At 28.4% G+C, this 72,089-nt stretch overlaps 4 protein-coding genes and 1 long non-coding RNA gene across 7 annotated transcripts in view; 3 read left to right on the forward strand and 2 right to left on the reverse strand.

Annotated features, from left to right (window-relative positions):
• The first annotated feature begins 8,031 nt into the window (after nt 1–8,031).
• Nucleotides 8,032–16,427, forward strand: LOC126905650 (uncharacterized). Of its 2 annotated transcripts, XM_050685579.1 has the most exons (6): nt 8,032–8,168; nt 8,230–8,389; nt 10,711–10,784; nt 10,857–10,997; nt 16,045–16,096; nt 16,168–16,427. In XM_050685579.1, the coding sequence occupies exons 1-6, from the start codon at nt 8,112–8,114 to the stop codon at nt 16,338–16,340; spliced, it is 657 nt and encodes a 218-aa protein (XP_050541536.1). In that variant the 5' UTR covers nt 8,032–8,111; the 3' UTR covers nt 16,341–16,427. The 2 variants fall into 2 exon arrangements, with proteins under 2 accessions (XP_050541536.1, XP_050541537.1); XM_050685580.1 differs by lacking the exon at nt 8,230–8,389 and having other exon boundaries at nt 8,054–8,168.
• Nucleotides 16,428–35,588: 19,161 nt separating this feature from the next.
• LOC126905649 (uncharacterized) lies at nt 35,589–59,005 on the forward strand. Of its 2 annotated transcripts, none has more exons than XM_050685577.1 (6): nt 35,589–35,723; nt 35,787–35,919; nt 56,418–56,491; nt 56,563–56,703; nt 58,370–58,448; nt 58,506–59,005. In XM_050685577.1, the coding sequence occupies exons 1-6, from the start codon at nt 35,667–35,669 to the stop codon at nt 58,676–58,678; spliced, it is 657 nt and encodes a 218-aa protein (XP_050541534.1). In that variant the 5' UTR covers nt 35,589–35,666; the 3' UTR covers nt 58,679–59,005. The 2 variants fall into 2 exon arrangements, with proteins under 2 accessions (XP_050541534.1, XP_050541533.1); XM_050685576.1 differs by lacking the exons at nt 35,589–35,723; nt 35,787–35,919 and adding exons at nt 53,075–53,232; nt 53,299–53,431.
• Nucleotides 42,461–53,956, reverse strand: LOC126905670 (uncharacterized). The gene is made up of 3 exons (XR_007704071.1): nt 53,863–53,956; nt 43,507–43,642; nt 42,461–42,714 (listed from the first exon to the last, which is right to left on the reverse strand). It is a non-coding gene; the product is annotated as an uncharacterized LOC126905670 (long non-coding RNA).
• A 2,387-nt stretch (nt 59,006–61,392) lies between the features above and the next one.
• On the forward strand, nt 61,393–64,945 carry LOC126905667 (uncharacterized). The gene is made up of 5 exons (XM_050685603.1): nt 61,393–62,308; nt 62,797–62,943; nt 63,863–63,948; nt 64,018–64,184; nt 64,243–64,945. The coding sequence occupies exons 1-4, from the start codon at nt 62,257–62,259 to the stop codon at nt 64,045–64,047; spliced, it is 315 nt and encodes a 104-aa protein (XP_050541560.1). The 5' UTR covers nt 61,393–62,256; the 3' UTR covers nt 64,048–64,184; nt 64,243–64,945.
• Nucleotides 64,946–69,595: 4,650 nt separating this feature from the next.
• LOC126905078 (52 kDa repressor of the inhibitor of the protein kinase-like) overlaps nt 69,596–72,089 on the reverse strand; it is a 2,804-nt gene continuing 310 nt past the window's right edge. The window contains exons 2-3 of the mRNA XM_050684472.1: nt 70,174–72,089; nt 69,596–70,070 (exon numbers count right to left, since the gene is read on the reverse strand). The exon at nt 70,174–72,089 is cut by the window's right edge and continues 145 nt beyond it. Of these exons, the coding sequence (XP_050540429.1) occupies nt 69,819–70,070; nt 70,174–72,089 (2,168 nt within the window). The 3' untranslated portion in view covers nt 69,596–69,818. The remainder of the gene's footprint in view (nt 70,071–70,173) is intronic.

The raw sequence follows: 72,089 nt of genomic DNA on the forward strand, positions 1-72,089 counted from the left end.
ATTTGTTTTCAATGTATTATTGATATTGATTTTTAATATGTTAAAAGTAATAATATTTAACCTTCTTTATTTCGTCCTTTAAAGTGAATGTTTTAAAAAAAAAAAAAAANCATATTAATTAATACGATTGGATCTATTAGGTAGTGTAGGTTTAACTGTTGTCCACTCATTTGATATCCTAATGTTTGACGAATTATGTTATTTTGAATTGCATTTATTTCCTGAGGGAACATTAATGCTTTGTAATGCTTGCATTGTATCTCTATTATATATACCAGCAGACATAAGATGCTCAGGTGATTTGTAAGTCCAGGTGAATTTGATTTCTGGCCTTAGATTTTGCGGAATTTTAATGTCGATTAGGTGAGGAGTTAATCCAAATCATTCCCCATCTAAAAATAAGCTGAAGTTAAAAGATTATCGCATGTTATTTCAGTACCAAATTTTTGCAAAATATGAGATTTTGGTGTCATAAAGTATGAAACATTGTGAAATATTACGGGTAATTCACGGAAGCAAGTTTTTTTTTTTGCTAATTCTACTTGTACTGATTTACATTTCATGAGATATATAATTTCACCACTTTGTATTGTCATGCATCCATGACTCTCGCACATAGCATAAGCGAATTCAGAAATACTATAAGAAGCTAAAGATAATTTCAAGCATGCATTGTTTTAAAGTGATATCTACGTATAATTCAGACAATGTTCTAGAAATGTGATGTTCGACCTATACAAATTTGGTATTTACATACGCAAGTAAATCTATATTATGAGTGGATATTGTTTTTTTTTTATTTGATCAATAAAATTTTCATTGATTAATATATAAAGTGACACGGCCACGGCGTTGTCACACGTTTGACACCCCGCGGTCGTATCGCTTCTTCTCAGCCACCGCTCCACTTTAAACCGGACCGTTACACATACGCGTTATCGTCGTGGTGTAAAGTCCAATAAATGCCTAGCGTCGAATACCCGCCGCAATAATACGTCCAGTCAGTCATCTTCGCGAAACCTATGTCGTTTGTTTCATCGTCCGTCAACCCAACCGATCCGCCACCAGAGTTTCGATCATTTTTGACATCTGTCGACAGAACCATCTCAGTGTTATTGTTCAATAATTAATATTATTGTTACTTTTGGTTTTCCTTTTATTCTTTTTATGTTAACATTTTTCTTTCATTAAACGGCTTGATGCCACCTGTAGAACGAACCGTTGCTGTGTCGATTTCTTTCTTCATTTTTTTACGGCGTTAGTCACAACAACTGGCTCCCCGGCATTGAAATCAAAACCTGATTAACTTTTAAAAAGGTAAGAAAATACTGCTGACATTTTATACTAATTACATAAATTTTGAATTTTTTTTAAAAGTGACAGCGAAATTTTCCTCACCTTCCCGTACTACGGATATTATTAACGTCTATTTCACTGGTGACAGCAGTGAAATTCCCACCCGGTCATATAAATACTATCTAACTCGCGAATAGTTGATTTCCATCTTCGGTGTATTTTTAACACGCTTATATTAGTTTCACTTGTATGTTGTGTGTTGTGAGTTGTTTGTAACTTTCCACGCGCACGAGACTAGACGGTCGTAACGCATTCACCCCAACCCGCTCTACAGTCGTCGAAAATAATATTTTCCAAACCGTAGACGCGCGCGTGTCATCAATTATAAATATATATATAACAAATTTTTATTGTAACTGACACAGCCCCGCGTCGTTTTACGCCGCGGTACAAAGTCCAGCAAGTGCCGCACGGCCGACGGCGTCCTGCCGTTAATGATACCGTAGTCTTCTTCTCGTTGTCAAAGTGACAGTGTCAACAAACCGATCCGCACTCGCACACCGTCGTCATCTACGCTGTTAACCTTTTGACGCCCGAGGATCACGCTGGACATCGCGTCGTCGACGCCAGCGAAGATGAGTCTCTACACGAATGGTCTCTGGCAACCGGCCGCCCTAACGGTAGCGTGAACGCAGCGTATACCGATGACTTATATACGGTGCGTTCAATATCCCACGCAACGGAGGAGATAGGCGCAGTAAGACAAAGTTTACGCGATATGTCTCTTAATACACGTATGGAAGCGCGCAAGTCAGAAGTAGAGAGACCACTGTCCCGCATTACGCAGGTGATCCGGTCCCTCTTACGCACAATTACAAGTCGCGATTTAAATAACGAGACCATACGTAATCCATTCGCCTCCGCACAGATGACGCGAGAAACGGCGGAAAGCAACCGTACTAGTTGCGCGCGTTTGTCCGAACCAAGCCGCGTAACTTTTAGGCCCAACAACACGACCCAAAATGACGCGGCCCTACAACAGCGCCTGATTGAAATCGAGGAGCGCGAAGCGCTTAACCTACAAAGATTAGCCATTCAGACTCCGCGCGCGTCACCGTCGCCTCTTCGAGCGAACACGCACGACGCGGTTTTCAATTTAGACGCGCGCCCACACCACACGGAGCATTTCGAGCCGAACACGTTCGGGCCACCGACACGCGATTTGTCTCCGTCTTCATCGACCCGTTCGCACACGCACATGGCGAGCGGGCCACTTAATTATTCGCCGTTTGTACGACCCCCTTCCCACGAGTTTACGGGAAAATATGAAGAGGACCCAAGCGAGTTTTTGGATCAGGTCGAAAGTCTATTGGCCCAAGCAGGTATAGATCGCGATTTATGGGTAAAAACGGGCGTACAATTTTTAATGGGCATAGCATTAACTTGGTGGGAAACCATCAAGTTAAACAACATGTCCTGGCGTCAATTTTCGAGGGTCTTTCTAACCACGTTCCATAGTAACAGCATAAAAGCTGAATTAGAGAACGAACACATGACGACACAACAGAGGCCACATAAGCGCATGACAGAATTTATTATAAATAAACAACGTTTAGCGATGCCCGCACGCCCAGTTGTTCAGAGCAGCACATTGTAGATCGGGTAGTCAGTCTGTTACGTAACGAATATTACGATAACGTAAGAATGCGATGTCCGTGTACCTTAGACGACTTACGCGCAATCGCGAACGATCTCGACCAACCGATACGTACGGGTACACTTATCAATAACGCTAATCCGTACGTGGCTGCTATATCGTCCTCGCAACAAACACCAGTCGTGCTGGCCAAGAAAAAAGATGGCTCATATCGCTTATGTGTCGACTATAGGCGACTTAACGATGTGACCGTATCAGACGCGTATCCTATGCCTAATTTAAACGAAATGATTAGAAGCATGAGGGGAGCGAAAGTTTTCACGTCACTCGATTTAAAATCGGGTTACTGGCAATGCTCTTTACAGCAAAACGTACGCGAATACACCGCATTAAGAACAAAAAAGGGCTTATTCCAGTTTCGTGTACTTCCATTCGGACTTAAGAATGACCTTCGTACGCTTAATGAACGAAGAACTTAGGGCGTACATCGATGACTTCGTTCAAGTCTATCTGGACGATATTTTAATTTTTTCGGACAGTGTCGAAACACATCTAGACCACCTTAGCAAGGTTCTAGAACGCCTAATGCGTCATGGCCTAACATGCCACACTAAAAAGTGTAAGATCGGGTATTCTGAAATTTCTTTTTTGGGACACCGGGTGCATTGGTTAGGCATAGACAAAGGGCCGGAAAAATTACAGTCCATACGCGATATTCCAGTCCCACGCAATGTAAGAGATATACGAAAATTTTTAGGAGTATGCAACTGGTATAGTCAGTTTGTCGATAATTACGCTGACAGCATCGACCCTCTCACCCACCTATTAAATAAAGGGGAAAAGTGGTTCGACACAATCACAACAACACGCTTTCGAGCATATCAAATCGGCGTTATGCGACTCATCACGCCTCTCTTCCACCGACTACACAAAACATTCTGCCTACAAACCGACGCTAGTGAACTTGACGTAGGTGCGCTATTATTTCAACACGGACAAAAACCGGGGGAAAAGGATATTGTAGCTTACGCGAGTAAAAAGCTGTCGGATACGCAAAAACGTTATACCGCTGTCGAGCGCGAATGTCTAGCGATCATATGGGCAACCGATAATTTTAAGTCATACTTGGAGTAAGCCCCTATCGAGTTATACACAGATAATTCAGCGCTGACTTATCTGCACAAAGCGAAGGACACAAACAGTAAGTTGACCCGCTGGGCGCTACACCTGGGAAACCTAAATCTCACCACGACACGCGTATCGGGCAAACACAACGGTGCGCCCGACATGTTGTCACGTCACCCAACGGACGGACCCCCTGTTGACGAAGACGCCCTGGATGACAATTTGTTAGGTGCGCCAATGTCTCGTCCGCCCACAACCGCCGCCACTCTCGATAATATCTACTCCATTGCCGAGGCAAACGACACGATCTATGACCGAACGATCACGGGGGGGGGAAGAACAAGAGTGGCAAAACAACGACCAGTTTCTCTCTTCGATAATAAAAAAATTAAACGCGCAACTCACCATAACGAACGAAATACCGTACGTGAAAAGCAAGGACGAATTTTTTTCAAGTATTATTTTTGGAGATACCAGCGCTTATAGATATAAACAAGATAAAAGCAGAGTAGTGAGCATAGGCAGAGCAATGGAGAAGGCTTGGGAGATAAGATTCGCAATTTTATTTCTACCGTCCTAGAAACCAATCCATAGTAGTGAGGATAGTCTTTTCCATTTTCACTATATTTTGTTTATTGATAAAAGGAGTTAGATGAAAAACTTTTTTTTTAAATTCCTATAAAAACTTGAATAATATTAGTTCCTATAATTATTATGATTATAATTTATAATTATGTATATACTCTTAAAATTTTGTTTAAGAAATACACAAAATAATTGTTACCTTTAAAAAATTTAATTATTTTATTTTAAAGCTAACAACTTATAATAAATTCAATCTATTGTAGAAGGCTTAGTCTCCTACAACTCCAAAAATAATTTGAACCGTTTTCGTAATGTAATGATTATATGTTATACACTCTAAAAAACAATTGGAATCATAGGCGTTAGTAGAATTTTACCCTTTCTCTAGCCGATTAAAACCTCTAGTAATAAAATGACACAAATAGGAAAATTATTCCAATTTAGACGTTTAAATACTACAAACCGTAAAACAAAATAAACCAAGAATGTTTTAACTATCAAACGTTAATCAAAACCCAAATATATTTTTCAGTACATGATTTTAAGTAATGTTTAGTAAACCAACGGTTTTCTGAAAAATATATTAGGAAAATACATGATGAATAAAATTATTGTAATTATTCATCAAGTTATGTGTTATTTTAATTAATATTACAACCTACAGCCCACTCAAAATACTGTGTCTCACCTAAGTAGAGCACAATTAAAAAATTCTCGCAAAAAATTATAAAAGAAATAAAAAATAACATTAGAATATCGAAAAATATTTGAACGTATTTCATAAGTTGTTATATTAGTCAGAAAATTTATTAATAAGATGAAATATGTATATTTGAAAATTGAATCACTCGTTTATCATTTAGTTTAAACATTATTTATTTTATTAAAATGATTTATAATTATTTTTTATCAAACAACAAACATGAACACTTTTTAAAGTTTCAAAAATAGATAAACTAATATATTCATGAAGTATGACTTGTTGAGCAATTGGCGCTTATAAATATAAACAAGATGAAAAGTAGGGTAGTGAGCATAGGCTAAGTCCCTCAATTATTCTATTATCACCCCAGAAATTCGTTCTATAGTAATGAGCATAAACTTTCTACTTCAAATATATTTAATTTATTGTTTGAAAGAATTAAATGAAAATTTTATTTAGTAAAAATTAATTTCATACAGATATACACTAATTAATTCCTATAAGAACTAAAATTTCCTATAATAATTATAATTATTATTTATAATTCTATCCATACTCTTAAAATTTTGTTCAAGAACTACAAAAAAATTATTTTTACCTCTAAAAAAATAAAATTATTTTATTTTAAAGCTAACAACAAACTTATAATAAATTCATTCTAATGTAGTAACCCTATAGTTTTGGGCAATCATACCATATGGAGAATGAGATATTAAAAACGATTAAAATGGGCAACAAATGTTATTTAACTTTGGGAAACTTAGGGGACGGAGCTATTTAGCAGAGTTATATCTAGGCTGGAGGTTCATATATATTACTATAGGTCCATACCACTCTGGGTGACACACGAAGTGACTCAAACTCACCTATTATCGATAACCGTCAAAACTCGTGGCATTATTGATATGAAAAAATTGACAATTAATCACAATAAATCTCATATTAATAATATAGTTAAAAAAATCGTGTTTTTCAGTCTAAAAAGACTGCAAAAAAACTATATTTATTTTTCACTCTCTATTTTTTTATGATAAGTGGGATGGGGTGAATGCAAACGACAGTCTAGTTTCAAGGCTATAGACTACGGCGATATACACGACAATAATAACTAGTGTTACGTGGAGACTTACAAACAACATACACGTGAAACTAATATAAGCGTGTTAATAAAGATCACTTTATTTTACTATTATCTTCTATCTTTCTTACAGACCCTCGTACTCATAGTCCGAGTAATAATGTTTATAATACAATAAAAGTAGTTGCTCAACACCCACACAAAATCATATTTAATTATTTAATTATTTCTTTTTGAATTACTAAAAAAATTATTAAGTATTACGATGATGATAGTAGTAACCTAATGATAGTGTATAAATATTTTGTTTTTGAGTATTGTTTTTCTTTTTTTAATGATAAATTTAATCAAATTTGCTAATACAGTTTGATTTTGCTGTAACTTTTTAAGAAATGTATCGCTCTATAAAAATATATTTTTATTCAAATCAATAATACAAATTCAAATACTTATTAGAAACATATGGTATTTTATTTTTTTCATACATACAAAATATATTTGTATAATTGTTGATTATTCACTGTTTAAAGAATTTTAGCTAGTAACATTTATATAAAATGTTATGCGAGCCTGCTGCGGAAAGGTGTCATAAATAAAATTAATTAATGAATAATATGTCAATGATTTAGTATTTATTTTTATACTTCATTTCACTTAATAAAGTATAATAATATATAAGAAGTAGTACACTAAAACATACAATAATGATTTAGAATTAAGATAAAAAATTGTATGATCAAATCACGACTGACTTATATGGGACCTAACAATGGAAGCATATGCGTTAGCGTCGGGCAATGTTCATATCGGTCGGCTATAATCGGACAATCTTCATATGCTAAAGAATGACACTCAATATAACATTAATCATATACAAAATAACATTATGAGATTCTTAGAAAGATCTAATTACTTTAAAAAGAGAATGTAAGTCGTAGAGTTGCAAAATTATGTGTCATCACGAAATTTTTTTTTTTAATCTGATATTTCTTTACTATAGTAAAGAAACATAAAACTATAGTTGGCACAAATCAATTTCACCAACTATTCCAAATCATCCTTGATTCCATAAACTTCCTCTTTCCCGGTTCCATATATTATCCTTTTCTCGACTAAGACTTGGTCATCATCGCTCTCTATTCATGCGTACAAAATGTCCCTTAACAATTTTCCTTTCTGCCCAAAACATGACGAAGAAGTTCTCTGCGACTTTCCTCATATAATTTTTGACTGCTGTGCATTTAAAAGTAATCGTTCTATTTTATTTAATAATTTATATCTTCTTAATATCTCTCCTATTAATTTTTAACTATAGTTTTCTGTTCATTCGTCAAAAAAAATAAATATTTTAAATTTTAACCACATAAAATTATTTTTAATGTATTTTTTACATATTCAGTGTTAAATTCGAACTCTAAATGATATCATTATGTAAATAATTTAAAGTATGAGTCTGTGAATTATGACGTCTTACTATAATAAAGTAAAATACATTAAAATCTATTTTTTCTTTTAAAAATACATAATTGTAAAAAATAAATAATTAATATTTGCATTATTTTAGTATAAATTACAAAACAACGTACCTAAGCTTATTATCTTAAAATTTAAACATTTAAATAATTGTTTTTTAAATTTTTGGTTTCTTTAACATATAAATCATTAACATGCATTTAAAAACTATACTAATCTTTAGTTCAGTATGTTTTTTTACCGGCACAATAGTAAGTATTTATTCGATGGCTTATTTATTTATTAATCAATATGACATATAAATATTTAAAGAGCCAGGGACTTAATGCAAAACAAATACATTACTTTCAAAAACTGGTATGGAATCATTTTGATATCAAAAGTATAAAACATGGTTTCTCGTGTATTGGTATCGCAGAGAATTACAATGATTGTACTTTGGATGAAAATATAAATAACGCAGTGCCTCCCAGTAATTTTTAACTCTTATATATATTAGCTTCAATTTTTTTTTTATATGACTTATTTTATATATTGGTCAATTAACACACTTTACTTACTTTAACATTTATTTCAACTAAAGAAAAATTAAAAAATACGCAATTTGAATAATATAAAAATATATTCATAGCTTTTTATAGTTAAGTATTTTTAATATTAATAACCGTAAATTAATATTTTTAACCAAACTCAATTAGATCAGACTATGCATCTTTCAGCAGAAAATATTGTTTTATAATTTGTTTCAAACTTATTAGTTTCCATATCAGCGCTTTGATTAATAGAGTTTGATTAAAAAAATATAGTCGATATGGCTAAGACTGTCTCTTTGTCTGTCCGGAGTACACGATAAATAGATATAAGATATAATGTACTAAAATATATAGCTATTAAAAACTGTGATGGGTTGCGAACAGAAGAAGCTGAGCACAGATCAAACTCGGAAAACTGCCCGGAATGTTTATGTTTTTATTTTATTGTTGATGTATTTACAAAATCTGTAGAAGATTTTCATAGTTACTTAGGTCATAAGCAGCGGCAATGATGTATTATTATACATAATTGTATGATAAAAATTGAAGTTTAATGAATTTGTAAATGATAAGTAAAAGCTCAATATTTGAGCTATACGTGAGCTGATTTTTTACAAGCACAGACTTAATTGAAATACGTTAAGACAGAGTCATATGTAAATTTCATCAGGGGATGGAGTCATAACATATATGAGTAGTTAACCTTTTTTTGTAATCAAAACAAATACATTATATTAGATAATAATATAATATAAATGTTCATTTTTTAAAATTTATTTTGTAAATTTGCAAAGTAATCAACTTCTAATTTAAAATATCGTTTTGTTATTTGAAAGGAAAAACCTTATAAAAAGAAAAAAATATAAAATAACACCACAAGGGGGTGACACAAACCTTTTTCGCGCTCTTTAAATAGGCTATAGCGTTAAAATGTTACATGTTGTAATTTCCAGCCGAATTTTACATGGTAAAATGTAGTAATAAATCAGATTAAATGGTTTTAAAATAAAATTAAATTGTTAAAATTTTGTAAAACGTGGTGATAAGATCTATACAGCCGAAGTAATACTTTTAATGGGAATGGAACAAAAAATTGAACATTTAAATTTTAAAAATTGATTTATATGTAGTTTAAATTGAAATTTAAAGTATTGAGGATGTTTCGTGAAAAAATGTCCATGCAATAATTTTATTAATTTATTAAATGTACTAAGAATCACTGAAAGTGATTATTGTGAGCATAAAAAGATAAAAACGAATAATATGTTGTACATGTAAATTATATTAATAAATATATTTATAATTATATTAATGGTAAATGTGAATTTTTATCTTATTATTTAACATGGCCGCCTGGGATTGACAGCAGGTCATCGTAAGTGTACCAGTAATCATGTGAAAAAAAGAGGTACCGTATGGGAATAGAACCCATGACCCAAGGCGTTGTACAGATAAAATTTACCACTAGACCACCGCGCACTTGTATTTCAGCTTCGATACACTTTCATTTAGTTTGATAATGTGATGCGCGACTGAGGGAAACATAATACTGTGTTATAGTGTAATTGTATAGTACAATAATGATGATAACAAGTGTCTCCGTTTATATGTACGCTATATATTTTATTCTATTGTTTAGCACATCCTGTTGTGGTTTGGCTCTCTCGAGATTTCGTACATTTACACGCTTTGAGTGTTCGACCCTATCCATATCTGAAGTGATTATTATTTAAGGTATTAACTTTGTAGTCTTAGTCTGTTCAAAAAGCGTTTCTTATGATATTGATTTCAATCACTGTCAGATATCATCTATCCACACTGTGCCACAAACCCCACTGTGCTATTGTTTTTTAAATTTTATTTCGTTTAAAATTCATACTGGAGTACAATAATAAGAAATAGTTAGGATCAATACGCTTATCTACACCTCTTTAATATTTGGTACCTATTCATAAACATTAACTTCAGATCTGCTACTGGGATTTATGTTATTGTATTACGTAAGATTTTAATTTTGTAATTTTTTATCAGATATTACTGTTTATTACGACATAAGCAATTTTGAAATTCAAAATTTTATAAATGTTAAATCTTCGAACTGAATTTATATTATATTGTGGAAAATTACATTTTATTTCAAATTAGGCCTCAAAAATTGTTTATTATACACTTTTTTTTTTAATTTTATAATTATTTTTTGAAAAAAATTATGTAGCATAAAATTTTAATCAATCTGTATTTAACGTATCAATATTTAAAGGTGTAACTGCTCAAGGACTCTTCAAGATTTTGAATTGTATGGTTAAAGTTGACAAGTGGGGTGATAATAAAGATGTAAAATTACATATTAATTAGTTTATTATGCTTTTTACTTAAATCATTAATAAATTATTTTGCATTCTATAGGTGGCAAAGATGGATATAAATAATGTTGAAGATATCTCAAATAAATTCAAAGATTTTGACATAGACACTGATGGTTTTTTAAATAAAAAAGAAATCTCAGAATTCATTAAGCATTTTGAACTCAGTTCTTTAACTAGAAACGTAATTATAATTTTATTTTAAAATATTGATAATTATTGGTTTAAATGCATTTTACCACCCCATCGAGTTTGTTCAAATTTTTTTTTTTTAATTGGTTCAGTTTTTTATACTGACTAAGAATATATAAAAAAAATTTGTCGACGAAGTCCAGTTTAAAAGTTATGAGCGTTCAAAGTTTTCAACCATCATTGACAAATTTTGTTATATACTTCTGTTCTTTTTGTTTTTTTGCATTAATTCATTAGAAAAAGTATTCTCGATGATTTAGTAATCGAATTTTATTTATTTAATTATACTAAAAAAAATATTTATATGTGTGTAGGTACTTTAATAAAAAAATTTACGTCGCGCCGCTCATTTCAAACTGTTGCTGAAATGGTATTGCTGATACTTTTTATACGTACAGTATCAGTTTCAATTCTAACTATTTATAAAATTGTTTGCATTATTTAAATTATGATAATACGTTTTTATATTTGACAGTTGGTAACAAAGATCATGATGCACTGTTTCTGTAACATTGAAAAAGTAAACGATGTAATCTATAGTATAATCTTAGTAGTTCACCAATAGATTACAGTTAAATTGTTTTTCTATTAGAGTTATTTTATCTCACTATGAACCTATGGATGTATGATGGAAATTTGTACAAATGTCATTGTAGTTTAAATGTAAATATTCGGGATAAACCTAGTAGTTATTTAGAATCGAGTAACACGCGATTTGTCGTGTGTCGTAAAGATTATACTGATCCAACGCGTTGTCTATACTTTAAATACATGGCTGAAGATTATCACAACTGTAATTGTCATACCCAAGCATCATTATGCATTACTAGTTCAGGAACTAATAAGGACAGACCGTATTACTACTGTGCAAAACCATGCACGAACCCACAAAGGTGCAATTATTTTAAACGGTATCAAGTTAAATACTGCAATTTCAATATCTAATATAATAGTATTTTTTTTTATTTTCAACAAGTGTTAATTGATATACATAATATACAGTATAAACTTTTATTTTATTCAATTAACAATTCTAAATAAAACACACCACGTCGTGTTTTTTTTTTTTTTTTTCAACTTGAATTAATTGAGTTTCTTGTTATTACCTATTCACTTATATAAAATTTTATGAAAACCCATTTTTGTTTCGTATTGCGTAATTTTAATATGCGTATTTTGAAAAAAAAAATTGGAAAATCCTTATTTTTAAAGTTAATTTTGGTTTTAGGATTTTTAGAATGAGGATATTATGTAATAATTACGTCATTATAGTTTCACAATAGTATCATGAGAAAAAATCCCAAAAATTAACAAAAAAAAACAATTTTTGAGCTATTTTTAGTTTTTGACGTTCCAACTTTAAAAAGCTATAACTTTTGAACCAATTTTTTCCGACAATTTTTTCAAACACTTTTGAAAAAAGCATTGAAAAACACACGTTTAAAAAAACAAAATTTGAAAAAACTCGATGGGGTGGTAAAATGCATTTGTTCCTAATTATTTATATACGTGATATATCTTCCAAGATTTTTTCTATCTACACAAAATTAATAGTACTTCGAGAGATTTTGATAAAATAATTAATTAAATTACAGAAATATATTCACACGAATTATAACCAAAAAATTTCAATATTTTTCACAATAATTTTTCATTTATTTTATTTTTTGATATTTATAAACCCTTTTTTTTTTTTTTTAACGGCCGGCATTATTGTGGGCTGCCCTGGAACTGCTGTAAGGCATTACATCAAGGCGGCTCACGCCGTCTCAATAATTCAATCCACCACGTTGCGAATCAGCACGAAGTTAATCAATAGCTGATTCGCAACGTAGTGTGGTCCCCTCCCGTTAACCGGATCCCAGAGTGGGAACCGTTAGGGAGGACTGCCAAAATAACTCACACGACATATAAAATTACACAAAAATGAGAACCTAAGGCACTGGCCTAAACCAGCGCCTCAGGTCCTCCTATGCCGGGTAGCGTGGATGCCTCTGTCTCAGGCGTTCCGCTTCCTCCTTCTTTAATAAGACGGATTCGACGAACGCCTGGACGAGCCTCCACGCCTCCCGGCTCCTCAACATCAGGTCCACCATGACCCGGCTCGGAACGTAGACCCTAGTCGAGACTCCAAAGAATCCCGTTCCTGGGCCCACGCCTCACACCGGAAGAGGGTGTGCAAAGCGCTACCAGCCTCTCCCAGGCGATCCGAACAGTGGTCACACGTCGGCGCGGCTGCTTTACGAATACGGTGTAAGTACTCGTTAAAGCAGCCGTGGCCGGACATCACTTGAGTGAGACGATAAGTCATCTCACCGTAAGTCCGGTCCACCCACCCGTCTATCCGATCGGGTCCTATGAAGGACCTGGGGGTCTATTTTTGAATCGTCTGTTCGTCGAACGTATACGTTCGTTGAACGGACACGTTCCTCAAAATACGGTCAACGAACGGACACGTTCCTCGAACGGTCACGTTCGTCAAACGGATTCTATTGTTCCAATAGGTATACGGCCTTTTAGGTATTGTTCGATGAACATATATGTTTTACGATTGTTTGCAATCTATTGTAATAACATAAATAAATATTTTGAAAATTAAATTCATACAGCTTGATTTTTAATATTTTAATATTTATTTTTAATTAATATAATACTTTTTAATAACAATAATTTATTACTAATACATACATTTATAATTTGCTAATTTAATTTATTTGATGTGAATTTATTCTAAGTAATTCGCTAAAACTATATAAATAATTTAATTACACAAATTCTAACAAAAATGTATTTACAATTGCATACAAGTTAAATTAAAAATGATTAATACACTTTAAAACAACAATACTTAAATTTTCGAAAATAAAGTGTTACATATATTTTATTTTATTTATTCATTTTAAGATTAATTGATATAATTTATAAATTATGTTACATATAAATAAATAATAAATTTAATAAGATTTTAGTTCTTAATTGGAAAAAATGACACCCTAGGTCACGGTCTACTCCTAAATACGCCACTGTTTTGAAAAGTTGTTAACATAACAAACATATATTTCATGAATAATTTTCACAAAAAACTTAAGGTAAATTTTTAAAAGATGGTTTATTACAAGGTGCAAGGATGCAACCAACAAAATAGTTGTTACACGTATTACGAGTTTTAATTAATATTACTGAGTAATCATAATATAATATTATGTTTCAATTTATTTAACATATTAACTGAAAAATGGAAATTAATTTATAATACTGAATATAATATTTTAATATTTTATACATTTTTTTTAGACAACGTAATATTTAAAACATAAATATTACTTTTTTCTGCACGTGTTCAAGCAATAGGGGTAAACAATTTTGATATAATATACATGTATAATACACAAGGGCTTACAAATACTGGTAGCTAATTGGTTTTTTATGACATCGATATTAGCAGGTACACAGCATTGTTATTATTAATAGTAGTAAGGCACATTGTTGTGAGTTTATAAATACACTAACTGACAACACACAAGGTATATCTAATGATAGTCATAATTGATAATAAAGAATCCGTGACTATGACAGCAATGTCATAAAAATCCAATTAGCTACCTGTATTTACAATCCCATGTGTATTATACATGTATATTAACTCAAAATTTTGAAACTTTAAATGTTTATATCTAATAAGCTAATAAAGTTATATTAAAAATTCAAATGCCATTTACTATTAAATTAAAAACTCAAACATTTTATTAAATTAAAAATATGTGTTACCATTTANTTGTACAAACATAAATAGTATAAGGGATGAACTTAAAGTGTTATATAATTAATAATTCAACAATAATGTGTAACTAAAGATAATCGGAAATTAAAATGTTTAGTTTATTATTATTCTGTAAGTAATTGAGTGGGTAATGATAAAAAAATCACTCTGTATACAATGTATTTTATGGTTGCATTTTTCAAGTGAATTTTATTAAATAATGTGATTTTTGTTTATATTACTCAATTATCTCAAAAAAGGTCTCGCTGCATTTAATGAGATCGTAAACAAATATTATGTATCATTGATGCGCTGTAAGTTGCATTGAAATAATTTGGAAACTATTAGATAATAGTTCTATTTAAAACAATTTTTAATATTTAACTAAAAATTTTTGTTTGTAAATTTCAATCATTTTTTTCAACTAATTTATGTTTTGTATAACAACATAATTAATTGAAATAATATTTATTATAATAAATATATTTTTATTAATAAAAATATATATTAAATATTTTTTTTATGTTCATAAGTTAATAAGGAAATCTCACTCAAACATGAAGGAGCCTTAGCTCCCTATTTCCGATTATAGCTACTTCTACGAATAATTGATTTGTTTAATGAATTTATTTAATTAAAACGATTTTAATTCAAAATTATATTTTAGGTAAATATGTTTGTCTAAAAAGCAAGTGTAAGGGTCAAACCTTTCTTTTGTTATTTATGACCGTCCGTTCGATCGACCGTTCGACCCACCGTTCGCTAACGGATGGTTTCTATTATCCGTTGTGACGAACGTTTTTTAATGTTTTGAACGGTCGTCCGTTCGATGTTTCATACGTTCCGAACGTGTTCACGGACAACGTTCGCCATATAAACCTATATAAAATAAAATCTGAACGTATACGTTCGTGAACGGACGATTGAAAAATAGACCCCCTGGTCCACTGGCCTCTCGTCGTTTCCTCCGAGAGGCGAGTCCGCCCCCGGAGCATGGTCATCCGCCTGAGCGCTAGCCGGTCCTCGGGTTCCAGGGACCGGTTGCGCTCTCGGCGAAGTTCATGCCCGGCGGCGGCTCGTTCCTCGGCGAGCAGATCGGTAGGCGGCAGTGATGACAGGATGATGCCTGGTATGAGTTGCTATATAAATGAGAAAAAATATTGATATTTTGTCAAACTTTGATTATAATGTATACAATTGAAAATATATACTCCCTGTACCCATTAAATTTAGAACTCCTATAATAAGTATATTGTAATAATTATTTTGAATTTTGTAGGAATTAACACAGGAAGACTATGGGGATGTTATATATGAATTCACTCATTTGAGTAATTATATTGATCAAAAAATTAATTACTAAATCAATTATTGTAAATTATTTAATTTTTGTATTTTTTAGCCCCTATAACTTGCGACTTAAGTCAAGTAATGTTAATTTTATTAGAGTACAAGGCCATATTTGATAACAAAGAAATTGATAAAATTAAAGATTTCAATGACCTTATTCAAAAGGTATACGAAATTTCACAAGGTCATCCACCAGAAAATTTTAAATCATTTCACGAAGAATAGATATGTTGTATAACGTAATATTTTATTAAAGTTTTCAAAAATCCATGTTTTTATCAAAGATTCTAAAATAAAAATGTTTAGAAATTCTATGCAAAAATTATAAATAAATCTTATTCAATAGAGATAAATATCAAATAACTTGTCCTGTTGTTAAACATACAGCATTAACAATCAGTTCTAAATAACTCCAAAAAATAATTTGCACTTCCAGTTTTTTGTTAATTTTACATTTATTTCAAAGTGTTAAAAAATATTAATTTTTAACTGTACTTAAAACGTCGTTTTAATTATTTTAAAAATTACACTTATGTATTTCTCAATAGTTAACTAATAGTAAAAAAAAATGTCTAAATTTTATATATAAAAGTTTAAAGAAAACGAGAAAATTTTTTTCAATTTTTAAGGGAAATGTCGTTTGACAAACGTTAAAAGAAATTGGTTTGGCCCTAAGAAAATGTGACGACAGACATAAAAAAAAACACGTCATAATTAAATAAACGCCTTCTCAGCTTCCCACCGATACTAAAAAGTAATGCTAAATATTTACTAGTGCAAAAGTCATTAAAGATGTCGGAACTTGATGGGTCACCTTATACAGGGTCAGTTCAATAAGTATTGGGTCTGGTTCGCTGTAGCCTCAATGGAGAGGTAGATGGGGGTCTCACTGGTCAGACACGTTAATGGGGTCCCCACCACTCAGGCACACTTTAGTTCAGTCGACTACAGGCAAGCTTTGGGACAATAATTTGATTATTATGTCGTGTGATTTTTTTTGGTTTCGTCGCTCCACCATGAAGCGCAACACTACGCTCAGAAGTTTTACGTATGTTTTACGTCGTGTAGCTTAATCTATGAATTTTGTGCAAATGGCCTTTAACATGTCGTGGTATCCGCAGAGCGGTACATAACAGTAGAGTACCGCCTTGCACGAGTACCCTAGACGTCAATCGACCACCGCAGTGCGCCGACAACGATGACTATAAAACAGAAATAATTAAAATATAGTTAAGGCACCATACTCTAATTATTTTTTTCAGATTATGTGAATTATGCCTAATGTAGCTATGCGCAGGTGAACTCATAAAGTTAACTTATTTAGAATTTCTCTAAATGTTACTCTCAATTATATTATGTTATGTATAAATTTGTCTATAGTAAACAAATTTATTCTATGCAATAAAATAAAAACAATCTTACTTATAGTGAAAAATCAAACATAAACTGACTTGCTTTATTTAAGAAAATAAATTTTCAACAAAAATAACTAAATAAATATGTAATATAAAAAGGGATAACTGCGGCGTCTTTCTTCCTTGACTTGGTTCTTGAACACTGACTGTCGTTGACACTACCAACAACTCTCATTACCTTTCAGCCTGGGAGGTAGTTCCGATCCCTTTTGTGACGATAGGCAGTTGGTCAACCGGTCCGAACTACCTGCCTTTCTGTTCGCCGACACTACACAAGAGTTTTTATTTCCTCGACAATACAGAGTGACCCAGTACTCACTGACAACTTAAATAACTTTTGATCCAGTTTATATTTTTAGCTGATTTTTTTTTTAAATAATAGTTATACGTTATTTCTATAGCTATATCTCAATAATTAATTTTTTTACATTTTATTAAAAATATTAATTATTTTTAAATATTAAATAAAATGTAATTATAAAATAATTTGGAGGTGTGTAACTTTTTCCATGAAAATGAATTATACTTTTGAATGAGAGTGATTATCTTTATGAAGTCTTTATTGAGACACAATATAATTGTTAATATAATCTGTGCCGGTGATCACACTCGCGAGTAGTGGACAATCCCCACCACTAATTTATATAATATTCATCGATACGTAACAGTAGTAATTATAAAATTTCCTGACTTCATATTAATATTAACAATACCAATTTTTTTATTTAATGATGTCAATTTCAAACTTGCAAGTTGAGCTAATAGTTATGGTAACAAATTCATTTTTTTCTATTGTTATAAACTTTCACTTTGTAATATTAAAAAAAAAAAACCTCTCATGTAGCTAAGGGTCACCCTACTGAGCATCTGTACCAATATTGTTGTATTTCCCCTCAATGAACGTTTAAAAAGTTGGCACCACCCCCACCCGGCGTCACAATCAACGGTCATTACAAATGCCATGACGACGGTATTTTTTTTCCCCAGCTATACTACAGATGCGAAGTCGTGTTTTTTATGTATATTTTTTTTTGTTGTAAAAACCACGTTTTTTGTATTTTTATTTGTACTCCGTTTTTTCTTTAAAATAAAACGTTGAGATGATGGTGATGTGAGGCGTAACTATGGCCTGTGGTGGGCCGTCACTTCTCAAGAAACAATCAACGACAAGTATCAATAAAACTACCTCTATGTACCCTTTGATAATGTTGTGCACCTCTTTTTTTCTTTTTTTTTTCTTTATGAATATATACAGGGTGTTCAGTAAGTCAGGAAACGGGTTTCTATTGTTCTCATTGTTTGTAACAATGAGAACAATAGAAACCCGTTTCCTGACTTACTGAACACTCTGTATATATTCAAAAAGAAAAAAAGAGGTGCACAACATTATCAAAGGGTACATAGAGGTAGTTTTATTGATACTTGTCGTTGATTGTTTCTTGAGAAGTGACGGCCCACCACAGGCCATAGTTACGCCTCACATCACCATCATCTCAACGTTTTATTTTAAAGAAAAAACGGAGTACAAATAAAAATACAAAAAACGTGGTTTTTACAACAAAAAAAAATATACATAAAAAACACGACTTCGCATCTGTAGTANTGGGCAGTGGGTAAATAGTAGGCCCTCTGTTTTGGCTGAAACGTTACAATACATTAAAAATAATGGAAATAAATGATTTAACTTATTAAACAGGCTTATGTGGATGATGTCTTAAGCCACACAAGAGTTTTTATTGTCTCGACAATATACGTCATTCATAACATGAGAACTTAAAAAGATTCTCTCTAATGGGTCATGCGTATATTACGATTAATATTTTTTTTTTTTGCTTTTCAAACTATTTTCATATTATACAAGGTTTTTATTAATAATATTTTCTATTAATACCCTATATCAATATTCTTAACGCTAAACTCAAAATTAATTTATTAGGATATGTCGATTTATATTAAAAATATAGGCAACAAGAATCTGGTGCCCCAGCGTTTCTAAAGTTTTAGTTGCCGAGGACATAGTTAACTTCATTAATATATGTTAAATATTGTTACAATTATTCCATTCAATATCCTGTTACACACAGAATCTTTCGTTCTTCACCAACATTAACACTTAACAAAATAACTAGTGCCTCATCATCACAAACGTCCCTACAGCCAAACTATTAGTATGCGCATTCAATTAAAATTATACTTAAATATAATTTTTAAGAGTTTGGATTTGGTTTTAAAGGAGTTTAAAGTAATAAATTTCTTTTTTGGCTGAAACCTTACAATACTTTAAAAATATTGGAAATAAATGATTTTAGTTGTTTGTATGGATAAAGCTGGTTAAGCTACTTGATTATTTAATTAGGGGATTTTTTTTTCAATTTTGGAGGGTAATATCTTCAACTAAATACGAATTGTAATCATTTGACGTATCGTTGAAAAATGTAAGTTAAGTTAGAGCTGAGAAATAAATGATAGTGTAGCGAGGTGTAATATATATAGAAGTAATAAACACTTTTATGATTTAATAACAACTATATTATATTACAACGAACTAACAAATAAATAACAGCGAGAGACGAAGCGCGTTTAAGACAGAGTGCGTAAGTGATTGACTGATCGATTGATTGACTGGAGCGACGATCTTGCCCTTAAATAGTCAGAGGAATCTTCTAGAGGCGGCGGCGGCCGAACATATAGTATATATATAGTATAATAATATTAACATGAATAAGTAATTTCTTCTCGCGAGATAAGACTAAAGTGACGGCATCCTTGATATTTATTGTAGTTATTGAATCTAAATAAGGTAAAATTCAAATGGCTTTAAAATTAAAAAAAAAAATACAAAATGTAAATTTCCCCAGCGAATGCGAACCTCGTACCTCAAGTGTGTAAAACACCAGTGTCACCGCCAATCGGCATCTGTTTGTCGCTTTTGTCATATGATAAAATTAGCAATTTATGCTAATTTAAATTTAAAAGTTACTTATTCAACTATAAAAAAGCAAAAACAATTTAATCAGTTAAGTTTCTTATGTCTTATGAACTTTATTCAATGTCAATTAAATTATATTATTTAATTATTAAAATATTTCATGTTAAAAGTGATTTCTGCATAAAAATTACATTTTTCGTTAAATTCAACGGTCTTTTCCCCAAAGAAGAAAAGGTGTCGAGACAATTTTTTTTTTTTGAAAAGCTTCGCATCAAAGCTATAAAAATATAATGATCTATACATTTTTCAAAAAGTTATAGCATTATAAAATTAAACATATAAAAATGAACTTTTTACAAAATTCGTAGTTTTTTTTTATTAACTTTGATGACTGTTTCCATCATGAAAACAAATTAAAATCTGGAATTTTTTTTTCTAATGAAGTATATTATATAAATTTTAATTTTAGATATATATAAGTATTTCTGGAACACTTTCAAAAATTAAGGTGAAAAACTTCTACTTTCTATATATATTTTAAGTTTTGAACCCCTCCTGTATATAGGAAAATGGATAATTTAAGAAAAAAGGACGTCAAATTAAAAAAGTATATAAATATTATTTCTCATAAAAAAATTGTATCAATCCATACATTTTTCAAAATTTTATAGCATTTTAAAGTTTAAAATATACATTATAAAATCGAAAATTTTAACACAAAAATAGCATACGGTAGCCATTTTCACTTTGAAAACAAAATAAAGCCAGAAATTTTTTTTTTTCATAATAAAGTATATTACATAAGCTTTAATTTAAGATATATACAAATGTGTCAGTATTTTCGGAACATTTTAGAAAGTTAAGTTGAAATAGTTAACCAGTCAATCAAAACATATTGCTGATACGTTGGTAGCAATAATAACTGATGGACTGCCACCTTCATTATAAAACAAAATCAATGATGAATTTTTACATGACTTCCAAATTTTTAAATAAATGTGAAACCAAAACGGTTGATCGGATAAAAAAAATTGCAAAAACAATCTTATTTGTAGTTCTTTTTTTTCTATCGTATTATAAACTTAAAAATAAGGATTTTTGTCCCAAGTGGAACGAAAAAAAAAATTATTTAACTACAAAATTATTGTAGAGTTTTTTGAACCTGACATTTTTTTTGCTACAAAATTCTCAAAAGTTTCTGAGAAAAAGAGTGTCTTACGATATTTAATAATATGTATAGTAACAATATACAGAGTAATCGATTTATCATAAACAACTTCATTACTCTCAAAATAAATACAGTATTAAAAATAAGTTTTATAACTTTTAGTTACATATATTTCTTGATTCATCAGTTAATAATTACTATTTAGAATCATCCCAAATAACTTACAGTAGTGTGAATTTAATTTGTTTAAACGGAATCATTCATATTTAACTAACTTATAAAATGTGTAATAATCTTCTTATGAAAATTACTGGTGGATAACAACTTTTAAACCAGTATTCAAGAAGTAATTAAAAATTTAAATAATTTATAGATTATAGGGTTAGTTAAGTATACTACGAATTTATTTTTTGAAAGTAATTTTCTTCTTTGTTCATCTTTTAAAGCTATGTGAGTACGTGAGTATTATAAATTATAATTATAATTCCTATAGAAACTCACAAATCCATAAATATTCAACATTTATTTTTACAAAAATTAAATTTTCATAAAACTACTGTTTATCTTATAAAATTTAAATAACAAATTGCTCGTGGAAATATTTAACCTTACTACCTAGCTTGTCGTCATTTTTAAATCTACAAGTGATAATATATTTAAAAATATTATTCAAAACTAGGTGCATATTATTTCATCTATTTATGAAGCACTAAAGTGCGTCAATAGTTGTTGTTTGATGATAAATAATCATAACTCATATTAAGAATAATTAGTTATTTTTATGTTTAAATTTATATGTGTCCCATTTAGTCATTTTAGAAATACTTGTCATTGTTTGGTTAATATAATTAAAAAGATTTTTAAAAAGATTCACAAACATAACTGTATTTTTTTAAATCAAAGAATATCATCTGTCTAATGCGTCATATTGCTCCGCTTTATTCTACCAGATTTATTTTATTATAATTTTTATTTCATTATTGTTCATCAATAAAATTTTATTCCTTCTGAATTATGAAAAATATTTATGTATATTATATATAGAAAAAAAATTATTCACTTTAATTAAAAACTATAAAAAAATTAAGTATTAACTCAAATAATATGTGATGTACTTGAAAAAATTATTAAATGAAGATTAAAATATTATGGCTTAAATTATAGCTCATATTAAGAATGTATTATTTTTAAAATAATTATTATGTAATATAATTATATTCGTATCAAAAATTAATTTTATAAAAACTATATGTAAACTATTTATTCTTTTCTAATATTATTATGACTACGACAAAAAAAATTATCGTAAAAAATTATTTAAATAAAACTATAAATCTTTCATAATATAACTATTACTTGTGACTACACATAGGTTTTCATAATTTTTAATTAAATTTATACTGATGTATAATTTTATCATAACATAATAACATCGAAGCTAAAATGTTTCATTGCAAATCTGTAGAATTTATAAAAATTAAATTTAAATTAAATTAACTTTCTGAATACGATTTTTTTGACCTTTGTTAGTTTTGATTATATTTTTAGTTATAAAATTGAAATTATAATTTATTATAAACCATTAGTAGCTAGAAATTTTTTCTTGGAAAGGGCAGCCATCTTCTTTTTATTATACTTATTAGATGGACATTAAAAGCTACGAAAGTACTATCTGAATATTTTTATTGTTAACATAAACATCTTATTTATTTTTTATAAAAAAAGGAGTGTTTAAATGGGGTACTTATCCTCATTCCATTTGTCTCTAATGTTGATCTTAAGTAAAGAAATAACAAAATTATCAAAAAACTGAAGTAAAAATTTATGACAACACCAAAAACGGTGTTTTTTTTTACACAACAATAACATTTTATGTTTAAACACAAGGATAATTTAAAAATACAGAGTGATTGTTTATTTTTACTCACGCGTTATCTCCTAAAATATAAGAGCTTCTCATATTTTTTTTCTACTATAATGGTTTTTCTTATAACTATTATTCAAGAACAATTTAATTTCTACCACCGATCCTCCCTATATGCTATAACATGTATCAACTATAGATTTTCAAATGGCAACGGTAACTTTTACTATCCATTAAATTGAGTGAAAAAAAATAAAAATAATTTGATTCAATTTTAACCTATTTAAGACGTTTTTAAATGTATTTACTTTTACATAATCATAATGGGTTGTAAAACGACATCGCTACCGTTTCACAGGACCAGAAAGCAATAGAAAAATTGTAACATTAGGGCCCTTAGTATGAGCTTACTAATTACCCACTGCTTAAAGGGAACATTAGACAGTAAACTACTAGTCGAGCTAAGCAACAAGACATAATTGTTGACGGAGCTAGTAGGTTTTAAATGACTATGTCAAGTTTAAAATTACAAATAAAATAAATGTACATGTATAATATACATTTCTATTTTAATCTTAGTAAGGACATAGATATATAAAAAAAATTACGTGTCACATGATAAGATTAAAATAAAAGCACATTATAAATCAATAAATAATAATAAAAGGGCTCAGTTAATTGGAGGTTACTTTCAATTAACATTTTTCCTAACGTGCCAGACCACTAACAGCCATAGTTAGTGCCTCACTAACAGCCATAGTTAGTGCCTCCACCATCATTTTTCAACGTTTTGTTTCGCAAAAATAAAACGGAGAACAAAAAAAAAAATAACAGCCTAGTTGACCCGTCCAAGTGTTGTTAGTTATAGCCATAACTTGACGTTTTTTTAAAAAAAATAATAATATCTTGATTAAAAAAAAAAAACGAAACCGTGGTTTTCACCATGGAAAACACACTAAAAAACAATTGACATCGTTTCATCTAGGTAGTCTAGCGATGAGAGACCGTTTTCATGTTGCAGTCATGTAGTGGCCGGTGGTAATGACGCTGGGGGGCTGTAGTGCCAACTTGGAACGAGTATATTGAGAAGATTACAACAATATTGGAGACACACTGTTTGCCTTGTGTATTAGTTATCTTATAATGGGAATATACCACACACTTACTGCATATATGACCACCATCTGATGTCCAGACAATTAATTCAAATAATACAAATATTGTAATATTATACAATAAAAGGTAAATTTTAAAGTTGCTGAAGAAATACCTATTTGACTTAATCTATGATACACTAACTAGAATTGTTTGATTTTTATCAGTTAGCACAAAATATTCAATGAATTGTAATTAGTGTTATCGGTTCTTCCCTTGTTATCAATGATTTATAACAAATTAAACACACGACATTCAATCGAATGTTAACAGGTTATTCGAAAAAAAAATGAGTATTTCTCATATTTTAATACATTTTTAATACACAATTAATGTTATTTGAATGTTTATATCAATAATAATTNGAAAGGTAAATTTTAAAGTTGCTGAAGAAATACCTATTTGACTTAATCTGTGATAAACTAACTAGAATTGTTTGAATTTTATCAGTTAACACAAAATATTCAATGAATTGTAATTAGTGTTATCGGATCTTCCCTTGTTATCAACGATTTATAACAAATTAAACACAGGACATTCAATCGAATGTTAACAGGTTATTCGAAAAAAAAAAATGAGTATTTCTCATATTTTAATACATTTTTAATACACAATTAATGTTATTTGAATGTTTATATCAATAATAATTATTATATCATAATTTTTATAACATAATATTTTTATTAGAACTCAAAGAGTATTTCATAAAATATTTTGGGGATAATTTAATTATTTTTAGTTTTTAATATATCTTAAGATATATTAAAACTTATTTTTTTGTCAAAATACTAAACAAAAATTTAATGTGCAGTTAAAACTGTTTGTACAGTTGGACAATTTTTTTGCATAGTTAAGAAAAAAATTTTGGTTATACAAAAAAGCTTTTACAAAATGTAATATTTTATAAAAACCATAATGTTAGCGCCTAGCAAAGTCTATCTTTAATTCGTAGTTACACTGATTGGTCACCCCATTTTATACCATTTTAAGTCATACCAATCTTATTACTGGTCAAGTTAATCTGTCGGGGTAGCGGTTATGCGCTTGAAAAATTACTCTCTTTTTTTGGATCGCCTAGCTGTCCACTTGTTGAAGTTTTCGTTTTCGATACTTTTCGCCATTCTTAAACTAAAATTGTTATTTTAATATTCCTGTTCAACATTGTCGTTGTTATATTGTTGATCATTTTTGTAACGGTAATACACATTAATATTGTAAATTGTAGGAAGCTTTGCTTACAACAAATTTCCTAACTTAAATTCTTAAATCAAGTTTAGAAACCTTGTTGTTGATTTCAAATTTCTTATTAAATACTAGTCTATTGGTAATATAAGTTAATTATCACACATCTTGTTGTTGCCATATTGAACAAATATTGTTTAGTAGTACATTAATTAGTCAGAATTATCGTAATTTAAAATATAATAATAAAAAATAAAATTAAAAGAAATCAAAAAATTAGATTGATTAAAGGTTACAATTCGGGATGTGATTCGAGGGTCTATTGTTGCTTGAAATGCAGAATAATCTTATCTCAATTAAGTAATCCTTTATTAGTGCAGTTTTTACTTGTAAAACGATAATAAATATACAAACTCGAATGATCACTGATTTGTATACCATATCTTTAAAAAGTTTATTATTATAATCATATGAAACAGTAACAGAAAAACTAATAATACAAAAATTGACAAGAAAACGAAAACATACAATGAAATGTTATAATCAGTTCTTACAAGCACTATTGACACAAAAAGTATTTTTACAAATTTTACGGATGGGCGAAAGAGAGCTGGACGATAATCACGACGTGCTCGCATTGGGGTAAGATCGAAACATCCCCAAACTATGTGCCCAAGGATGTGGTGCATTCCCCGGGTCCCTTTCCACATATGTGTATAATCATCGTCAAGCTCTCATTGGGTTTCATAAAAGGTTTTTTATAATTTGTTTTTATTGTAAAAGGGTTTCTTTATTATGGATAATAAGAGGTAACATTCGACTATTTGATATTTTATTATTTAGGGTTTGCAAGTGTTGTGAAGGAGCGAATGTGTGTGGCGTGAACGTGAGAGTTCATAAGTAAATGAATCAGCTTAATTTTTTTAAATTTTTTGTAATAAAAAAAATTCTGTTCAACTTTTGTTTTTTATGTATTAACTTTTTTTCTATAACACTTGTATTAAACTTTAGCTTCGATGCGAAGCTGAGAAGGTATTGGTTTTACTAAGATGTATTTTTTTTTTTTTTTTTGTGTGTCTGTTACCACTTTCTCAGCTCTCACCGAACCGATTTCTTTCAATGATACGTCAAAAGATCACAAATCGTATCTAGTCGAAGACATTACCCTTAAAAATTGAAAAAAATTCCCTCGTTCCCCGTAAATGGGGGAAACCTCCAAAAAAATTACAAATTTAAAAATCGCTTATTTTCGAAATTTTTTCATTTTTTTTTACTTAAAATTGTAATAACTTTTTTTAAAATTACCAAATCAATATCATTACCTTTCATTTGGTATATTTTTTTTTTATATGTGACCCTTTACTTGCCCACAGGGGGGGATTTAAAATGACAACTTTTTAAAAAAAAATTAATTTTTTCAACTTGATTTTTGACAATGTTCCGGAAGGTCTGACACTTTTATATATATCTTAAATTAAAGCTTATGTAATATACTTTATTGACTAACAACCCAACAACTCTCATTACCTTTCAGCCTGGGAGGTAGTTCCGATCCCTTTTGTGACGATAGGCAGTTGGTCAACCGGTCCGAACTACCTGCCTTTCTGTTCGTCGACACCACACAAGAGTTTTTATTTCCTCGACAATACAGAGTGACCCAGCACTCACCGACAACTTAAATAACTTTTGATCCAGTTTATATTTTTAGCTGATTTTTTTTTTAAATAATAGTTATACGTTATTTCTATAACTATATCTCAATAATTAATTTTTTTACATTTTATTAAAAATATTAATTATTTTTAAATTTTAAATTAAATGTAAAAAAAAAATCTAAGATAGCTATTTTGTAGAGTAGAATTTAAGAAAAATTTTAGTAAAAAAATATCTTATTAATATTCAGTAGTAAATATTCTGTAGCGTTTTGAAGTTTGTGAAANGTTGGTCAACTACCTGCCTTTCTGTTCGCCAACACCACACAAGAGTTTTTATTGCCTCGACAATATACGTCATTCATAACATGAGAACTTAAAAAGATTCTCTCTTATGGGTCATGCGTATATTACGATTAATATTTTTTTTTTTGCTTTTCAAACTATTTTCATATTATACAAGGTTTTTATTAATAATATTTTCTATTAATACCCTATATCAATATTCTTAACGCTAAACTCAAAATTAATTTATTAGTATATGTCGATTTATATTAAAAATATAGTCAACAAGAATCTGGTGCCCCAGCGTTTCTAAAGTTTTAGTTGCCGAGGACATAGTTAACTTCGTTAATATATGTTAAATATTGTTACAATTATTCCATTCAATATCCTGTTACACACAGAATCTTTCGTTATTCACCAACATTAACACTTAACAAAATAACTAGTGCCTCATCAACACAAACGTCCNGTTCATAACATGAGAACTTAAAAGGATTCTCTCTAATGGGTCATGCGTCTATCACGATTAATATTTTTTTTTTATGCTTTTCAAACTATTTTCATATTATACAAGGTTTTTATTAATAATATTTTCTATAAATACCGTATAGTTGATATCAATATTCTTAACGCTAAACTCAAAATAAATTTATTAGAATATGTCGATTAATATTAAAAATATAATAAGCAAGAATCTGGTGCCCCAGCGAAACAAAATTGTTTATTTTTCAATCAAGGTAAAATTAGGAATTTTTTTTTAAGAAAATTAGTGTTAAGGCTTTTTATTCCTGAAGAGATAAAAAAAAAATTGTTTAGCTATGACACGGCCCATAATAGCGCACTATTCATTTACCGTGATTTAGCACGTTATCCGGTCGTGATTATCAGCTGTCCACCGTCGCACTCATTAGTGTTGACGATAACACAAGTTTGTCTTATCCGGCGGTCGGTAGATAGGACAGGTCAGGGGGTTCAGCACCGCGAGACACGTCGGCGACTATGTAAACCAGTTCATCTGTGACTTACATCCGCCGCACGTGTCGTTGAAAGATAGTAATATTGATTTTCATATCGGGCTTTAATATTGTCTTTATTTACTTATTATACTTTTAATTATCTTACTTTTATTATTATAGTTAAAGGTCTAATAAATTTAATCCACAATTACTTTAATCATAACATCGTTACAATTTATTTCATTAAAAACACCTTTATACTCTGTCAGCTACATATTATTATTGAGTTTTTGGAATCAAAACAATAATATTTTCCTTTACAAAAAATAAAAATTTTCAATAGTTTTCTAGAAAATGAGTGTCTTATCCTTAATGAAATACTCTGTATATATTTAAACTATATTATACTTTAAGTAAAAAAAAATTTCTCTCACTTATGTGTAAAACATATTAATAACATTTTTACAAAAAATTACAAAAGAATTAAAAATGAAGTTTTATTAAATATTACGGTTCAGTTAAATTTAAGTAATTCATTTAATAATCAATTAAATTTAANGAGTAATTCATTTAATAATCAATTTAATTTAATTTTTAACCTTAATTATTTTCACAAAAGATCAATAGAAATAAATAAAAACATAATTATGATAGACATGCGAGTAGTTGAGTAGGTTCTCTAACATAAAATTAGCCTTCTAAAATTTCAAGAAAATCATTAGTAATGAAGTATAAAAATAATTTTAGAAAGCTGCTAAAAATATTTAAGGTCTCTAATTTTTCTTTCTAACTACATCTTATTGTGTTAAAAGGTGGCAAATTTTACATTGCAACTGGCGGTACTTTTTGTAAATACAGGCCAGTACCAGTATCAAAATGAAAAATAACTTTAGAAATAGAAACATATTTGAAAGTATTAAAGCTTTCCGAATAATTCATGAAAGCTTTAATACTTTCATATATTTACTGATATGATAAAAATTCGTGCGTTTAAAAAATGTATATAATTTACTTTTTTATCATTTAACTTGTAGACATGTATTTTTAACGTGAATTAATTTATGATTACTTTTCTTCAAACAAAAACTATTGACGCATTTTAGTTATTCATAAATAGATATATAAATATACAACTAGTCTTGAAGTATTATTTTCTGAGATATTAACACTTATAGATTTAAACAAAATGAACATTGTGATAAAGATTTTAAACTTTTCTATTTTAATAAATTTAATTTTTTTTTAAATAAAAAATAATTTGATTTCGGTATAAATACATTTTGGACTAGGATACACTTGTGAATGTTTAATTTATAGCCCTAACCATATGCTTAAAATTTTTTTTTTTACTCTTCCAAAATTAAAATTTACCATTAAAAACGTTTAATTACTTTATTTTGAAATATAATTTAGTAACCCAACAGCTTTCAATCATTAGTCTATAGGTATTCTTAAAAAACTACTGTAATTTGAACAATCCTGCTTTGTTCATAAATAACGACGATTATTTAGTCGAATTAACAAAACTGATTTAATTAATACTCTAATAAAAACTATTTAAATATTTTGGTCGGTAACTTTCGGTATTTTAAATTTTGACTAAAAACATTTTATTTTAATTAATAATATGGACTGTATTTTTACTATACAGAGTGATCAAAATCTGGTTAGACACTTATTTTCTCAGAAACTATTGAGAATTAAAAATTTTTGTAAAAAGAAAAATTATTAAGTTTATAAAACCCTACAATAATATGAAGTTAAATAATTTTTTTTTTTATCCCTTCAGGGATAAAAATGTTTATTTATAATTTTATTAAATGGGAATCACTATTTTTGATTTGATAATATGATAGAAAAAAAATAATTACAAACAAATCTGTTCTTATAATTTTTTTTATCCTAACACCTATTTACGTTTTATAATTGTTTAAAGATTTTGACTTCCAGAAATAATATTGTCATTTATTACGTTTCATAATATCAGTGGCAGTGCAACCGGTATTTTTGTTAAATCCTCCTTTAGTCTTACAAAACCATAGACTTTGCTATTAATAATACACCGAGTTATATAATATAAAACCCGGTTGGGTTATTGTTATCACTCATTTAGTGCGTAGTAAATTTTTATAACTAAAAATTTTATTGATCAAGTTATGACAGATTTATCTGTATTGGTTTATACAACAGCAAATAAAAATAATGACTTCTGTATTTAATACAGTAAAAGGACACTAGAAATTTGGTCTAAAATCACTTAACTTTAACAATCTGTAACGGACGAACGGTTAATCGGATAAAATTATAAGAACTAAATTGTTTATAATTTCATATTATAAAGTTAAAAATAAGGGTTCCCATTTAAGAAAATTATAAATAATTTTTCCTTGGAGGGACGAAAAAAATAATGGTTTGACTACATATTATTGTACAGTTTTTTGAACTTGATATTTTTTCTCAATAATAAAATTTAAAACTCTCAATATTTTCTGAGAAAATGAGTGTCTTACCAGATTTCGAACACCCTGTATAGCTTTTACATTTCATATACGAATAGAACTATAGGTGCGCCGGACTCATCATTTACTGTCCGGTTTACGACTGACTTACAAACACAAAACCTGCGCTGCACCGCTCCCCACCTATTCTATAACAAAAAATATCTCCCGTTTTTTCCACAATATTAAACATATATATACAAAATATTCTAATAATAATTAGAAAAACTAATTTAATTTAAAAATGTTAAATACTTACGAAAACAAAGAAATACAAAGAGATCTATTTTTAGTATATTAAAAATACAATAAAAATAATTCTATAACATTTTAAAGCTAATATTCAATATTTTCCTAATTCTTGTCTACACTCACACTTGTAATCACTCAACACATAAATTTATCTAGTCATTTCAGAAACGAACTGGAATAATTTAAAAATCATACTGTCGTACGTCGGTAGGTACCCCGACGTAGACACAAAAGTAGTAGACAAATTAACTAATGTCTTTTTTACAACGAGTTCGTCGTTTTTAGTTTTTCTCGAAAATGGTGTGAATTAAAAAAAAGTATGACGGGTAAAAAAGGAATATGTAAAGTATTTATGAAAAAATTTATATTTCATTTTGTATTAAAAAATTTAATCATACATTTTTCAAACAGTTATAATAATTTTAAATTAAAAATATAAAACTGAAAATTTTAACACAAAAATAGCTTATTTTTTAATTAATGTTTCCATTTTCACCATGAATACGTATGTATTGAGTTTTCTAAAAGGTAAATTATTTCATTTAAAAATAAAGTATTTCGGATGAAATGGAAATATATAAAGTATTTATTAACAGAAATTTGCAAACATTTTTCAAAAAGTTATAGCATTTAATGTTGAAAATATAAAATCGAAAATTTTAATACAAAATAGCACATTTTTAATTACGGTGTCCATTTGTTGGGTTGGGTTTTCAGAAGAAAAGTTGTCGGAAATATTTTTTTTTCTATTATAGTATGTAACATAATCTTTAATTTATCATATGTTTAAAAGGCTCAGTATTTTCGGAACATTTTCAAAAGTTAAGTTGAAAAAATTTATTTTTATGAAAAATTTCTATTTTGAAACTACCCCTGTGGGTAAGTAAATAATCAGATTTTCAAAAATTTATATAAACGAAAGGGAAAGACGTAAATTTTCAATACAAAAAAAAAATTATTTGTTCATTTTTGAAAAAATTATAGCAGTTTTGAGACAAAATATGTCAAAATTTACAGATTTTAAAAATTGTAATTTTTTCTCCCATTTGAAGGGGACGAATGATTCACGAATAAATCTATTTTTAAAGGAAATATTTTCAACTAAATAAGATTTGTGATCTTTTGACGCATCGTTGAAAGAAATCTGTTCTATGAAAGCTGAGAAAAAGTGACGATAGTCATGAAGAAATACACGTCATAATTAAATTAAAACCTACCGATGCTAAAAGTAATGCGAGATATTCACTAGTGCAAAAGTTTAAACATATTCAATAAAAATTATACTTGGGTAAGTAATTTTTGAGGGTTTGGTTTTGGTTTTAAAGTAATGAATTTCTATTTTGAATCCAAATTTTTAAAAAATTTAAAAAAGAAATGGTTGATCGGATAAAAATTTTCAATAGTTTTCAAGAAAATGAGTGTCTTATCCTTAATGAAATACTCTTTATATATTTAAACTATATTATATTTAAAATAAAAAAAATTCCTTTCATCTAGGCCTTAGTCGAACTCCAGTGCCTTGTGTCATTCATCAGTCTCAGTACTCTGTTGTCGCTGTCCGGCTTACTATTTAAAGTTAAGTCTTTTTTTTTTCCTTTTAACATATCTACTCTCTTCCACAAAATTTCAGAGTATTTGTGTCTTGCACTTCGTTTGCACCTCGTACTCTGTTATTTTTCCTCACCTGGTACGCCAAGTATTTGTGTCTTGCACTTCGTCTGCTACTTATACTCGGCTACCCCGTTCTCTCTTTGAAGTACTTGTGTCTTGCACTTCGTCTGCACCTCATATTTTGGGGTCGACCCACGCATCGCACCGAAAGAGGGTGTGCAGAGCGCTATCAGCCTCTACCGGGGGATGCGAACAGTGGTCGCACGTCGGCGCAGATGCTTTACAAATACGGTGTAAGTACTCGTTAAAGTAGTCATGGCCGGACATCACTTGGGTGAGACGATATGTCATCTCACCGTGAGTCCGGTCCACTCACCTGTCTAGCCGATCAGGTCCTATGAGGGATGGTCATCCACCTGAGCGCCAGCCGGTCCTCGGCGAGCAGGTCGGCAGGCGACAGTGATGACAGGATACCCGCTGCCACTCCGGACACCGTTTGGTACGCCCAAACTGTCCGGATCGCCGCCCGCCTCTACACCCTGAGCAAGGCTTTACGGTTTTTGGACGAATACTCAAGAGTATCCGCCCAAATCGGGAACCCGCACATGAGGACCAAGTGTACGACGCTGACTAAAATCTGCGCCGTCTCTCCCTCGGCCCTCCCAGATTGAGCATGGGTCCCGCCAGGCAATTCATGACTTTCTGGGCCTGCTGAGCCGCACGAGTAATGTGCGGCCCGAACTTTAGACGTTTGTCTATGACAAGGCCCAGTCATGGAGTCCTTAAGCGGGATCTCTAATCCCTGCACGGCGAGCCGTGGAGGAGTGAATTTTTACCTGCCCGTGAACAAGACCGCTTCGATCTTGTCCAGGGCGAGGCTCAGTCCACCCCCTCCTGATGGATCAAGGCGGTGACTGCGCTGAACGCGCAGTTCTCACGAGATCCAGCCACCTCGGACGAGGCGCCTTCTGCCACCACCAGCGTGTCGTCCTCGTAGCAGACGACGCGCATGTGCGGTAGTAGTGAAACAATGCGTCATACGCGATGTTCCAAAGCATAGACCAGAGAACTGACCCTTGCGAAACGCCGCCCGTAACGGATCCGACTCTCGGACCCGCAGCGCTCTCGTAGAAGATGACCCGATTGCTAAAGTACGACCGGATCATTCGCCCGAGATAAGGAGGCACCCGAAACGCGTCCAGCACTCCGAGGATGTGTGACCATCGCATGGAGTTGAACGCGTTTCGGATGTCCAGGCTCACTGCCACCCCAAAGCCCTGCTCAAAACCCTGTGGGCCTAATCCCTGAAGAGGGAGGCCGCATCATCCATCCCCAAGTCGTCCAATATGCATAGTGATCGGTACGACGAGGGGAGACCCTCGGGCTTGTCACCCTTCCTCAGAAGCACCAACCTAAAACAGGCTGTCAGCCTGAGCGCCCGAGTCCCGGACCTCCAAAAAGACGGCTCCCGTTCGGGGCCTCCTGGTGCCCGCCAATTAGACCCCCAGGCTTAGAGGTCAACGGCAGCTATCGCAGTCTTTATGACCGTGTCGTACCGTTGACCTTCCCTGAGTAGCCCGAATGCTGGATCAATTGAGATGAGCTAAATATTTCAGCTGTCTGGACATGGCAAGTAGATATCATCAGGTTCTACTTCACCCGATAGATCATGAAAAAACAGCCTTTACTACGAACCAGGGGTATTACCAATTCCAACAGATGTACTTCGGGTTCAAGGGAGCCCCTCGACGTTCCAACGCTTAATAAATCAAGTGTTAATGGGAATAAATGGATTTAAGGCCTTTGTGTATCTTAATGATGTTATAGTTATTGCAAAATCTGTTTATGAACACAGAGAACGATTAAAAAAAGTATTTGAACAATTCCGAACATACAATCTCAAACTACAACTAGCGAAATGTGAGTTCATGAGACGAGAAGTAAATTATTTGGGACACATAATATCAGATGAAGGAATCAAACCGGACCCCATTTGGGTCACCCAGGTGTCTCTAGGACAGTAAAAAGGATAAAACAACATCATACATGGAAGCATCTTAGGACAGACATCATCAAATTCATGAATAAATGCAAGTCCCATATATATGCAAGTCAAATGTCAACTAAATAAGTCATTACAAATATTTAAAAAGAGTATCAAAGTTATATAGTTTCCAAATAGAGTATATTTAAGATTTTGTTTCTTTGCTATAGTAAAAATATACAACTATAGCTATACGTTAATTAGTAAAAAAAAATAAATTTTTAAACTTTGACTATATAATTTTTTTTTAGCTTTAATGTGAAGCTGAAAAGGTATTTAATTTTAATATTTGGAATATATTATGAATGTTGAATTTAAAATTTATATGACGTCTTTACAAAGATGATTGTATTGAAGTATATTAGAAATAATATTAAATACATTAAAATATATTATTTTTTGTTTAAAAAAAAATGTTATTTTAGAATAAATAACTTATATTTACACTATTTTAGTATAAATTTCAAAACATACGTTAAATTACTCAGATAAAATTTAATCATTTAAACAGTTGGCTTCATAAATTGAAAAGTTATTGACATGCATTTACAAACTACGCTAATTTTGTTTTCAATATGTTTTTTTACCAGCACAAAGGTAAGTATTTATTGGTTTATTAATTTATATTTTTAATCAAAAATGATATATAAATATTTATAGAGCAAGGGACTTAATGCAAATCAATTAGCGCACGTTAAAGAGATGCATTGGTATATTATTAATGATCATGATATATTGCAAAAAGTTTTAAAGAAATTTGATATCAAGGAGGAATACGATTATAATCCTACAGGTAATATATAATTCGTAACATTTTTAGTTTCAGTTATTTTTACTATGATTTTTTTTTTTAATATCCCCAATAAAAGTACTCTATTTAATTAAATTTTATTTTTAATTAAAAAGTATATTTAATAAAAAATAAAATATATATAAAAAAACCCAGCACAGTGGGGTCGCGGCATAGATTTAATCTGATAGTGATTAAAATCACTACCATAAGAAACACTTCGATGCAAATCTGTAGATAGCGTTTAATTCTAAGAAATTGATGGATAATTACAAAAGCAACATCAACTTCTATTTCCTTAATTATACCCAGATTAATAATTCTTTTAATTATATATTATAAAATTTTTTTAATTAATTGTTTTCAAATTATTATTGATTTTGATTTTTATATGTTAAAAGAAATCACATTGAACCTACATTTTTTTGTTCTTTAAAGTCACAGTTTTAATATAAAAAAAATGAAGTTATTGCCATAACTTTTAGCTCAACTTGCAAGTTTGAAATTAACATTATTAAATAGAAAAAAATGAAATTGTTAAGATTAATATGCAATCAGGAAATTTTATTATTACTTTTTACAGTATATTTACCAGAAAAGTACAATTTTTTTTACATTTTATCATAATAGATCACTTTAATAAAAATCATAGTAATCATTTCTAATTAACTTTTGGTATTTAAAAAGATTCTACAATGGAAATATTCAGAATTTAATTAATTTTAATGATTATATATCTAAAAAACCAATAAAAAAAAAGTTGTTAAAAAGATTTATTCATTTGAGCGTAATATAAAATTTGATAATAATTGTAAAACTCCAAATGTTAAATTCAGGTGAAACTAAAAATAATTTTTTTTTTTAATTTATGATTTATATAGCAACATGTACACAAAATTATTTGAAATATTATAGATTAGTAGTAGCACATAGAAATGGAGTTAAAAATTTAATAAATTACAAAGTAAAATTATTTACTTTTGTAGTTGAATACTGTCATATCAAATCTAATTCGACAATGAATACTTTAAAAATATTAGAAATTAATTATTTTAATTGTTCGTATGGAAAAATCTGGTTAAGCTACTTTTTATTTGAATAAGGAATATTTTTTCGATTTTTAAGAGTAATAACTTAAACTAAATACGAAGTGTAATTATTTAATGTATCGTTGAAAAAAGTAGGTTAAGCGAGGGTTGGAAAAATAAATCGTAGCCACAAAAAGAACCACATAGTAAAATAATATTAACATGAATATAAATTTCTTCTCACAAGGGGCGACTATAATAATAGGATCCTTTATATTTATTGAAGTTATTGAATCTTAATGAGATAAATAATAAATGATTTGAAAATTTTATTTTAACTAAAAAAAAATGCAAAATATTAATAGGCGCAGACGGATTTGAATCTCGTACCGTAAGCGCAAAAGACACAAGTGTTCCCGACTCGGCAACTGTTCGTTGCTTTTACAGTTTGATAAAATTTACTTTTTAAGCTAACTCAAATTTAAGAATTACTTTTTCGACTTTAAAAAAGTTAAAAAATTCTAATAAGTTTTATCTCTTATGTGTATGAACTTAAAACTTTTTATAACTTTATATTAAGTAAAATTAATACCTTCTCAGCTTCGCATCGAAGCTAAAATTACTTTTTCGACTTTAAAAAGTAAAAAAATATTAATAAGTATAATTTCTTATGTCTTATGAACTTTTTTCTATGTCAATTAAATTATAAAATATTCATGAAAGTCAGTGTATTGCCCTTTTAAGATATTTTAAAATAAAATAAAGTACAAAACTCAGGATTTTAACACAAAAATAGCATATTTTTGAGCACGGTAGCCATTTGAGCATAGAAGATAGGTCTTCGGGACAAATTTTTTTTTTAATTTTATAGTACACGACAAAAAGCTTTAATTTGACATATGTTAAAAGGACGCAGTATTTCTGGAACATTTTCAAAAGTTAAGTTGAAAAAATAAACTTTTTGTGCAAAAGTCACTACTTTTAATATAGCCTTTACCTGTTACTCTGTGATCAGGTTAAGGGTCAGATTATAAATAAATATATACTTAAAGAAAAGTTATTATCTTCTTCTTTTAGCTTTTTTACGGGCCTTTCAGGCCCATTACCGCAACAACCATCTGCCCCCACTCACCTCTATCTTTTGCCGTTTGTAGTAATACAAAAATAAGCAAAGGGTTGTTATGGTATTTTTGACCAATGTTGGATATTTGGGGATTTGGTCAATTCTGGAGTAACGAAGTTCTATCGGGGTTGTAGAGTCCAAGGGTTTAGAATAATAAAGACAAATAGATATAAAAAGAAATGATTGAAGTTCCTCTTTATTGTGGAATAAAAAACTAATTAATTCATAAGCACCTTTACAAAGGACACTGGGGCAACGAGGTGGTAATTCGACCCACGAATACCCAGTCGAATTGTCTATTAATGCAGTCAGATACACATTAGGTTTTCACACTCTTTTCAGGTACGGGGCGGTAATCCGATCCTCGAGACCATGTTATTTGTATATGTATAAAGTGCGAATGAATTGGTAAAATTACTAAAGAGAATATTGATCTATTGCTTTACCATTCTTTACTCAGAATATTAATTTTAAACAATTGGGATATTATAAAATTACTTACTCCTTTTAGGTAGCTTGTTTAAAGATCGTCAATAATTAAAATATTAAATATGTAACTCTTTCTTTTTATTGTTCTATTTTGCGCACACGAAATTTATTTAATATATCTTTTCTAATAAAAAGTCTAGACTCAATATAATTATATTTTAATATCGTGTTAAAGTATACCGACAACAGGGGATCGCGGTTAATTGAGAAAAATGCACTAGACAAGAGAGTTCTGAATTCTATATTGAATTCAGAACTTCAAAAGTAAAAAGATCCTTCTTTCTGAAATTCAGCGTCTTTTTATATGTATTTTAATCTATCTATCCCCTATCTTGGGATATTATCGTCAGCGCTTTTAGCGATTTTCAGTTTATTGTGTAAAGTGGACATAACATGATAATTATTTTAAGATATGATACATAATATTATAATAATCAATTTAACACATATATACATATATGATAGCTAATACAACAATGTATATGTTATGATAGATAAATTAATTATTTGTTTGTATACAATTAATATAAAATACAGATTATAAAATATATTTTTCGTTGATAAATGTCTGATGCGTAATGTAGAACATTAGTTACATTACAACACGTTTCTTCCGCATTTCTTACTCCCAACATCTTCAAGTCTTCTTTTATTCTATCTGTCCATCTTTGTCTGGGTCTCTTTATATTTGGTTTCCAAGCGGTTACTTGTCCAATTAGTCCTTCCGATTTCCATACATGTCCGACCCAACCTATTCGCAGGCTTTTCAAGGTCCCCCAACAATGCTAGGTTCATTATTTAGTTCTTCCAAGTTTTAATTGCTTCTTATTTCATATTCTCCTTCATTGTTTCTCTCTGGGCTAAATATCTTCCTCAACACCTTTCTCTCAAGTAGTTCTAACTTTATTTCATCAGCTTTTGTTGTCGGCCAGGTACTGCTTGCGTATAAAGCTACTGGTTTAACCAAAACTTTATATAAGATTACTTTGGATTTTCTTGATAATAGTTTTGACTTGAACATTGGTATCAGTCCATAGTAACACCTGTTTGCTGCGATGAGCCGTCTTTTAACTACCTCATTCGCGTCATCGTTGATATCTGCACCTAAATATTTAAAATTTCTGACCCTTTCGAAAATGTGATCATTTACTTTTAAGGAGTCTGTTCTGTGATTTTGTCTAGACCCTAACGTGTATTTTGTCTTTGTCTCATTAATTCTTAAGCCAATCTTTCCCCCTCCTACATTAACTTTTTGTGCAAAAGTCACAATTTTTAATATATCCTTTACCTGCTATTCTGTGATCAGATAAAGGGTCAGATTATTAATAAATATATACTTCAAGAAAAGTAATTATATAGTGTATTTTATAATAAATATTTTAACTTAATCATTTTTCAAAAAATTATGGAATTTTTAATAAAAATAGTTTAAAAAATGTCGAAATTTATCGATTTTAAAAATCGTAATTTTTTGGGGGATTTCCACCATTTACGAGGAAAAAGGGAAAAATATTTAATTTTTGAGAGTAATGTTGAAAGGTTACAAATATATAAAAATCAAATTAATTGGCCGCAACAAAAAATTTGTAACTTTCATGGCGTTTTACAAAGTTATAAGTAAAGGGTCGCCAACCTACTGGGCGAGACAGTATATTGCCGGACCACAGTAGGATTTTAAAAAAATTTAACTTTTTTATATTAAAACAATTAGAAAAAAAATATATAATTAATAAATATTAAAGTTGATGTCCGTTGAGTCGTTGATAGTAGATGTACACCAGAACCTCGTGACAGTTGTCACATAACCATATTAATGAGGGATGACCTTATACAAGGCCGTTGCCCGTACCTTATAAACTAGGGGAGTTGATTTTTGAAAGGAGAAAAAAAATACACGAGTCCATTGAAGATGGAACACGCAAAAAAAAAGAAAAATATGATGGTTCAGTTAAATTAAGGGGAATTTATTAAAAAAAAACAAAAAAAATTAAGTTAACACGAGGCAAAAAACCGAATGGTCAAAAAACATCGTCTACAAATTAAAGGGGAACAAAGAAAGAGAAAAAAAAACAGATATTAATAAAAAAAATATTTACACCTACACTTTTGTTGTTAGAGAATACGATGAACGTCTTCGGGTACCCGCCGGCTATTAATCGCAGCATTGCCGCTAAGCAAGGCGGGTATACGCCCCAAGTAAGCGACTAGTTTTTGGCAGTTAGGCTTAGCTTGCAAGACGTTGGGACACCCCGGAATAAAATGCACTACGTCACCACATTGTACCAATAATATATTCATCACCCAATAAAAAAAATAATATAAAACCTTTAAAAAAATATATATATAACATGACAGGTGGTCTTGTACACGCCTGTCATGTTGCAGGACCTAAATAAAAAAAATATAAGGGCACCTATACAAAAAAAACTATAAAAAAATTCGCCACACGTGCTTATGGCACGGCGCACTAAAAAAAAAAAACTGGCTCAAAACATTAAAACAAAAATATACATTACCAGCCCCTAAGGGCTCAAGAAGCTGGAGGCAGGTTTAGCCGACGCCATTAAACACAAAATTTACATAATTAACGAACAGGGAACACTCACGTAAAAAAATGTATATATATATAAAAAAACAGTTGTAGCGCACACAACAAAAATTACGACCGCTACGGACGAAAATTAGCGTACCAGTTCCGACGATGGCTAATTTCCGACAGCCCGTCCGACGTTTTACCCGGCGGTCCGTTGGCGACCAAACGGCTAGCCTTTAGAGTAGGGGTAAAAAAATAACTAAATACCCAGTGCTGGAAATTATTAAAAACAATTTAAATCATATGGCGACAATATATGCGGTGAGCAGTGCAAATGACGTTCAAGATAGGAAAGGAGCGGGGTGAATGTACACACAAATGCCGTCCATGAACCGGTCTGAAGTAGTACACAGCTGACTATCTCGCACGCGCATAAACAAATCACAACACCTTATCATGATAATTTTACCGACAAACGCCGTCGCAGTCCGCATTCGGCTCAACACAAATATATATATATATACAAATAGACAAAAAAATAAATAGATATTTTTGTCACGTTACAATGTCTTCAACAAGATACGGTTCGTAATGTTTTAACATATCGTTAAGAAAAATATACCCAGTGAGAGCTGAAAAAAGTAGTGACACATAAATAAAAATAAACACATCATGGTAAAATTATTAAATATCAAATTCATACTGTATTTTATTTCTATAATAAATATTTATTCATATATTATACCAATTAATCATAAAACGTGTAATCAGGAAATAAACAAGGAATTAGGAATTAATTTTGCTTTTGGAATAATCCACCGATTTCTTAAAATTGAACACTACTTAGAGATTTTCATCGAAAAGTTTTTTATGGTAATGATTTTTATCACTATCAAATATCATTTATACTTGTTACCACTGTGCCGTGATTTCACTGTGCTGTTTTTTTTTTAATACTATAAATTAACGGAATTGAACGTAATAAATTATGATAGAAACTTTTATATATTTTCATTAATTGTCGAGAAAAATTAATAATGATATTTTGATTACCTGTGTTTACGGTATTAATATTTTATAGATATGAATAATGTAAAAATCAACAAGATTCTATTGTTTTTGGTTGATGTTGATATTAATACATATTAATTAATCAACTGTTCTTTTTAGATGAATCAATAAATAGATAAATAAATTACATTTTGTAGGTAGAGAAATTGAATAAAGTGGACGTTGAAAATATCTACGCTGAATTCTGTAAGGTTCACAAAGACGGAAATGGTCTTATTGATAAGGAACAATTCATTAAATTAATTTATGAAATTGAATACAGTGATCTTATTAGAAACGTAACTTTAAATTTATTTTAAAATATTCGTAATTATTTACATACAAAATACATCGCCAAAGATTTTTGTCCCTATAATGCAAAAATAATACAGTTTTGATAAATTTTGAAAAATTAATTTTTAAACTAATAGAAATGTAATCACAAGAATTTTAACCGAAAAATTCAGTGTTTCTTACAATATATATATAATATATTATTTCTCATTTTTTATTAACTCTCACTGCTAAAAAATTGTGATATCCATTAGCTTATTTCCAATTCATTCAACTTTACCCTAGTTATGACAAAAAAAAATTTAAGAAATTAAAAAATTAGTTTATAGATATTCTTATTCAATTAAATACATATTATTGGATTTTGAATATTTTTATGTATAATTTATAAGCTTTTACAAATTATTATCACATTACATTTTATAGCATAAGATATTTTCTATACTTTTTCAAAAAAATTCAATGATTTTAAATATTAAATATATTATATTTTATAGATAAAAGATAATTAGATTAATATAAATTTGTTGGGGTTACATAATAATAAAATAATATAAGTTCAAATATTTTTTATTGTTCATTTTATATAAATTATTCATTAATATGTTGTGAATTTTAGCAAATGTTATACAGCGTGTCTTAGATCTAACTGACTACACTTATCTAATATATTAAGAAAAGATGCATTATTGAGACTGTTTGGTTCTTTCTCTCACTCATATGAAACTACCGTTGACTTCTACCTCTTTTCAACACAAATTGCATGTGTATAGTACTACAATGTCACCAACTTACAAATGTAATATAATTCGGGTTTAAATCATAAATTAATCATGTTTATCCAAGAAAATTACGATAGAAAATGGATACATGGGTTAAAGCTAGTAACTTATAATTGTTATCAGTAACATCTAAGACACTATCTGTATGCACCAGGGTTAGTATGTTTCAAACACTTAATGTTTAAAACACCAAAAATATAAAAATTTATATTGATTTTTTGGAACATTTGAAACTGTTTATTGAACAGATTTTTTATTTAATAAGTTTTTTAACAAATTTGATATACATACTATTACATATTATGCTCAAAGTCATCATGTTACGGAGGACTCAGATTATCATTCCTATATTCGTGATTGACAGCTGTGTCACCAGTATAGATAATAAAGCGAATTAGTTGACCTTCTATCATCTCTGTGCTTCTACCTGTAGAAGTGTATAATTATTTATAAAATGTGTAATAAATTATTATTAATTATTTATTTAATTAAAACGTGGCATAACATAACCTCTTTTTTTAATGAGGTGATGAATAATTTTGCTATTTGAGGTGATAAAAAACCTTTATGATAAAAATCATTATTTGTGAAGAGGCTAATTAAAATTTTTCGCTACCAAAAAATAATTTTTTATAACAAAGCATAAAATTTTGATAAATTTCTGAGTTATTAAGTATCAGTACCCATTTGAAAGCCAATAGTTAATTTATTTTTCTACGTAAGCGTATTACAATAAATTATTTTGTGTTATTTAGGCAGAGGCACTGGACAAAAATGACAATGAAAGTAACAATGATATTTTGCTTGATTTTAAGGAAGATATTAAAAATTATTGTAATTATTTAACAAATTAATGTAAAAAATATATTTTTCTTTTAATATTAATGTATTTTTTAGGTCATAAAGAGTTCAATTTAGCTGATGTATTGTACATGGTATTATTACACAGGACAAAATTTAAAAAAACAGAATTTGGTTATAATATAGATAATATTTACTGGCGTGATCTATATCAGAAAATCAATGACCAATTTAATGTTAAACAAATCGATGATGTATAAAAGTGACATTTTTTTAAATTTTAAAACAATCATGTTTTTTAGCAAAACAAAATATTCTAAAGTTATCAAAATTGTAAATTTCAGATTCACTCATTTATCGAATTAAATTATAATCATTGCATTAATTTGATTTAAATCTAGAATTTTTATATCGTGGTCTCTGTGCTACTTATTTACGATGGGATGGGAAGTAAAAGGGGCCTTACCTCAATATAAAAATTTAGCCTCCACAAAACTAAGAAAAAATATTTGCATTCTTATACTTTTTACTGTACCTAGAAAAAAAATTACAAAATATTAATTTTGTAAAATGTTTAATTTTCTATTCCATAGAATATTTGATTAGCCCAATTATACTATTTTTGTTTAGTTTAGCAAAAATTATATCTACATTTTTTTTTAATTTCTCCAATATTTATAAAATTACCATAATTTATTAACTCATTGTGTTTTGGTGTACTTAGGCTTAACTATGAAATTAATTAAACGTCAAATTTTTATTTGTTAGTTCATAATAATAGCTGAATATAATAGTTAATGATAGATTACGCCTTAATCAAAACACTAAAAAATGTGTTAGTTGCACAAAACATATACTTAAATACATACTTAAGTTATGTCGCTAGAAAAAATATGCAAAATATCAATTTTTTGAAGTGTGTAATTTGATATTCAAAAATGTAGTTTAATGTCTAATTTAAATTTTTTTGGAGTAAATTAAAACTAACATTTAACTTTTGAAACTCGTAAAAATACGTATGAATTTCTTTTTGTTTTCTCAACTTTTGTTGTACTTATTAATAAATAACAAGGGATCAAATATGCTGATCATATTTATTTTGTTTGATAATGTTTAATAACAGTCTATTACAAAAATTTACTATGAAGTACGACTAAATTTTTTTTAATTTTTAAATCTGTTCGTATTTTTTCTTAAGTTGTGTTAAATTTAAAAAAAATTATTAAGTATCATATATTAAAACATATAACTTTATATTCAAATCATATACTTCTGTCTTAATTTATTCATTTTTAATCAGATAAAGCTGAAAACAATGTCCTAACGTTATACATTAGTTTTTATGCTTTTATTTAAATATATTGAACTTGAGAACACTTTTTTTTTAATAAGTAAACTATAGTAACTAAAAAAAAAATGAGATGTAAATGTAAAATGGTAGTACTTAATGATTAAAATGATTTAATAAAAGTAGTTATTAGTTGGTCTTGTATGAGCATGAGATAGTTTGAGTTACTATTTATTAATCTAATAAAATGATATAATATAATTTTCTTTCGGGATATGAATACGAGGGTCTTATGAGAAGATGTAAAATATAGAAAAACAAAATTATACTTTAAAATTTATTATTATAATAATAATTTATAATAGAAATTATTGTGAATAATTATCACACATAAGTTATCAATAACGCCCCACTCGTATAAGTAATTATTTAATCTTGTGCTGACTGTGAGTCTGTTAATACCTCTACCTCGAGTAGATTATTTGTCACAACTAAAAAATGTCTTATAGTTATTACATTAAATTTGTATCAATCCATTTTTAGGCATATTTCTCGGAATAGTTTAAAGGATCGACATAAATAATATATTTAATTTGATGACTTATAGACAATGATTTATAGACTACTGAATAATGACAGGTGTATGTACTGTAACAAATTTTTAATTTGTAAATCCAACACTTAACTTCCCTATAGAGAAGGTATAAAATACTTTTACTTTTGTATGAAAACTTCTCACATTGTTTTTATCATAATGTGTTTTTATTTATGTGTTCGTGAATTATATTAGCTCTCTCTGAACTGATTTTGTTAATCTAATGTAAAAAGAAACCAAATTTAATTAGACTGAATATATCGTTTCTAAATATTAATAAAACATCCTCATTTTAAAATATTTGGAAGAATAATTAAAAAGTAGTCAACCGTCGCAAATTGTAAATTCTGATTTTTTTTTTTTTGTATATTAAAATTGCTATCATTTTTTTTTTTAATTTAACAATCTAACCGCTAAGGTTCTTCTAGTGAGTTATAAATTATATAGGACCCACGTAATCCCGCTAGGGAACAGATTAGCTAATTGTTAGGACGCAAGCGGGAAAACAAGTTAAGGTAAATGGAACGCTCATTAAAAGTATATTATTTATTGTTGTTTATTTTTTATATAATACGTCATATACCCTCGCTCGATTTTGTAATTTAATGTGTACCGCGTAAAAATATAAAAAATCTGCGAATATACGTTTACTTTGTATATGTGCATATGCCTTGAAATTAAAAAAAATGTTTAAGTATTTATTATAAAGGAGAGCGGGACTAATTGATACCTGAGACAAGATTTTTTCTAAGATTAAAAAATATATTGTAATGTCTGCAAACTTTTTGTGGAGTTATTAAATTAAACAAACAATGATGAAAATAATTTAAATAAAAAGATTTATTAGTTTAAAATTACAAGTATACCTTATTTGTAAGAAAAATATTATATTGTTCTTATAAAATATAAAGTTATAACTGGAATATGAATAAACAAATCTTAACATTTTTTATTGCAATAGCTAAAGAAAAACATGACGTACAAAAAGTATTTTAATTTTTAGACTTATTCAAATTAAAAGAATTCTACGAAGACTTTTGAATAAAATGAAATAGTAATAATTTATAAATTAAATTTCTGTATTTAAAATAGTTTGCTTATAATTAGTTGAACTAGTTCAGTTACTGAAAAAAATAAGCCTAATAATTATCCAGGGACATAACTAAGGGGTNCCTAATAATTATCCAAGGACATAACTAAGGGGTCATATTGTTAATTTTTTATTGGGTTTAAATGTTTTGTTATCTACGATGCGAAGATGAGAAGGAATTGGTTTATACTGGAGTATGACCATGAAAATTCTCAGCTCTTAATTTATATATTAAGGCCGATTTTAATGATCAATACACGACGGGAACTCGATTTTATCTAATTGGACATATCGTTGCCAAGAATTGTAAAAAACCCTTAGTATTAGAAATTTAATAAATATTTTAAAATTACGCTACCAAAAACCGTATTCACCTAAATAACCTTAAATAATATTCATTTATTTCGTAAAATCTTATCTAACCTAAAAAAATTACTAATGAATTTAAATTATGCAATTTATACATACATACATATATCTATATATATAATTACACACTTGTATATTGAGTGTTCAGTATGTAAGGAAATGGGTTTCTTCTGTTCTTATTATTTGTAACAATTTACCTGTTTCCTTACTAAACACTCTATGGTATAGTATAGTCTTCAACACTCAAGGATTTTTATGGATATACAATTATTCTAAATGCTAACATTTGAAAATTAATTTATGAAGTATAAGTATTCAAAATTTTTGTTATTTATCGTCTAATTAAGAATACTCTGCAAAAAAAAAATACAATGCTATATAACACTCACATATAGTAGATAAGATAAAAATGTGTACGTTTAAAAATTTTACATCATTTACTTGTTTATCATTTAACTTAAAAAATAGTTATATTTTTAACGTGTGTTAAATTACACAACCACACAAAAAAAACTTATTTTCGAGTTCGGAAATCTGACCATGTTTACTATATGTTTTCGAAGTCACTGAATCCGAATCTGAGGTCGTAATCATCCCATCGTGTCAGGGTTTCTCATAACCTCAAAAAACCCCTTCATCGAGTCATATAACGATAAACCCTTCACATCAAACCCCTTAACCTTTTGAGATCATATCACAATCACCCCATGATACCTCGTTATCATAAGTCTATAATCATATAACCCCATAACAAACTGAACATCCATATAAATTTGCATTGATACAAATTGCCTCAGATGAACTGTTTTGTTTGACTTGGGGGCAATAGAATTATGGGGTTATGGTGTAATCAAATATAGTAACCCTACAGTATTTTACCATTAGTATATTGGTATTCTTAAAAAAAAACGTAATTTCATCATTTTTTCTGTTTGTTAATAATGACGATTATTTAGTTGAAAAAAAACCTGATTCAATAAATTCTTAAGGAAAAACTCTTTAAATATATTTACAAAATATTCTGACTTCATCATTTTTTAAAAATAATTTTTACAATTTTGGACTACATTAAAAACATACTTTTTATTACATGTATTTGTTTAGTTATAAGCATTTTAATACATAGAGTGGGTATGTAACACAGCTGTGGGACACATATACCAGAATATTTATCTATATTCACCTTTGTTATGTATCCACTTATCAGACGCAGATGTAGCTTGTGTTAACGTGAGGGTTTTTTTAATAGTAATATATATATTTTATAATTATATACAACATTTTATATAAGTTATACAGAGCGATTTTTTTATCATAATCCACTCAATTACTCAATAAAGAAAAATTTAAACATTTTTTTTTGATCTCCGTTAGTTACACATTATTCTTCTGTTGATATCGTTTTCTTCTGTCCTTTTCTCAATACGTATTTCAATGTCTAATACCGTAAAATAGTACATGAAAATTCAAATTTTCACAAACTTCAAAACGCTACAGAATATTTACTACTGAATATTAATAAGATATTTTTTTACTAAAATTTTTCTTAAATTCTACTCTACAAAATAGCTATCTTAGATTTTTTTTTTACATTTTATTTAAAATTTTAAAATAATTAATATTTTTAATAAAATGTAAAAAAATTAATTATTGAGATATAGCTATAGACCTAACGTATAAATATTATTTAAAAAAAAAATCAACTAAAAATATTAACTGGATCAAAAGTTATTTAAGTTGTCAGTGAGTGGTGGGCCACCCTGTATATTAAAATATAAATATTTTTATGAACTCATATTATTATAGTATTAATGTAGTTTGGTTGTGTTAGTAGTTAATTAGTAAGTGGAAAGCTATTAGATTGTGTAGTATCACATTTTAATAAATGTAATAATTAATACTTATATTTAATAAAATATATCACCAAATCAGTGTTCCCCCGTGGATAAGATGAATAATAAAATAATACCCTTACACAAGATTTAACCACCCTCTTACGCATTCCATAAAACGCCCACGTAAAAGATTCTATCACATTAACCAATCAAATACAGAAAAAAATATTTCAATCGCTAAACCAATTTTGCGGGCTACAAAAAGGCCATTTTCCCCAAATTCGGGCGCTTCGCTTTTCTTACAGTGGTTCTTTTACCGTGTGTTTCCTCTACGGTGGTTATGTACGGTTTCTGATCATCCCTCTAGCGGACACTGGGACGCCTTGCCATTCTATTTCTGCATCTCTACGGCTCTCTGGAACTCTCAACCAAGATACACAAAGTGAATGTGCGAGAGTTAATGTTTCATTCTTAGTTACAATTCTATATAAAATCTGCACTATTTTTACCCTCTTTCGTAATTACTGAAAATATTATACATCTTATTTTCAGTCGAATACTTTTGGTGATATAAACATTCTAACACATAAAATATTGGTATTTATTTATTTCTTTTTATATACATTTATATATATAAAAATACTGAAAGGTTACATGACTAGATTTCATTGTGTTCTATTACTTATTGAAATGCCACATCCTGGCTGGACAGAGTACTAGCACAACAACAACATAGTTAATACTCCAACTAATTATAATCGTTCTCTAAAGTGTCTCTCCACTTATCGACTAGCTAGTCTGATCTCTGCCACAGTGCGGGCAATCGGAGTGTAGGACACTTATATAATTTATAACGCATTACTTATTAATATTATTTTGCAATATACATTAGACATCCTAAGGTACTTAATTTGATTGAATTGTATCTATTACTTATTGAAGGGCCACAACCTGGCTGGACAGGGTACTAGTACAATAATATCATAAATAGAATTTTAGTTAATCTCAAGATTTCTTCAAAGTGTCTCTCCATTTATCGACCAGCCAGTCTGATCTCTGCCACAGTGCGAGCCATCGGAGTGTAGGACACTAACATAACTTATCGTGCATAAATCTACAGGGTGATTTTTTTATCATAACCCACTCAATTACTTGCAGAATAATAATAATTTAAACATTTTTTTTTTCATTATATTTAGTTACACATTATTCCTGAATTTTTAACTATGTAATACTTTGTAAGTTCATCCCTTATGCCTTGGAAGGGGTCAACTTTGTTTTTTTAAATTGTAACACATATTTTTAATTTAATAAAATGTTTGAGTCTTTAATTTAATAGTAAATCGCATTTGAATTTTTAATATAACTTAATTCGTTTATAAGATATAATCATTTAAAGTTTCAAAATTTTAAGTTAATATAAATGTATAATACACATGGGATTGTAAATACAGGTAGCTAATTGGTTTTTTATAACATCGATATTAGCAGGTACACAGCATTGTTATTATCAATTGTAGAAAGGCACAGTGTTATGAGTTTATAAATAGACTAACTGACAAAACAGAAAGTATATCTATTGATAATCATAATTGATAATAAACAATCCGTGACTGAGACAGCAATGTCATAAAAATCCAATTAACTAACTGTATTTACAATCCCATGTGTATTATACATGTATATTAACTCAAAATTTTGAAACTTTAAATGTTTATATCTAATTTTCTTTAGTTGCACATTATTCTTGAATTATTAACCATTTAACATTTTTTATGTTCATCCCTTATGCCTTATTAGGGTGTCAACTTTGTTTTATTAAATGGGAACACATACTTTGAATATAATAAAATGTTTGGATTTTTAATTCAATAGTAAATGACATTTGAATTTTTAATATAACTTTATTAGTTTATTAGATATAAACATTATTTAAAGTTTCAAATTTTTGAGTTAATATACATGTATATTACACATGGGATTATAAAAACAGATAGCTAATTGGATTTTTATGACATTGCAGTCACAGTCACGGATTGTTTATTATCAATTATGACTATCATAGATATACTTTTTGTATTGTCAGTTAGTGTATTTATAAACTCACAACAATGTGCCTTACTACCATTGATAATAACCATGGTGTGTACCCGCTAATATCGATGTCATAAAAAACCAATTAGCTTCCTGTATTTGTAATCCCTTGTGTATTATACATGAATATTAACTCAAAAATTTGAAACTTTAAGTGTTTATATCTAATAAACAAATAAAGTTATATTAAATTTCAAATGCCATTTACTATTAGATTAAAAATCCAAACATTTTATTATATTCAAAATATGTGTTCCCATTTAAAAAGACAAAGTTGACACCCTTATAAGGCATAAGGGATGAACATAAAAAGTGTTAAATGGTTAATAATTCAAGAATAATGTGCAACTATAGAAAACAAAAAAAAATGTTTAAAGTATATTTATTCTGCAAGTAAATGAGATAAAAAAATCACCTGTATAATACTCATGAAATATAAAAGAAATAAAAAATAATAAAATTGTTAATATGTGTTAATGAAGTATTGTTATTAAATATTACAATTTAAAATTAAATGTACTATAATTAATAAATTTAATAATTTCTTTAATCTTAATCCACACTATTTGAAGTCAGCTCTACCTTATGATTTAACAGGTCTATTTACACCGGCTGTCAATTTGACACAACCTCATTATGGCTGGGGGAGCTAGTATAGGAGCAAGATGTGAACTTAAATTTTGAAAGTGTTCCGGAAATACTGACACTTTTATATATATATCTTAAATTAAAGCTAATGTAATTTACTTTATTATGCAAAAAAAAAAATTTCGGACTTTATTTTGTCTTCATAGTAAAAACAGACATCAAAGTTAATAAAAAAAAAACACGATTTTGTGAAATAATTATTTTTTATATTTTTAACTTTATAATGCTAGAACTTTTTGAAAGATGTATTGATCAATATAATTCTTTTTTTTATAGATGCTTGATGTCTTTACCTATCATTTGGTATATTTTTTTTATAAATCGGACTTTATTTTATCTTCACGATGAAAATGGCTACCGAATGCTATTATTATGTGAAAATTCTCGATTTTATTTTTTACATTTTTAACTTTATAATGCTATGACATATTGAAAAGTGTATGGATCAACATTATTTTTTTATAAGAAATAATATTTTTTAATAATCCCTTTTTCATTCGACATACTTTATCTTAATTAGGGTATTAATAATGAACTAGCAGATCATGTAGCTTTTATAATAATCTACCAATTTTTTAAAATTAAACACTATCTAAAGATTTGCATCGAAGCGTTTTTTTTTTATAGTGATTTTAATCACTGTCAGATATCATTAACTTGATCCATCTATGCCACGTCACCACTGTGCCGCGACCCCACTGTGCTGGGTTTTTTTTTTATTTTAGTCTCGCGGTGTTCGCGATTATGACATTTACTATACTCAACCTTACTTATATATTTATATAAATTGTGTATTATAAAATATATCTATATATAATTTTTATATTTTACAAAAATTACTAATCATTGTATTTTTTGGTTAAATTTTAGTGTATTAAATTATATACTGGATTACTTTAAAAAGACAATTTTAGTGATAAAATTAACCACATAAAATTGTATTTTATTTTTAATTTATTTTTTACATATTCGATTTTAAATTCAAACACTAAATGATATTACTAGATAAACAATTTGAAGTATGAGTATGTGAGTTATGACGTCTAACTGTAATAATGTGATATACATTAAAATCTATTTTTTTCTTTTACAAATACATTATTATAGAATAAATAATTAATATTTGCACTACTTCAGTATAAATTGCAAAACAACGTACGTAAAATTACTCAACTAAAATTTAAACGTTTCAATAATTCTTTTTTAAGTTGTTAATATCTTTAAAAGATAAATCATTATCATGCATTTAAAAACTATACTAATCATTTGTTCAGTATGTTTTTTTACTGGCACAATGGTAAGTATTTATTTGATGGTTTATATATTTATTTAGATATTAAATATGATATATAAATATTTAAAGAGCAATGGACTGAATGCGAAACAAATACGATTCTTTCAAAAATTGATATGGCATTATGGGGATATTAGAATGATAAATCATACTTTAAAATGTACTGGTGTTAATGAAATTTACAAGTGTTATAACACTCATGGTAATTTATAATTCTTATATGTTTTAGCATCAAATTTTTTTGATAAATACATGATTTATTTTATGTAGCCGTAAATTAAAATACTTTGCTTACTTTAAAATTTAATATAACTAAAAAAATACTCAATATTAAATACTATAAAAATGTATTTATAGCTTTTTATAGTTAAAAGTTTTTAATATTAATTAACTTAAATTAATATTTTTAACGCTTTTTATCCCTACCATACTACTTATTTCCAGCAAAAAAAAATTGTTTTATTATTTGCTTTAAACTTATTAATTTCCAAATCAGTAGTTTGATAAATACGGTTTGGTTAAAAAAATGATTGGCGATGTGGAGAAGAGGGTGTCTTTGCCCAAGTTTTCACGATCGTCATGGTGAAGAGGTATAAGTTATAAAATACCAAGTTACATAGCTGTACGACTTACCAAAGATTGTAATGTGTACTGAAGAGAAAACGCATAACGCAGCTCGAACTCGACAACCCAACCGGAGTAAAATTGCTTATCTAAGCTCGATGTCACCAAACAAGTGGTTTTTGAAGAGATGAGAAAAGTAATGATGGCTAATGTATTTGTAGAAATGTTACGGTGAATATGCGGAACACTAGTTTAGTTTTACATTCAAAATCTGTATAGGATTTTCATAGTGTTACTTATGTCATATGTTGCGGGAATTTTGTATTAATATATAGTTGTATGATAAAAATTGAAGTTTAATAGATTTATAAATTTTAAATAAAAGCTCATTTTTGAGCGATACTTGAGCTGATGTTAAATGTCGTCAAACGTAATTGAAATACGTTACATGTTATAGTATTTAAATTGGATAGTGCACGATAATCCAATTAAATTATAATTTTTATTAAAATGCATAAATAAAAAATATTAATGTATGCTAGTGTCAATATAAATAGATAATTGTTAATGTCTTATGGCGAAAACGTTACGTATAGCAAATACAATCTATTGAAAAGAACGTTGCATAGCAATCCAATGTAAAAATAATTTTGATGAAATATTTTAAGTTGATTAACACTGATGTATTAATCAAAACTTGTGTTAATTAAAATGTTATGTTTTGCGATGGTCGAATGAATTTGTAAAAAAATTCTGCTAAATCATGTAAATCATGCATCACGTAAAAATTCAACTTTAATATACTAAACTGATACTTAAATTGATGTTTTACAGCGACAAACGTAATTGAACTATGTTTAAACAGTGGCGTTCGCTTTTTCCAGGGGAATAACAACGTATGCGAGTAGTTAACCATTTTGTTCATGTTCATTTTAAAATTTATTCTGTAAATTTGCAAAGTAATCGACTTTTAATTTAAGATATAATTTCGTTATTTAAAAACAAAAACCTATTAAAAAGGAAAAAATCACCAAGAATAAAGAATATCACCACAAGGCGGTGTCATAACCATCTGGCACACCCCTTAAATAAGCTATTGCATTTAGATGTTACATGTTTTGCTATCCAAACTGATTTTACATGGAGATCTAATGTAGTAATAATTTTGATTTAACGATTTGACATTAATAATGATGTGTTAAAATTTTGTATAACGTGGTGATAAGGGCTGTATAGCCGAAGTAGAACCCTTAATGGGAATAGAACAAAAAATCGAATGTTTTTATTTTAAGATTTGAGCTAAATATTGTTTAAAGTGGAGTATTGATGCTTCGTGAAAAAATGACCGTGCAATTATTTTATTAATAAAGTAAATGTACGGCGAATCACTGAGTATGATTATTGTGAACATAAAATAAAAACGAACTTTATGCTGTATTTTATATGACTAATAAATTTGTGATCTAAGTAGACTACAATATTCTTAAATTTATTTAACGATACAATTTTAGGTTTTTGTGAGTACGACACGGATCAGGAAGGTTTTTTTAATACGTCAAATGTGAATTATTACTTTGTAATGGACACGTATGACATTGTAAAGATATTTATTCAGTGCTGATAGTATTTCTCAGTTATTGATAATGTAATTGTATAAATGGGTATAAACCTAATAGTTCAGTGTATGTACGAATGATTATTATACGATGATATATACCAAACGGGCAGCAATAATGTTATACTGTGGTACGCGAATAATGAAATATATTTAATTGTTGTTGAATTTGTCTACCCGGAACACGTGTGCCGTCACGAGTGTCTGATAATGAAACGGCGGGCGTTCGATGAGTCCAACTCAGCGTAATTTATTTTCCAAGACGTCGATCGATTGTATTGATTGATTGGTTAATCTACTTGTTAATATTAAAAATCACCAACAAGGTAGAATTTTACATTTTTTGAGCTATTGACAATTTATGATAACCGGGTGGGGAATTCACTGCAAAAATTTCACAATAAGAGAAAATATTCGCATTAGCAGAATGATCTTCAATTATCGCACAATTAGAATCAGCGTAATTTTCCAATCGTATCGTGAGGAACGTTGTCGAAAAACAATAGGAAAAACGAACCGGAGATGCGGACAGTAAAGTATCACAGAAGTGACTTCCACGTATATTTGCGGCGGATGTCGCAAAATAAATTTTATTTTATTTACAATGTATTCTAGAGCACATAAATAAGAAGTACATAAGGTCAATTATCATTTTGACTACGCTTCTATAATATTTAATGCCTATTCCACAAATTTAACTTAGGCATACCATTATTATTTATATAATTGCATTACGTTTGTTGATTGTAATTTTGTAATTTTTTTCAGGTACGACCGTTTATTAAGGCATAAGCAATTTCGAATTACAAAATTTTATAAATGTTACATTATCTAACTGCATTTATTTTATATTCAGAAATAATACTGAAAAGTTAACTTTTGTTTCTAATTCAAAGAGCTCAAAAATTATTTTATAAACGTACTTCTTTAAATTTTTTAATTAATTTTTGAAAAAAATTGTGCTACATAAAATTTTAATCACTGTATTTAAGGTATCAATATTTTATAGAGGAAAAAGGCGAAAGACTTGACAAGATTCTGAACTTTTTGGTTGAAGTTAATAAGTGGGGTGATGACAAAAATGTAGAATTATATAATAATTAGTTTATTATCCTTTTACCGAAATTAATGTTACATTATTTTACATTCTTTAGGTGGAAAAGCTGGATATAAATGATGTTAAAAGAATCTTAACTCAACTCAATAAATTTTCCTCCTACAAATATGGTCTTCTATATGAAGAAGATTTCCGAAACTTCATGAATAATAATATTAACATTTTTTTAATTGAAAGCGTAATTATAAATTTATTTAAAAAAATATAATAATAATTACATAGATACGAGATATATTACCCAAGGTTTTATCCTATCTACACAGAATTGACATAGCTCAAAGCCATTTTGAATTATTAAAATCATAGAAATATATTTAAACGAATTTTAATAAAAAAAATTCAGTGTTCCTCACAGTAATATTATATACAGGTGGTCCAGCATTCACTGACAACTTAAATAACTTTTGATCCAGTTAATATTTTTTACTGATTTTTATTTTACCTTCGATTCAAAACTAAGAAGGTATTAATTTTACTATGATGATTCTTTTTTTTGTGTCCCTTATCAATATTTCTTAGCTCTCACCAAACCGATTTCTTTTAACGATACGTCAAAATATATTACACTTATAAATCATAAAACTTATAATCAGGATATAAATAAGGAAATAGGAGATAATGTTGCTTTTGGAATAAACAACAAATTTTTGTGTCTATCTAACACTATATGAAGATATTATTTAATTGATATTCATAGATAATATTTATTTCTTAAGAGATAAGACTACTTATTAAATATAGGTGTTGTTCTTGTTATTATGTGGCTACCCCCAGCCTCCTTCGTCACTAGACAGTTTGACCGTTTGTATGTCGCGTGAGTTGTTATTGTAAATTATATGTTATGTAATTGTCCACCACCATCGATCAGCTGTCTCACGCACATTATATTGTATATATTAATTGTCATTTTTCCTTTCTTTTTATACCGCCTCGTGTTCGTTATTTCAGTATTTATAATATTTTTGAAATTTTCATTATTTTTCTTTAAATAAATTATGCAAGCGCTTTTGGCGTTAGTGACCAGACATTTCTTGTCGCTGAATTTAATATTTTTAGTACAGCGTTAAAAATCAACTCTTGGTGGTTAAGTTGATCTCTGCTAACCTCCAAAGTTATTTGAATTGCCGGTTATTGAACAAGCCGGTATTCGCGCTCGTTATCATAATATTAAGTGATAACAATAATAATGATGGTCACCGACCAATGTAATAGACACTAATGTTCGATCTACGTATGCGCGTTGACAAATCGCCGTTTTACAAGTAAACTTATAATAAACACGATAGAGTCCACGATTTAATATTTGCATTTATGAATTATTTATTATATTTATTGAACTAGTTCTAAACAGCCAGTCATTGAATGTTAATAATTTTCATAGAAAATTCCATATTTATATTATATTTACTGTGAAAAGTTTGTGTTTACTTTTGTTTTTGTTATAAAACATAGCCAGCGATTGATATTGTAGAATAAATAAAGAAAAATTTAAATTTTTACAAAATTTAAAATGTTACAGAAAATTAAATACTAAACATTAACAAGAATTTTTGTTTACCAAATTATTTTTTTAAATCTATTCTTAAAAAATGGCTATTTTGAAATTTCTTTAAACACTTTTCGTAAGTTTTTAAAATCAAAATTTTTTAAATTAATTATTATTCAATAATTAAATAATATTAATTATATTATTATTACAACCATCAAGTATATTAACCATAAAAAAAAATTAACTGGATCAAAACTTATTTAAGTTGTCAGTGATTGCAATGTCAAATTATTTATGTATAATTGAAAAAATAGTTTCCCGGTATTGATTAAAATTACTATTTTGAATATTTTAGAAGGTAACACTCAACAATGAAGACATGGTAAAAATCAAAATGGCTATACGTTATTTGATAAATGATATTAACAAAAATAGTAATTAATAAACAAATTATAAATAATCTTTTTTTTTATATTTTTGTATTTTTTTAGGGAATTGGGATTATTACGATTTAGGTGATGTACTGTTAATAGTATTAAAATACAAGGCAGAATGTAATAAAACAAAATTTGGTGAAATTAATGATGATGTCATTCATGATAAATTAAACGATATTTCAAAATATTATAAAGCAAACGATTTTAAAGCATTTCACGGAGAATAGATATGTTGTATAACATTATTTTGTTAAAGTTTTCAAAAACCCATGTTTTTATCAAATATTCTAAAATTATAAAAAGTTATAACACCTACATCCAATCATGTATTGTAGTTTTTTATTGCTTAAAGTTTATTTAAATTTCATTTTTTATTTTATTCTGAACTCTGTGCTATCACTTGCTTTATTCTAATAATTTATTAGTATTAACCTCTTTCATCTATTTCTTAGTACATGTTTTAAATGTCCCAAGGTCATTTTGACATTTGTGTTTTTTGCATATTCATATGAATATTTAAAAGAAACGTTAAATAAAAAAAAAATTTGGTTTCATATTTTTTTTTTCTTAATTAGCCTTTCAACTGGAAAATGTCATAAAATTAAAATACAAATTTTTAAGAATTTAATGCATAAATGATCATTATTCTTAGACAATAGGTTTATATATCAAATGTCCTTTCCCATAGACAAATATACAGAGTGTTCAGTACTGATACTTACTGAACACTCTGTATAGCAGAATCAAGCAGTATTAAATAACCTCTTAATATGTACCTTACATATATTGTTAAATGTACAATAGGTAATATTACCTATTATGTTTATAGTTTATGCCTATAGTTTTTTTTTTTTACTGTTTCTTAACTAGGTATTTAGGTAATACATGCGCTCCCCGTGGCAACAGACATGCGCAAACCAGACGAGTTCTCGTCGGTCGAGTGGGCAAGGTTATTCTGAACAGAGAATAGTATAATCGCTATTATTATTATTATTTTAATTTCTATTTTCTACTGTGACCTTTTAATTAATAATATGTGTATTGAGTTTTATTTTATTATATTTAATTTAACAATTTTAGCTTCGATGCGAAGCTGAGAAGGTATTCATTTTACTATGATGTGTTTTTTTTTTTTGTGTCTATATACGCTCAATCTCAGCTCTCACTAAACCGATTTTGATGAAAAATATGTCAAAAGATCACAAATCGTATCTAGTTGAAGACATTACCCTCAAAAATTGAAAAAAATTCCCTCATTCCCCGTAAACGGAGGAAACCTCCAAAAAAATTACAAATTTAAAAATCGCTTATTTTCGAAATTTTTTCAATTTTTTTTACTTAAAATTGTAATAACTTTTTTTAAAATTACCAAATCATTATAATTGTTTTTTATATAGATGCATGATATCATTACCTTTCATTTGGTATATTTTTTTTTATATATCTGACCCTTTACCTGCCCACAAGGGGGATTTCAAATGACAACTTTTTTACAAAAAATTAATTTTTTCAACTTGACTTTTGAAAATGTTCTGGAAAGTCTGACACTTTTATATATATCTTAAATTAAAGCTAATGAAATTTACTTTATTATGTAAAAAAAAATTTCGGACTTTATTTGATCTTCACCACGGTGAAAATGGCTACCTAATGCTATTTTTGTGTGAAAATTTTCGATTTTGTATTTTCCAATTTCAACTTTATTATGCTATAACTTTTTGAAAAATGTATGGATCAATACAATTTTTTCATAAGAAGTAGTATTTATAAATATTATTCGACTTACTTTTTTTTTAAATCAGACCATTTCTCTATATACAGGGGGCTTCAAAATATATTGTAAATACTTTTTTTTAATAATATTAAAACTTACAAGTGATAGAAAAAGTCTAATTGCTCATTGGAAAACATCGCGAAAAGTTGATTTAGAATAGTATATTTTTGTTTCTGATTAAAGTACCTTGTAGTACAGTGTATAAAACTTATAACTATAAAAATATTTAACTTACAAAAAAAGTTTCGTACAAAAGTTCTTTAAAAGACAATTATAAACAAAAAAATTATCTTATATTTTTTCATTTAAACAAATATTTTTCGAGTTACATAACAATTAATATGAGTACTAAAATTTATATTCCATTTTTTCATTTTACGGTTACTTTTTATCATGTTATACTTACAATAGACACAATGTTATAAATGCCTATGTGTGTATGTGTGATTTTATTTATTTATTGTATCATAGAAGTGTAGTGTATATTAATATACAAGCGATAGAGTAGATAATTGATTTGACGCTATATTGTTTAAACCCAACTAAACGCTAAATTGTACATTCCCAAACAACAATCATATTATGTCAATTGCCATCGGAAGTTTCTTTTTCTTTGCCTTAATCCCAACTACTTGGGGTCGGCCACCCTTATCCTAAGATTCCACTTGACACGATCTCCCACATCTTCTACGCTCACATCAGCTGTCCTCAAATCGCATTCAATAGCATCCCTCTATCTCTTTTTTGGTCTTCCTCTATCTCTTCTTCCTTCAAAATTCATTTCTATAACTGGTCTTACAGCTTCCGATTCTACTCTCCTCATAACATGACTTAACAATCTAAGTCTATTTTCTGTCATCTTATCCACGATTAACGCAACACCTATACTTCCTCTTATATGCTCGTTCCTTATCCTATCTTCTCTAGTCACTCCACTCATCCAACTAAGCATTCTCATCTCTGCTACACTTATTCTCTGCTCTACTTTCTTATCAACCGCCCAACACTATAAACCATACATCATAGCTGGCCTCACAATTTCATACTGAATTTAAAAACTATAATTAGTATTTATTCATATATTATATTTTAAAATCAAAGAACTACTAATCAGGATATAATTAAAGAAATAAGAGTTCATGTTGCTTTTAAAATATTTCNACAGGATATAATTAAAGAAATAAGAGTAATGTTGCTTTTGGAATAATCCACCAATTTTTCTAAATGAAACACTATCTACAGATTTACATCGAAGCGTTTCTTATGATAGTGATTTTAATCACTGTCAGATATCATCTATACTTGTCTCATCTATGCCTCGTCCATACTGTGCCTCGACCCAACTGTGCTACCGTTATTTTTATACCTATAACTAGCGGTATTATATTAAAAGTCGCACCCCCACGAACCACAACTGAATGTAATTTATCATTTATATTTCTCATGTATATATATTTATATGTCATGGTATTTATACTTTTGTTTGTAAGTAACTACATATTAAATCAATGGTACATATTAGGGAATTCATAGGGTTTTTTAACTAACAGAACGTGTCATAATATAACACATCCAAGAGAATGTTTACCCCTATTATATTATACCTGAATTTATCTGATCAGATCAAACAAAACTTAAAAGAAAATATTCTTAAAATTTCTGGTTTTAAATTTGAAAGGTTTTGTTATTTCACCATATAAACCAAAAATATTAAAAATAAACATCAGTTTTTTATTAGTTATTTTAATCGTTTGTATTCTTTCGCGTGCGTTATAAAAAAGCAAACATACTGTGAAACTCAACGAATTAAATAATGGATACTCTTAAAAGAGGAAAAAGTAATATTAATTATATGTTTATTTACTGTTATTTACTTACTATTATTTACTGTTCAGTTTTCACAATGATATTATGCGAATTGGATAAATCTTATTCAATACATTTTTTTTTTATTTGAGTAAACATTGAACTTATTCTTTTTTTGGCTTTAATATCATAAATAGTATTTAATTTTATATTTCTTTTTCAGAGATGGTTTTGAAATATTTTTGTAAAGCTATTACCTTTGTAACAAAGAAAAAAAGTAATAAATATTAAAATTATACTAATAATTTAAAAATCATGATTCATAAAAAATGTTTAAAAGAAATTTCAGTTTATATATACTCTGTATATATATTTTTTTTTATCAACTATTACATATTTTTAAATATAGTTTTAAAACGTTTTAGTTTATTAAACATTGTCAAAGTAATGAAATGGCTTACGGATCTAAATAATTTTGTTTAGTGAACTATAAAAGAGAAATACTTTACGCAGTGAAAACTTTTTTTCTAAAATACTGTTACATAAAATTTTTATATTAAAATATTTAATGTATTTTAAGATAGATAATCCCTAAAATTATATTTAATAATGTAATCTAATTTTGTTTTAAAATGTAAAAAATCAACTATAATTGCTGTTATAAAATAACAGATACTTAGTTACTTTTCAAAATAATAATTAAAAATAATTATAAAATATTTAGTTAAAAATTTTATGTTTTAAACTTTGGTATCATGTGCTTAGGCAGTCATTCTAATGTTGAAATGTATGAAGATTCTCTCATTCGTAGTATTGATCAACTGGCCAATTTCACACAATATCATTCAGATAATTCATCAAAATCAAAAGTCCCAGAAAATATTGCTACTTTAGTAATGGATGGAGAATGTGGTAACCTAAAATGCTTTCCGTCTTTATTTCAAAATAATGATACAAATAATAATCACAGTAATCCAATTAACCAAAGTTTTACATTCTGTTTAAAAAAATCAGGTTAACTATCTTGCATAATTTTGAGGCTATTTGTTTGTATTATTACATAATAACATTTTACTTTTTTTTATTTAATGGTTAGTAATTATTAATTAGTATGAGTGAAGTAATAATATAAAACTAAATATAAAAAAAAAACACATCATAATAAAATTAATACCTTCTCAGCTTCACATTAAAGCTAAAACAGTATCTTATGCGCTTATCACAGTTAAAATGTGAGCAAACGGCCTCATATTCATATTAGTTCAGGACCGCGAAAACACAAGGGCCTCAAATATGAATGTCCTATCCATGTTTATAAGATCTATGGTCATAGCGTACCCTCCATAAAATTATATGTTCTACTTATTTTTTTTAAAAATACTTTTAAGGAGAAAAAAATTTATGATAAATCTCTCAAAAAATTTGTTTAAATTTCGTCTATGAGTTTATTGAGGGAAATTGTGCAGATATTGAAAATAGCATAATAAGAAGAGAAATAAAGTAAAATGTCAGAATTTTCAAAAGCCTAGAACTGGGAAAAATAAATTACTATAACCTATGCATTGATTTTACAATCAATAGTTTGAATAAACAATTTGTTGATCATAATATCAATAGTAATCATTTCGAGTCGTTCTTGAATCCCTCATGTAAAAATATAAAAAATTCGTAAGGCCTTTGTTAGATCAGCATAACCATGTTGGCGAGAACGCTTTGTCTTGTTACGTCGGTTTATCTGAACACGTTTCGAATGGGAAATCCCGTCATTTTAACACAAGCATTGATTTAATAAATAATAATACCGAATTAAAATATTAAAATGATATTTTAGGAAATAATAGTATTTTGAATGAGCAAATAGATTCAGTAAAACAGTATCAGCTGAAAGAAAATGAAAAGTTCGACAACAGCAAAACTGTAAGTAAAACTTCAATACATAAAAAAATAAATATACAGTGTCTTTAAGAACTCTTGAATAATTTATAGATGTTGAAAGAAACTCCTAATAGTGTTTAGGTGCCTTCTACGATGAAGACTTTAACAGCAAACATATATAATGGCGACAATAAAATATTAAAACGGAATACTGTCAAATCGTATTAAATGACAGAAGAACATATGCCTAGTTTTTCTTTTTATCTTGCCACCAGTCTGTAAGTTAATATTGAAATGTTTCTAGTGAGTTATCCTTCATTTTTTTTCATTTTTCAGCTAAAAACTTTAAAACTATTAAAATCATCCAAAAAAATCCACAAATAGAGTTAACAGCGATGGTAAAAAATTCAATCAGAAATCTATTTCAGAAGACAGAAGAAAGCATTTCTACTTTTTTTTTTATCCCACCACCACCCTATATCGGAATATTGAAATGTTGATTTTTCAATAGGCTCAACTAGATATAAAAACGTTAAAATCCAAGAAAACCTATGCAATGTCACATATGTAATATAAAAAAAGTATATATTTGTGTTACCTAAAACTAAAAACCAATTGTCTGTACTAAAAAAATGCATGTACAAAGAAGGCTCACAACTTTCTTGACTTGATAGATATTTTTTTTAGTTACAATTTTGTTACCTATAGGTGTAACTTTATTTTTTACACTTTTTAAAAAAGTGTAGATATAATCATAAAAGTTGGCAATAACAAAGTTTTTACTCATTATGTAGCAAAAAAAAAGTATAATGGAACAGTAATATGAAAATACATTCTTCTCATTGTGAGTGTCCTATGCGACTTAAAAAAGTCATATGTTTATACACCGCATTTATATAATAATAATAATTTGAGTATTTACTATTTACTAATTATTTTGCATATGTGCATTTTTTTATAACAAATTTTAATTATTTATTACTTATGGTTTTATTATTATAAATAAATAATTTAAATATTTGTTAATTTTCTTTTACAAATAATTATATCATAATACATTTATACATAATACATTTATAAATATAAATTATATAATATAATTTTAAAACACCATTTATTTTTTTCTAAAATTTTTTATTTTAAATCTTTTATAAACAAAGTTTTTCTTAAGTAATTTTTTTATCCTGCATTTTTTTTTTTTTTTTATGTATCTAGTATTACATATACAGTTGATAATTACAATCTATAATAAATAGCAATATTTACAGACAGAGATCAATTATACTTACTTAATGTCACATTACCTGACAGTGATTGAAATCACTATCATAAAAACGATTCGATACAAATATGTAGATAGTGTTTAATTTTTATAAGGAATTGTTGAATTATTCCAAAAGCAGCATAAACTCCTATTTCCTTAATTATATCCTGATTACAAGTTTTATGATTTATAAGCATAACACATGAATAATAATTATTATAATAATTAAATTTAGTATGAAATTGATAATGAAGAATTTAGTGTTGTAATTTTTCCGGAAAAATTATAAAAATTTTTAAAGTTGTTTAACACAGAGCAATTCTCTTAATATTGGCTATTCTACTTCTCTTAAAATAATAATTATACTAAGAAAATTCTTTTTGGTATTTTTGAATTTTATATATTTCTTGATTTACTAATTATTAAATTTTTATTAATTCATCCTTTATACTTTATAAGGGTGTCACTTTATTTTATAATGGCAAAATACATATTTAACTAGATTATAAAATAAAAATTAACTGGCATGAAAGAGTTGGGGGAACCTCAATAAGGCACTATAAAAAACCATGGAATTTGTAATTATACAAAAATAAAGATGATAAGTGGGGTGTGTGTATTGTGTATATGATTTGTCATACAGTAGAAAATAGAAAAGAAATAGTAATAATAGCAATTATACTATAGCGATTATACTATTATAGCAACCTACTAGATTGAAATATATTAAAATCTCTAATATCATGAATTATGATATAGTTCAGTACATGTTAAATTCAAATTTATACAATTTTTTGTTTAAAAATCAACGACCAAATTAATTAGTTAAAAGATAACAGAAGTCAATGAAACTACCATAACAGCATTGATGTTGATTAAATAATATCATATTTACTGTTATTTGGAAATTAAATTCAAAAATAGTAACACGATTTATTAAAAATGTTATTTTTCATCATATTCGCCATATATTTTAGTTTAACATGAAATATTATCTAACTTGTGTAATTTTTAACTATAGTTCAAATTATGTATACTGAAGTTTACTTAAAACAAGTAATATTTTAAAACTTCACGCGTATTTAGGTGTGTTAGTAGGTAATAATTAGCTGTTAGTATGATAATTTAAATAGTTATCAAAATTAAAAAATCATATTTTATGTAAATTTGTAATGATAAATAAATTGTATATTATGAATACAATTTTAAGTGATTGTGTTTAAAAATCTCAAAATTTAATACAATTATCTAAATATCTTAATATCATAAAAATAGTAAAATATAAGTTGTTATGCGATACCCGTATTGAAATACTGATGTTTATTATCAAGTATATATTAGCTTGTTATTAAATTCGCGAAGATTATTTTTGTATATTCTATTACTATTACCTTGAAAACAATTATTTTGTTTAATTGATTTTATTGTTAACAATATTAAAAGAATGAAGAGGAATAGTTTATTTGGTTGGTTAGCAAGATATTTGACGTGCTATATTTCAAAGAAAAAGAAGTGGTCTCTTAGCTCAATCTTGTCCAGGTAATTATTAAATTAAATTTAGCATATGACGATTGTTTAATATATATTTATAGGTAGCTAATTGGTTTTTTATGACATCGATATTAGCAAGTAAATAGCATTGTTATCACTATCAATGGTAGCAAGGCACATTGTTATGAGCTTATAAATACACTAACTGACAATACAGAAAGTATACCTATTGATAATCATAATTGATAATAAACAATCCGTGAATGTGACTGCAATGTCATAAAAATCCAATTAGCTATCTATTTTTATAATCCCTTGAGTATTATACATGTATATTAACTCAAAAATTTAAAACTTTAAATGTTTATATCTAATAAACTAATAAAGTTATATTAAAAATTCAAATGTCATTTACTATTGAATTCAAAATCCAAACGTTTTATTATATTCAAAGTATGTGTTCCCATTTAAAAAACAAAGTTGACACCCTAATAAGGCATAAGGGATGAACATAAAATGTTTTAAATGGTTAATAGTTAAAGAATAATGTGCAACTAAAGAAAACCAAAAAAAAATGTTTAAATTATATTTATTCTGCAAATAAATAAGTCGGTTATGATAAAAAAATTACCCTGAATACCTAAAGCATTTATATAAAAAAATTATTTTGGTACTTTCATTTTTCAAAAAGCTTTAAGTACTAAAAAAAAAAATACATAACAATAGAAGGTGATATTTTACACGAAATTAAAATTATTTGTTCAACTACGGAAGTTATTTGAACAAAGAAATTAAGTCATCAGGACAATGTTTTTTTTAACTTATAGTACGTAACAAAAGCATTTATTTAAGATATATTATATCTTTTAAAAAAAATTGAAAAAAAAAATTATTTTTGATTATCAATATTGCTGTGTTCGGGGTAGTAAATATAATAATAATGACAACAATAATAACAATAATAATAAGTAGTAAACCAATAGCGTTTTTTATTAGTCACTACAACAATAATCTTAATTATACAATAATTAAATAAAGTTATCTTTTGTTCCTCATAAAAGGTCAACGTGACAGATCGAAAAATGTTGTCCAGCACCGAGCGACCGGTTCTCACCGCCCGTCGGTCACCGCAAATAGCGCGACCTGTCGGACGTGAAGAGGAAGCGCCGCGATCGCCATCCGGTGGTAACACCGGAAATGAGTAGCGACCGTGACAATATGTTAAAAATAATTCGTGCAAAATGTCATTTTTAATCTTTTTTTTGGTCTTTTGGTTGATTTTTATGAAAGTTCATAATAAAATAATGTTGAAAATTTCACCATTATTTTATTTTAGCTGAACTTTCCAGTTTAAAATCCACATTATAAAACGGAAAATTGTATAATTACTATTTGCAGTAAATTTATGAGTAAAGCTCAATATTATGTTAAAATCACTATTTTTTTACATTTTTATCATAATAAATAAATCATATAAATAAAGTCTTAGTAATCATTTCTATGTAACTCTTGGCGTTAAAAATATTCTAAAATTGAAATATTCCGAACTTAATTAAATTTAATGATTTACTTTCATTAGTAAAAACGAGAGCACAGTGAGTTTGAGTCACAATATGGACGTAGGATAGTTGGAATAAATATTGATGATATCTGACTGTGATTTTAATTATTAACAGAAGAAACGCTTCAATATTAATCTATAGATAGTGTTCAATTCTAAGAAATTGGTGCATAATTAAAAAAGCAACATCAACTCCTATTTCCTTAATTATTTCCTGATTAGTAGTTCTTAGATTTAAAAATATAATTTATGAATAATATTTTTTGTAGCAATTAAATATAGTATGAAATTATTATAGATTGGTAGTAACACACACAAATAAAGTTATAAAATTAATTAATTACAAAAGTAAAATTATTTAATTTTGTAGTTAAACCTATTATCACATCAAACCTAAATCGAAAATAAATACTTTAAAAACATTTGAAATGAGTGATCTTAATTGTCTATATGGAGACATTTTGTTAATTTACTTTTAATTTGATAAAAAGGAAATATTTTTCAATTTTTGAGAATAATATCTTTAACTAGATACTAGTTGTGATCATTTGATGTTTCGTTAAAAAAAATTGAGAGTTAAGAAAAATTAATGACACACAAAAAAAATTCACGTAGTAAAATAATTTTAATGAGATTATTAAGATATTCCTTCGCTCAGGGAAGACTATCCTCACGGGGTCCTTGATATTTATTAGATTTATTTAATCTAAACGAGATAAAAATCAAATGAATTTTGAATTTTTTATCACCTCAAATGGAATTAATTCGATGGCGCGAGTTTCGAACTTCGTACCCCTGAGATACTGTAGTGTTACTGACACAAGTACCGTACATCGCCTTTATTGAAAGCTAAAAGAACAATTTAAGCTAATTCAAAAATTCAAAGTCGTTTTTTTAACTCGGAGGTGGCAAAATATTAAAAAAAATACATTCAATTCTGCAACTTAGCTAATCGAAAACACGACCATTTGTTTCCTTTCTAAAATTATTTCCGATGAAATAGATTCCTCTTTTTACTCTCGAAGTTAAGTTTCCGTGTTCCTGCTCAACATACTCGATGAACTCCTCCTCTTTTTATTCCTTTCTTAACTTCAAATTATTTTCTATATTCCATTATTTTACGTTTAATGCGCATTGTACATTGTACTTCTGATTTCAATCACTCTTCGTACATTTTGCATTTTTGACGTCATTTAGTCAATTTGTAATATTAATTGTTAATATTTACTTGGGTCAACACCCGTTTTATGTACAAGATAAATAAATAAATAAAATAAATGTAAATATATATTCAATGTAAGTTAGATTTATGAAAATCGATGGCAAACCCTTATAAGATATAGTAATATATACTATATATATATCCAGTGGCGGATCCACGGGGGGGGTTTTCGGGTCCGGACCCCCCACATGGGAATAATGTTTTTACATTTCATGCTAAAATTCTAGATGACTCAAGCTAAAAAAAATTTTTTCTTCCAAATTCAATTTATTTCATAATAAAAATAATTGTTAGTATTGTAATTCAAAATTTCGAGTGATTATAAAATATTTTTTTGAAAAATCGATAGATGATGAAGGATGTAACATGTTTTTTCAAGCACTCTTAAATTTTCGAGGTTTTTCGAAAAATTTTCTGAGAATTTCCTCTTCAGTTATATTAATGTGATGGTGGATGTTCAAAGACGCAAGGCCGTTGAGACGCTCCTGTACCATCGTGTTTCTAAGATAATCCTTAATCCGTCGTAAAGTCGAAAATGAGCGTTCTGGAGTTGCTGTTGTCACAGGTAACACTGCCAAAATTCGCAACATTTTGTTGACGTTTTTAAAAGTTTCATTATTCATGATCTGAAAAAATTGCTTCTGCTTAAATTTTTGATAGAAATATTTATTTACGTTATTCTGTTTAAAACCTCAAAGAAATCTCTTTTTTTTATTGGGAGATACTTACTGATAATGCATCAAGTGCATTTTCGATGTTCTGATTGTGGATTCGTTGTCTCCACATTTTGACTTCTGAAATGAAATTACTCTCGGAACAATCCAATACTTCTTCGTAAAATTGGTAAAGGCTGGCGCATTTTTTTTCATCATATTCTTGCTTGAGAAATAGCTGTCCGAAACTTTGAAAAACTATTTTGTGTTTTTGGAATCGACTTTCGAGATGACAAATGTAAGTATCAAGAAATGGAATGTAGAATGCGAGTTTGTAGTAATCTTCAACTGTTTGCGTTTCAATGTTGCAACGATATTTCTGTCGTTCACATCGACGAGGCGTTTTCATTTCAATTTCGTATTCAGAACAAATTTCAGAAACTTTTTCATAAATAATGTGGAAGTATGAATTTACGTTTTCCCGCTTTTCCTTGAAATCATTCAAAGCATCATCAGCCAATTTGGTTGCTTCTCCTAGATCTTGATTCTTTAACTGCAATTCTCGACTTAATGGTAAAACGAGGGAATTGATCGACTCCATTATTTGGCAGGAAATTTGAAATTCGACTGTGAAAATTGCCGTCAGAAGTTGAGATGCTAAGCTTGAAGTCTCTCGATCCCTCCACGTTTTTATTTCTTCTAACGCTTCAATAACAGCTGGTTGAAGTTCGACGTACGTTGATACAGCTTCATGAGATTGAGCCCATCTTGTAGGACAGATAGACTTCAATTTTTCTCTCCTTTGCTCACTTTTCTTCGTCATTTTGGCAATTTCGTTCTTTAAAATGCTTTGTCTCTTGGGCCAGTGAAAAAATGCTTGAATTGATCCGACAGTCCCCAACGCGTTTTTAATACCAGATACTTCGCAAGCTGCATTAATAGTTAAACTGAAGCTATGTGCAGCACAATGCACATAAATTGCAAGAGGAAAAAAAGATCTCAAATAAGCCTGCGCCCCGTGAAATTCACCACTCATTGCTGGAGCTCCGTCATATCCTTGGCCATACATAAATGAGCAATCCACGCCGATGTCGATCAGGTAATTTTTGATAGACTTTGCTAAAGCTTGTCCAGAAACGTCAGTTACTGGAACGAATCCAAGAAAATCCTCGCAGATATTAGGTTCAGAATCTAAGTATCGTACGCAAATAGAAAATTGCTCTATACTGGAAATATCAGTCGATTCATCAGCCAAAACTGAAAATCCTTTTGATTGATTTATTTTATCAACGATCTTTTTTCTGATCACTTCATGGCAAGTTTCAATAATTTCATTCTGAATGGTTTTGCTAAGATATGTTGCATTTTTTGGAGTGGACAGAAGGTTTTTTTTGAGCAGTTCGTCACCTTCAGCTCGATATCGTAGAAGTGCACGAAAGTTTCCTTCATTCAAATATTGTCCGGTAGTTTTTTTACTCATATCAGATTCGTTGTACAAACATCCGTCGTCTCTATGGCCACGAAGTGCAATGCCTTGACGTCCACACAAAATTATAGCGCTAACTATGGGTTTCAGTCTCTCATGATTTTCTTCTTTCGTTTTTAAAATTTGCTTGTTAAGTTGTTCATCGATAGATTTAGTTTTACCAAACTCGATATCACGTAAATTTTCAATACCAACAACGGATTTTTTATGGTAATCAAGGTTTTCGTGGTTTCGAAAAGTTTCTTTTGCGTGTTTCCATGTATTAAACGGCTTTTTGATAAGTTTTCCCAGACTTACATCGCCTATTCCACCGGTTTTCGTGCTAAAAGCTATGCAATACTTACAGTATGCACCATTTTCTTTAGCAGAATATGCCAGCCAATAAAATTCCTCTAGCCATTTTCTTTGAAACGATAAATTTTTTGCGGTCGATTTCGGAAACAAAAAATCAGCTGGTGGTACCCACGAATCATTTACGATGTTAAGAATTTCATTTGCATTTTTTT

The sequence above is a fragment of the Daktulosphaira vitifoliae genome, unplaced genomic scaffold, assembly GCF_025091365.1.
Source record: "Daktulosphaira vitifoliae isolate Bord-2020 unplaced genomic scaffold, ASM2509136v1 Scaffold_4, whole genome shotgun sequence".
NCBI lineage: Eukaryota > Metazoa > Arthropoda > Insecta > Hemiptera > Phylloxeridae > Daktulosphaira > Daktulosphaira vitifoliae.

What these genes read in the sequence shown, in the direction of transcription:
- LOC126905650 (XM_050685579.1), top strand. Translation starts at nt 8,112, where the DNA reads ATGCATTTAAAAACTATACTAATCTTTAGTTCAGTATGTTTTTTTACC. An exon ending in AGTGGGGTGATAATAAAGAT is followed by an intron (nt 10,785 to 10,856) that starts GTAAAATTACAT and finishes TGCATTCTATAG; the next exon opens with GTGGCAAAGATGGATATAAA. An exon ending in TCAGTTCTTTAACTAGAAAC is followed by an intron (nt 10,998 to 16,044) that starts GTAATTATAATT and finishes TGAATTTTGTAG; the next exon opens with GAATTAACACAGGAAGACTA.
- LOC126905649 (XM_050685577.1), top strand. Translation starts at nt 35,667, where the DNA reads ATGCATTTACAAACTACGCTAATTTTGTTTTCAATATGTTTTTTTACC. An exon ending in AGTGGGGTGATGACAAAAAT is followed by an intron (nt 56,492 to 56,562) that starts GTAGAATTATAT and finishes TACATTCTTTAG; the next exon opens with GTGGAAAAGCTGGATATAAA. An exon ending in AAATGATATTAACAAAAATA is followed by an intron (nt 58,449 to 58,505) that starts GTAATTAATAAA and finishes GTATTTTTTTAG; the next exon opens with GGAATTGGGATTATTACGAT.
- LOC126905667 (XM_050685603.1), top strand. Translation starts at nt 62,257, where the DNA reads ATGGTTTTGAAATATTTTTGTAAAGCTATTACCTTTGTAACAAAGAAA. An exon ending in AGTAATGGATGGAGAATGTG is followed by an intron (nt 62,944 to 63,862) that starts GTAACCTAAAAT and finishes ATGATATTTTAG; the next exon opens with GAAATAATAGTATTTTGAAT. An exon ending in AGTTCGACAACAGCAAAACT is followed by an intron (nt 63,949 to 64,017) that starts GTAAGTAAAACT and finishes AATAATTTATAG; the next exon opens with ATGTTGAAAGAAACTCCTAA.